Raw genomic sequence first — 53530 nt, forward strand, 5'->3', positions numbered from 1 at the left:
GGCTTCAAAATCACTGCAGATGGTGACTGCAGCTATGAAATTAAAAGATGCTTTTTTATCATTTTAATTTTTAATTTTTTAAACCTATTATATTTCCCCTACATTTATTCCTGTTTCCCTTTCCTACTGTTCTTTTCCCCTTGCAGTTAATCTTTAATGTATATAAATCCTCTTCATCTACCTCTATTTAACTTTCCATATCTATTCTTTCCTTTTTTCCTCTGAACATATTTGTTAGTTTTGTTTCCATTGTTTTATTCCCCCGTTGGCACCTTGCTTTAGTTTTGCTTTCCAGTTTGTGCTTTAGTTTTGTTCTTAACTGGTAGATATAATTTTTGATTTCTTTTGTTTTCCAGGTCAATCTACTGTACTTTATTTCTGTTGGACTGTTTTGACTTTGCTCATGGGTGTATATGTATATGCGTATATTCCTTTAATTATTATTTGCCTAATTTTGTAACTGTCATTTGTCTGGGGTTCACCTTTGGTTTCTCGTTTGGGGATATTTGTTTTAATCTCACTTAATGCCATAACAAACCACTTGTGGAATCTTCGTTCCTGACCAGGGATCAAGCTCTGAGCCTTTGGGGTGGGAGCACTGACTCCAAGACCCTAGACTACCAGAGAACTAACCCTAGAGGGTATCAAATAGTGAGAACTCACATAAAGGAAGCCACTTGAATACAAGACCCGGCATCACCCAACCACCAGTAGCACCCTATGCAGGATGCCTCATCTAAACAACAAACAAAAAAAATACAAACCCAATCATCAGCAGACAGGATCACCACCTCACTCACCCTTGCCCATCAGAGGAGAAACAAACTAACGAACAAACAAAAACTCAGCACAGATCTTACCCTATAAGAAGCTCACACAAACCACTGGACCAACCTTAGAGGGCAGAAACCAAAAGGAAGAAAAGAATTCAACCTTGAAGCCTGGGAAAAGGAGACCTCAAACACAGTAAGTTTAAAAAAAATAATGAAAAGGCAGAGAAACACTATAGAAATTAAGGAACAAACTAGAAACACAGAAGTTCAAAGAAATGAAGAGGAAATAGGCAAACTCGCTGAAAAAGAATTCACATAATGATGATAAAGATGATCAAAATCCTTGAGAACAAAGTGGAGAAAATGCAAGAATCAATTAACAAAGACATAGAAGAATTAAAGAATAAACATACAGAGACAAACAACACAATTACTGAAATTAAAAATACTCTAGAAGGAATCCATAGCAGAATATCTGAAGCAGAAGAAGGAATCAGTGAGCTGGAAGATGAAATGGTGGAAATAACTTCTGAAGAGTAGAATAAAGTAAAAAGAATGAAAAGAACTGAGGATAGTTCCAGAAGAAACATACTAGACACACACTAATCAAACTAACAAAGACTAATCACAAAGAAAGAATATTAAAAGCAGCAAGGGAGAAGCAACAAGTAAGATACAAGGGAAACCCCACACACTTAACAGCTGATCTTGCAGCAGAAACTCTCCAGGCCAGAAGGGAATGGCAGGATATATTTAAAGTACTGAAAAGGAAAAATCTACAACCAAGATTATTATACTCGGCAATGATCTCATTCAAAATTGATGGAGAAATAAAAAGCTTTTCAGAAAAGCAGAAGTTAGGAGAATTCAGTGCCACCAAAACAGCTTTACAACAAATGTTAGAGGGACTTATATAGTCAAGAAATACAACAGAAGAAAAAAGATCTACAAAATCAACCCTAAACAATTAAGAAAATGGCAACAGGAACATACATATCAATAAATACTTTAAATGTAAATGGATTAAATGCTCCAACCAAAAGACACAGACTGGCTGAATGGATACAAAAATAAGAGCCATATATATGCTGTCTACAGGAAACCCACTTCAGACCTTAAGACACATATAGACTGAAAGTAAGAGGATGGAAAAATATACTCCATGCAAATGGGAAGCAAAAGAAACCCGGAATAGCAATCCTCATATCAGACAAAATAGACCTTAAAATAAAGATTGCAAGAGTTAAGGAAGGACACTACATAATGATCAAGGGATCAAGCCAAGAAGAAGACGTAACAATTGTAAATATCTATGCACCCAACACAGGAGCACCTCAATACATAAGACAAACGCTAACAGACATAAAAGGAGAAACTGACAGTAACACAATAATAGTAGGAGACTTTAACACGCCTCTCACACCAATGGACAGATCATCAAAACAGAAAATTAGTAAGGAAACACAAGTCTTAAATGACATATTAGATGAGATGGATCTCATTGATATCTTCAGGACATTCCATCCAAATCCAAGAGAATACAACTTCTTCTCAAGTGCACATGGAACATTCTCCAGGGTAGACCACATCTTGGGTCACAAATCAAACCTCAGTAAATTGAAGAAAATTGAAACCATATCGAGCATCTTCTCCAACCACAAAGCTATGAGACTAGATATCAATTACAAGAAAAAAACTGTAAGAAACACAAACACATGGAGATAAAACAACACGTTTCTAAATAGCCAACAGGTTACTAAAGAAATCAAAAGGGAAATCAAAAAATGTCTAGAAACAAATGACAATGAAAACAGAACTCAAAACCTATGGGATGCAGTGAAAGCAGTTCTAAGAGGGAAGTTTACACAACACAATCCTGCCTCAAGAAACAAGAAAAACATCGAATAGACAACCTAACTTCACACCTAAAACAACTGGAAAATGGAGAACAACAACAAAAAAAAAAATTAGCAGAAGGAATGAAATCATAAAGATCCAAGCAGAAATAAATGAAAAATAATAGTAAAGATTAATAAAACTAAAAGCTAGTTCTTTCAGAAGATAAGCAAAATTGACAAACCTTTAGCCAGACTCCTCAAGAAAAAAAGAGAGAAGAATCAAATCAACAAAATTTGAAATGAAAAAGAGGTTACAAACAGACAATGCAGAAATATAAAGGATTATAAGTGACTATTATGAGCAACTATATGGCAATAAAATGGATAACCTGGAAGAAATGGAAACATTCTCCGAAAAGTTCAATCTTCCAAGACTGAACCAGGAAGAAACAGAAATTATGAACAACCCAATTACAAGCACTGAAATTGAAGCTGTGATCAAATATCTCCCAAAAAACAAAAGCCCAGGACCAGATGGCTTCACAAGAGAATTTTATCAAACATTTACAGAAGAGCTAATATCTATCCTTCTAAAACTCTTTCAAAAAAATTGCAAACGAAGGAACACTTCCAAACTCATTCTACGAGGCCACCATCACCCTGATACCAAAACCAGACAAAGATAACACAAAAAAAGAAAACTACAGGTTAATATCACTGATGAACATAGATGCAAAATTCCTCAACAAAATTTTAGCAAACAGAATTCAGCAACACTTCAAAAAGCTCATACACCATGATCAAGTTGGGTTTATTCCAGGAATGCAAGGATTCTTCAATATATGCAAATCAATCAATGTGATACACCATATTAACAAATTGAAAGATAAAAACCATATGATAGCTCTTTTTCTTGGCGCCTCGGAGGCTGTCGGCCACTTCAGAATGAAGCTGAACATCTCTTTCCCGGCCACTGGCTGCCAGAAGCTATTGAAGTGGACGATGAACGAAAACTTTGTACCTTCTACGAGAAGCGAATGGCCACAGAAGTTGCTGCTGACGCTCTGGGTGAAGAATGGAAGGGTTACGTGGTCTGAATCGATGGCGGGAACGATAAGCTGGGTTTCCCCATGAAGCAGGGTGTCTTGACCCATGGCCGAGTTTGCCTGCTACTGAGTAAGGGGCGTTCCTGTTAATGACCAAGGAGGACTGGAGAGAGAAAGCGCAAATCTGTACGGGGTTGCACTGCGGATGCCAATCTGAGTGTTCTCAATTTGGTCATCGTGAAAAAAGGGGAGAAGGATATTCCTGGACTCACCGATACTACAGTGCCTCGTCGCCTGGGTCCCAAAAGAGCTAGCAGAATCCGCAAACTTTTCAGTCTCTCTAAAGATGATGTCCGCCAATATGCTGTGCAAAAGCCCCTAAACAAAGACGGTAAGAAACCTAGGACTAAAGCACCCAAGATTCAGCATCTCGCGACTCCACAAGTTCTGCAACACAAACGCCGGCGTATTGCTCTGAAGAAACAGCGTACTAAGAAAAATAAAGAAGTCTGTTCTATACATCTGTGTCTCTTTTGCTGTCTCGCATACAGGGTTATCATTACCATCTTTCTAAATTCCATATATATGTGTTAGTATACTGTATTGGTGTTTTTCTTTCTGGCTTATTTCACTCTGTATAATCAGCTCCAGTTTCATCCACCTCATTAGAACTGATTCAAATGTATTCTTTTTTAATGGCTGAGTAATACTCCATTGTGTATGTGTACCACAGCTTTCTTATCCATTCATCTGCTGATGGACATCTAGGTTGCTTCCATGTCCTGGCTATTATAAACAGTGCTGCAATGAACATTGGCGTACACGTGTCTCTTTCAATTCTGGTTTCCTCGGTGTGTATACCTGTGGCGGATTCATGTTGATGTATGGCAAAACCAATACAATATTGTAAAGTAATTAACCTCCAATTAAAATAAATAAATTTATATTTTAAAAAAGTCTACAAACAGTAAATGCTGGAGAGGGTGTGGAGAAAAGGGAATGCTCTTGCAGTGTTGATGGGAATGTAAATTGATACAGCCACTATGAGGACGGTATGGAGATTCCTTAAAAAACTAGGAATAAAACCACCATATGACCCAGCAATCCCACTCCTAGGCGTATACCCTGAGGAAACCAAAATTTAAAAAGACACATGTATCCCATTGTTCATTGCAGCACTATTTACAATAGCTGGAACATGGAAGCAACCTAGATGTCCGACAGATGAATGGATAAAGAAGCTGTGGTGCATATACACAATGGAGTATTATTCAGCCATAAAAAGGAACACATTTGAGTCAGTTCTGAGGTGGATGAACCTAGAACTTATTATACAGAGTAAAGAGAAAGAGAAACATAAATATCGTATTGTAACACATATATACAGAATCTAGAAGAACGGTACCAAAGAACTTATTTACAGGGCGGCAATGGAGAAGCAAGCCATAGAGAATAGACTTACGGACATGGGGAGAGGGGAGGAGAGGGCGAGATGTATAGAAAGAGTAACATGGAAACTTACATTACCATATGTAAAATAGATAACCAACAGGAATTTGCTGTGTAGCTCAGGAAATTCAAACAGGGGCTCTGTATCAACCTAGAGGGGTGGGATGGGGCAGGAGATGGGAGGGAGGTTCAAAAGAGAGGGGATATATGTATACCTATGGCTGGTTCGTGTTGAAGTTTGACAGAAAACCACAAAATTCTGTAAAGCAATTATCCTTCAATTTAAAAAAAAATAGAAGAAAAGAAAAGAAAAAAAAAAAGACGCTTGCTTCTTGGAAGAAAAGCTATGACCAACCTAAACAGCATATTAAAAAGCAGAGACAGTAATTTGCCAACAAAGTCCATCTAGTCAAAGCTATGGTTTTTCCTGCGGTCATGTATGGATGTTAGAATTGGACTATGAAGAAAGCTGAGCACTGAAGAATTGATGCTTTTGAACTGTGGTGTTGGAGAAGACTCTTGAGAGTCCCTCGGACTGCAAGGAGATCCAACCAGTCCATCCTAAAGGAAATCAGTCCTGAATATTCATTGGAAGGACTGATGCTGAAGCTGAAACTCCCAATACTTTGGCCACTTGATGTGAAGAACTGACTTCTTGGAAAAGACCCTGATGCTGGGAAAGGGGGTTGAAGGCAGGAGAAGGGGACAACAGAGGATGAGATGGTTGGATGGCATCACCGATGGATGGAAACGAGTAAGCTCCAGGAGTTGGTGATGGACAGGGAAGCCTGGCGTACTGCAATCCATGGGGTTTGGAGACAAACCTCAGTCAGACACAACTGAGCAACTGAATTGAACTGCCTCCTTCAAAGCCTTTAAATAACTGACTCCTGAAAGCAAAAGCTAGAACATCATCTGGGTGATCCCCATGGGCATGTTACTCAGTGACAAATGGGGGGTCTTGAACGGCTATAGGATTCTGGGTGTCCCTAAATATTAACTTTTGTTGTTGCTGTCCAGTCACCAAGTCGAGTCCAACTCTTTGCGACCCCAAGGACTTTAGCATACCAGGCTCCCCTGTCGTTCACTATCTCCTGGAGCTTGCTTGAACTCATGTCCATTGAATCTGTGATGCCATCCAACTATCTCATCCTCTGTCATCCCCTTCTCCTCTTGTCCCCAATCTTTCCCAGCATCAGGGTCTTTTGCATCTGGTGACCAAAATATTGACACTTCAGCTTCAGCAACAGTCCTTCCAATGAAGATTCACAAAGTCAGGTATATCTATTATAATCCCTAGAGCAATCACTAAAAGATAACACAATAAATCTTTACACATATCACACAATACATATATTTCAAAAGCTAATAAACTAAATGGAATAGTGGAAAAAAGTTCAAATAACCCCAAACAAGGCGGGAAAACAGAAACAAATATCCCAGCCAGAGGAGCAGACAGAAAGCAGATAAAGCTGTAGACAGGTCCAAGCACCTCAATGATTGTATTAAATGGAAATATACTAATTATTAGAAGAGAGATAATTAGAAATAATAATTAGAAGAGAGACTGTCACACTGGATAAAAACAGTAAAACCATAAAAACAAGATCCCAGGATGTGCTTTCTATAAGAAATCCACTTTTCAAAAATCATTTTGCGTCAACTTTACTTTCATTTAAAAAAATTTGGTTGGGTGGGGTGCTGTGCTGGGCTTTTTGGCTGTGGCACTCAGGCTTCTCCAGTTGCCGCGCGCTGCTCCAGACTGTGTGGGCTCGGTAGTTGTAGTTGCTCTAAAGCATATGGGATCTTAGTTCCCTGACCAGGGATCAAACCTGCGTCCCCTGCACTGGAATGCAGATTCTTAACCACTGGACTGCCAGGGAAGTCCCAAGAAATCCGTTTTACATACAACACTATATATAGCTTACATGTTAAAAACAACAAAAAAAAATCCCCAAAGAAAACAGCAGGTCCAAGTAGTTTAACAGGTGAGTTCTAACCAACTTCCAAGAAACAGGTGATCCAGTAAGGAAACAGAGTGAAGATTCTTCAAACGATCCTTGAGGCCTTGACTCTGGTGCCAAAACCAAGACACTGGGAGAAGCCCGCTCCACAGCCTCATGAGCGCTGCCAGGCTGGCGGAGCAGATAATTTCAGGAGGAACTGCACCACAGGCTGACGGGATTACCCACAAACACCGGATGGTGTAATTACAGAAAATCCGGAAATGCAACTGCCTTGAGGGATTAACAGGGAAACGGCGCTCGTGGGTGCAGGCAGGTGGCAGGGCGGGGCAGGCATCCTCAGAGTGAGTGAAGTCTAAGCAGCGTCCTGAAGACGACCCAGAGTGGCGGGGGATGGGGGGGGGGGGGGGGAGGGGCGCAACTCAGCATGGGGTCGGGGGTGGTGGTGCCAGGCTCTCCCGAGATGGCCTGTCCTCCACTGACCAGAAGCCCTTGGGCTTCACAGCACAGGAGCAGCAGGCCTGTGCTTCAAAAGGCGAGGGATCTGGGGGCAATTATTATCTCCCGGCAATGACCGGCTGGCCCCCTTGTGTGTGTGTCCCCTCGGCCCTGGGCGGCAGTGAACACCCAGCCAGCACCTCACTTGGCTCACCCACACGGATTCCGCGTCCACAGCGGGCAGAGCTAATGTGATGGGGTGGCCTGGCTGAAGGCAGGAAGAGCAGACAGAGGTGAGGATGTGGGTGGGAAGGCAGGCCCTCTCCCAAGTGGTTCCAAAGACCCAGGGCCCTGGTTCGAGAACGTGTCCACTCTCTTGACCACCTGCAGGCCCCAGCGCAGAAGGCTGGCCCCGAGGGCTCCCTGCGGGCCCAGTGTTGAGGGTGCTCTAAGACTGAGGCCTGGTCCACCACCTCCTCCCTCCACTATCCTGGCTCAGGCCCTGCTTTCGGGGGCATCTGTGCTCTCCAGTTTGGGGCCTGGTTTGGCCGAGGGAAGACTCAGTGTTTCCCCACAGTCTAGGGAAGAGTGGACAGAAGGGGATTCACCCCACCCTCCCCTGAAGCGGGGCTCTGGTTGGCTGGGGCTGATCCGGGCTGGCAGCGATCACAACCCGGTGATCTCAGCTCCCTGCAGTAGGCCTGGGACTCCCTCCCTCCCTTGTCCCTGCAGCCCAGGCCCAATGGTCCTTGTCAGCCCTCTGGGCGCTGGGCAGTGCCCAGGGGGTGCAGGGGGTGGGGGACGTGAAGGCCGAGCTCCATGCCCACCATGTCCCACAGGGCAGGACCTCAGGTGGTCTCCTCCTCCCTGGATACTGGAGGGTCTGGTGGGTGGGGGCTGGCGCTCACCCTCCACCAGCCCTCAAGGCTTCTTGCCCCAAGGAGCCCATGTGTGCACATGTGTGTGTAGGGGGGCACCCGCCCTGAGCAGAAAGGGCTGGGCTGGGCGAGGTGGCGCCCGGGGTCTGCAGGTGGGACTCCCTCCCATGCCGGCACCCGCAAAGCTGCCCCAGGAGAACACCGCGAGAAGCCCCGAGACTGCTCTGCCCCGAAGCTCCAAGTGTTTCATGTGGTTCCAGCTCGTCGAGTACATCACCCAGCATTTCAAAGAGCCACCAGGAAGGCAGTTCTCCGTCTCTCCTCTCCCTCCAAGCTGGTTCCAATGTCAGGTCCTCTGCCAGGAGGGTAAGCCCACACCCGCACACACACGCTCACACCAACTTGAAAGGAATGTGTCACCACCGCTCCCTGGAGCCAGCCCAAGCCACAGGGTCGTCCAGTCGCTCACACACAGCTTGGCTGAGCCCCGTGGGGTGGGGACAGGCTGTGGGCACGCACCCCTGCAGCGTGTGGGGCTCACGATCTGGTCTGGCTGCCCCAGGGCACCCCTGCCTGGCAGCTCCCGGGCTGAGGTCCCCACTCCACAGGCCCGGGTGCCCCCACTGTGCTGCTGCCAGGGCCCCGCGGGAGCTGCTCCAATAGGGCCTTCCCCAGCCACAATGGCAGCAACCTGTGCAGAGGGACGGCGGTGGTCAGGTCTCACCCCTGACCTCTGCTCCCCTCCCCAAGCTGCGGCCCCCCATCCCCACCACCCCACCCACCCCGCTCCCTGCGCCCCTTGGAGGGCGGAGCTGAGCTGCCCTCATCTGGGATCCTGATCAGAGGTGCAAGTCTTGAGACCCCTGGGGACTCACGGGAGGAGAATGTTTAAGCAGGACCAACTGAAGCTGCTCAGTCACTTTCGAGCCCCTGCAAGATCCCCCCAGCATGGGATCCACCATGATGGATGGGTGCAGGGTGCCGGCCGGGGGGCTGCACCCCTGCCGCTCTGAGGGTCACTCAGCCTAGCGCCCCTCAGTGTCACACCAGACACTCCCGTCCGGGAACCTCCCGGCTCCTGTGTGTTTCACACGTTGTTCCTTCACCCGACAAGTCCATTCAACAAAGAGGTGAGGCTGAGGACACCGTGGTGTTTTGTCTAGAGGATGACTGCCCCAGAGGAGCTGTGTCTGTGGGCACAGGTGGAAGCTGCCTGGCTGCACCCACGGGGGCCACATCAGCCTAGCCAGCCCCTGTTCGGTTGAGGAACCCAGGGTGCCGGGGCCTGACCGGCTCGCCCAGATGCTGAGGGCTGCCTGCATGCAGCGGTGAGCCCCAGGGCCCCACCCCTGCCAGGAAGGAAGGGAGAAGCCAGAGGGGGACACGGCAGGGCTCCCCGAAGCAGGGGTGGAGCGGACCGCAGTGTGGAGTCGGTGCCCCAGGAGGGAAGGTGTTGGTGGAGAGGGAGCCTGGGGGTGACGGTGGGCCCAGGTAGATGGGCTTGACGGGACAAAGGCTGGAAGGGCTGCCTCGGAAGTTGGGCTTCACTCCAGGGGAGGGTGGGGGCCCCAAGGCAAGTCCACACCCAGGAACCCTGGCTCGTGGGTGGGGAAGGCAGACTGTCCTGTCCTCTACCGGGGCAGAACCAGGGGTCTGAGCCCCCCTCTACAAAAGCTGGCCCAGCGTCCTGCTGTGCTCTGAGGCGCTGGGAAGGCACCCAGGGCCCGGGCACAGCCTCCTGGCCACGTCACCTGCGGTCAGGCCTTGGGGTGGGGGGAGCAGTAGCAGGGGAGCCTGGGGTTACCAGGGTGGGTTCCGTCCTCCACCCAGGGCCCCTGACTGACACACACGAGGGGTGCAGACACCAGCACGACCTCAGAGCAACCTGACTATAAAACCAGACAGGAAGCAGCCATGGCCACATACGGGAGGGAGTGGGGAACGGACCCTGTGAGCTCTTTTATTCCAGTCACCCGGGCCAGAGCCCACAGAGACGCCCTTCCCAGGACACACCCAGGACAAGGCAGCGAGTAGGCTTCCACGCCCACAGCTCTGCTCACCATCCCTGGAACCAGGCAAATAGAAGAACGAGGGTGGGCACTCACCCCAAACATCCTAACACCTGTGGAAGCCCAGCGCCGCGGGAGAGGGGCACCAAACCAACAGAATCGTTCACAGAGCAACCAAACATCCTGAAACAACCTAACTAAAAGCCCCACCAGGAAAAGCCCAGAATATGTGCACAGCAGGCCCGGGATGCCATCCTCAGGCAGGAGGGAAAGTGTGGTGAGGCGTCTCACGTGGGGGCCTCAACCGTCTGCACAACCGTGAGATGTGCGCTGCACATCTGCTCTTGCTCGGCGACTGGGGCCTTGGCAGAGGGTGCCCACGTGAGCATCCCCTGATAAACTCCCTCAGCGCTTGTCTCCCAGGAAGCCTGTGTCTGGTACCCCCTTGACTTCTCCCCAGGCCATGTTTCTGGAAGTGCTGGAGCCCCTGGGCCTTTCGCTCTAAGAGCTGGCAGCTGTGAGGCCTCCTGAGCACCCCCTGAACCCAGGGTGGCATTAGGGACCCACCTCACTATCCTGCCAGAGATCAAAATAGTACAAAGTGGGACGGAAGCCCCTCAGCAAAGGGCAGAATGAGCGCTGCTGGGAGAGGGGCCGAGCCCCAACCGTACACACGTGGAGCCGGGGAGGAGGGGGCAGGACATCACGGGGCCACACGGGAACAGTATGGCGGGTCAGCAGCTGGCCTCTGCACCAACACAGCCCGAGACCAGACTCGTGTCAGCAGCCGTGCCGAGACCCGCAGCTGTGACGGGTGTGAGATTTGAGGGCAGAAGAGTAGCACCGTCTCAGCGCCTGCTGGTCTCCCCTTGCCCAATGAGGTTGGTGAAAACATCCACAGACCCTGACACGGACACTGGGAATCAGGGGAGACCAGAGGGCGGGAGGAACAGGAAGCCAGTGGAACTTGCCGAAGCTCCGGCGTCTTGGGGAGATGGGGCAGTGGGGTTCCCAGTGCCCGTGCTCCCCAGGGGGCCGCTCCGCTGTTCCCATACAATTACATTACACCACGACAAAGGAAAACACTGTTAGAATAGGGGGAAAATAGAACTTTATTTTTACCGTAGGAATTAGACTCTGTCACAGAATAAGGACACTACGGGACTCTCTCGTCTCATTTAATACAAATGAATAAAGACATTCTGCAGAGGGACCGCCTCTACGCCGTCTCTGGGCTCGCTGCCCTGTGGCCAGCGTGCCCCGCAGTGCCCGCCCCTCATACCCAGCCCACGGCCACTTTCTCCTCTCCACGAAGGCGCTGCAGCCCCACGCAGGCCTGTGAGCACCACCAGGTGCGACACCTCCATTCCCACCCCTTTCCCAGGACCAGTCCTCGGACTGAACTTCAACCTGTAAATGACCCCTTTCTGAGGAGGACGACTCGGGTTCCCAGAGAAGCCTCTTAGGCAGAACTACTGAACATCAAGCATCAGTGAGCTCGCAGGAAGCAGAGCCCTGCCCACAGCGTGCCGAGCAGCGCAAAGGACAGCACGACGTCGAGCGTCCTGTGCGTCTTGTAGACTGTCCATTATTTCAAAAATAAAGCTCCTATTTAAACTGAACCTGTTTGCAACAGGCCAGATGTGTGATTCTGCACGCAACAGATCTGTTATTGCTTGAAACGTAACCCCAGGGCTGAGCTGCCCATGCCGGGGCACGCAGACCATCTCGAAATCACGAACCACAGCTGAGCGCCCGCCCACAACAGGGATCCGGGACCCGCACCACGCTTCTCGAAGGCGCCAATCAGGTCCAGGTAAGGCACGCTCTGTGCTCTGCGCTGAGTGGAGCCCTTCCCTTCCTTCCCCTCCCAAGCTGCAAAGAATGGTTTTGTCCCAACAGTCATAGTTGCTGCCACAGCCACTGTGTACACACGCTCAGAACCTCCTGGCCTTCAGACTGGAAAAGAAAACCTCCTGCACACCCAAAAGGTGCCTAGACTACAGCCTTGGCTTCACATGCTCGCACTCCAGGAAACGTACTAGTACCCGAGACTCAAGGGTGAGCTGCAGTGAACAGCAGCAGGGAAGATGCTGGGCCTTACAGCCAGCACGGGACTTTTCCATGCACCCCCTTTCCATTAACCCACATTTTAAAAAACTATTTCTTTCCTGACAGTATTTCTAAATGTGACTATGTGTAACATACAACAAATGAAAAATATGACTAGACTGCAAGAAAAATAACCTGCTTGCGAAACAAGGTACTGAAACAAAGTCGTGTGCTCCTTGCTGGGGACAAGGGGACCAAGAGGGACCCCGGAGACATCTGGCTGTAGCCCTCCGCCTGGGCAAAAAGGCCCCAGATCCTCAGGGGGAGAGTCAGCGGCTCTAGGCACGGGGCTGGCATGCCCCCTCAGCGCTCCCACTCCAGGCAGTGTGGGGTGCACAGGTGTGCCAGCGGGAGAGGCAGTGGTGACGGCGCGCCCGGCCCCCGAGTCCCTCACAGGGAGCCCCAGCTGCGCCTGGCTGCCATCCTACGGAAGCCCACATTGCAGAGAGAAGCCTGCCTGGGGCGGAGAAGGTACAAAAAACACAGATACTGTGGTTCTGCAAGCTCGCCTTTTTTGGTACCAGCACAGAGTGTCCCTGTCACTGAGTGTCCCAGAGGAAACCCCGCGAACCGCCTGGCAGTGCGTCTGCATGCGGCTGTGCACGGGCACGGGAGGCTCAGAGCCCCAGCGACTTCTGCACAATCTGCTTGGCGACCTTGTAGAACTGCTCCCGGTCGTCCCGCCACATCTTGGAGGCATCTACGTTGGCACCGCTCTCATCGTTGGGCTCTGAAAGAGGGAGAATCTCCAGGTGAAAGGAGCTTGGCCAGGAAGGGCCTGGCACGACCCCCCATGTCCCGTAAGGGCATTGGGCATCTCCCCATGGAGGGAAGCAGGCAGACCAGAAACTGTGGGAGGCTATCAGTTCTCTGGGGGGAAGAGCCCCTCCTGAGGGGCCAGGCAGAAGAGTGGTGCAAGCCACCCCCGGGCTTATCCACCCAGAGCGACAGCTTCACTTTAACACCAGCTGGCAGGCCGAGCAGCCGAAGGGCCCAGCCTCTCCATTCCGTGGAGGCACTGCCCCCACGACCAGGGTTGCAGACCACTCCTCCCTTGGTTCCTCTGAGCCCCCTGTGTTCCGCCTACGGGAGTCCCTCCAAGCTGCGTCCCCTCCTGCCTCCTCCAGAGACAGCCCCGCACCTCACCTCCATGGCCAGGCCTTGGAGAGCCCCCGTCAAGGGTGGACACCCAAACTCTGCTCTTCCCAAAATCCTGCTCCCTCTCGACTCCCATCCCAAAGACAACGCCCCTCCACCCGCTGTCAGGAAAGGAGTAGGAGCCCCCTCACACCAGGCACTGAGCCTCCAGGGTCTTCCAGCCTTGCCCTCCTCTCGGCTGGGACCTTCCCCACCTGCTTCAAGCACTTGGGCTGCAAGGACGATTCTTCTTTGGCACTGCCGTATGGTCTAACAGCCCCATGAGTGTCAGGCTCTGGGAGAGCACTTGTCCACAGGGCAACCCCCCAAGCTGGGCTCCAGCCACACCCAGTCCTGGCAGGGCCACCATGAGGCTCAGCGCTCACCGCAAATGCCCCACCCCCCTCACCTTGTAACTCCTCTGTGTTCTAAGCTGACCTCAGGGAGTGGCCCAAGCGCCCCATGTCCTCACCTCAGATCGACCACTGTGCTGCACCACTGGTGGGTGTCAAAGTGCCCTAGATTGTGGGGCCTCAGGCCTGGGGTCAGTGTCGCCTGAGCTTTACACCCAGGACACGGTGTCTGTAATACAGCAGGACTCCCAGGTCAGGGCACAGCTAACCACGGCCAGTGGCATGGCAGACACACACAAGACCATCTCCACATCCCCAGTTATGAAAAGTGAGCTTACGCTTGGAGAAGAGCACGCGACTAACGCTAAATAACAAAGCAGAGAAGAATATACATCAACCATTCAGGGAGGAGGTTCATGACACTGTACAGGAAGCAGTGATCAAACCCACCCCCCAGAAGAAGAAAGGCAAAAAGGAGGCCTTACAAATAGCTGAGAAAAGAAGAGAAGTGAAAGGCAAAGGAGAAAAGGAAAGATATACCCATCTGAATGCAGAGTTTCAAAGAGTAACAAGGAGAGATAAGAAAGTCTTTCTAAGTGAATAATGCAAAGAAGTAGAGGAAAACAACAGAATGGGAAAGACTACAGATCTCTTCAAGAAAGTCAGATACCAAGGGAACATTTCATGCAAAGATGGGCTCGATAAAGGACAGAATGGTAGGGAAGCAGAAGATATTCAGAAGAGGTGGCAAGAACACACAAAAGAACTATACAAAAAATATCTTCATGACCCAGTTATCCACGATGGTGTGATCACTCACCTAGAGCCAGACATCTTGGCGTGCAAAGTCAAGTGGACCTTAGGATCACTATGAACAAAGCTAGTGGAGGTATTGGAACGTTGCCCTCAATATGCCTACAAATATGGAAAACTCAGCAGTAGCCACGGGATTGGAAAAGATCAGTTTTCATTCCAATCCCAAAGAAGGACAAAGCCAAAGAATGTTCAAACTACTGCACAACTGCACTCATTTCACACGCTAACAAAGTAATGCTCAAAATTCTCTAAGCCAGGCTTCAACAGTACATGAACCAAGAACTTCCAGATGTTTAAGCTGGATTTAGAAAGAGCAGAGGAATTGGAGATCAAATTGCCAATATCCACTGGATCATAGAAAAAGCAAGAGAATTCTAGAAAAACTTCACTGACTATGCTAAAGCCTTTGATTATATGGATTACAACAAAGTGGAAAATTCTGAAAGAGACAGGAATACCAAACCACCTTACTTGCCTCCTAAGAAACTTGTATGCAGGTCAAGAAGCAACAGTTAGGACCGGACATGAAACAATGGACTGGTTCCAAATTGGGAAAGGAGTACGTCAAGGCTATATATTGTCACCCTGCTTATTTAACTTACATGCAGAGTACATCATGCAAAATGCCAGGCTTGATGAAGCACAAGCTGGAATCAAGACTGCCAGGAGAGTATCAACAACCTCAGATATGCAGATGACACCACTCTTATGGCAGAAAGTGAAGAAAAACTAAAGAGCCTCTTGATGAAAGTGTAAGAGAATGAAAAAGCTAGCTTAAAACTCAACATTCAAAAAACTAAGATCATGGCATATGGTCCCATCACTTCATGGCAAATAGATGGGGAAAAATTGGAAACAGTGACAGACTTTATTTTCTTGGGCTCCAAAATCACTGCAGATGGTGACTGCATCCACGAAATTAAAAGACACTTGCTCCTTGGATGAAAAGCTATGACAAACCTAGACAGTGTATTAAAAAGTAGAGACATTACATTCCCAACAAAGGTCCGTAGAGTCAAAGCTATGGTTTTTCCAGTACTCATGAATGGATATGAGAGTTGGACCATAAAGAAGGCTGAATGCCGAAGAATTGATGCTTTTGAGCTGTGGTGTTGGAGAAGACTCTTGAGAGTCCCCTGGACCGCAAGGAGATGAAACCAGTCAATCCTAAAGGAAATCAATCCTGAATATTCATTAGAAGGATTAATGCTGAAGCTGAAGCCCTAATACTTTGGCTACCTGATGCGAAGAGTTGACACATTAGAAAAGACCCTGATGCTGGGAAAGTTTGAGGGCAGAAGAAGGGGACGACAGAGGATGAGATGGTGGGATGGCATCATAGACTCAATGGACATGAGTTTGAGCAAGCTCCGGGACCTGGTGATGGATACAGCAGCCTGGCGTGCTGCAGTCCATGGGGTCGGAAAGAGTTGGACACGACTGAGCGACTGAACACCACCACTCAGGAAGGACCAGCGAGCTGTAAGACAAGGGTTAGTGAAGAAAGAGAAGCAGGCCCCAGTGTCAAGTCTCTTCTCTGGACAGGAACTGCTACCGTCTTGGGGCGGCGGGGCGGCGTTACCTGCCAGCATGCTCACCACCGACAGGAGGATCTTCTCCACGCTCTGCACGGGGCTCCAGCGCTCGGCGCTGCTCTCGTAGCCCATGGGGTCGTCGCCAGGAGCGTGCAGGATGGAGATGCAGACTCTGCCATCTGGGTAGACTGCGGGGCAGGACATACACGGTTAGCCGAGGGAACGCTGGCGACAGGTCCGACAGGGACCGGTCGGACCATGGAGAAGAGGCACGAGCAGTGGCCACTGAGGGGAGCTGTCTGCACCATGACACAACCGTGGCCTGGGCGCCACACTAACATCCACACCCCGCCCACAGGCCCAGCGGGCTCCCAGGGCACTGCTCGATCACGAACATGGTGCTGGGCCGACCTGCCCAGCCCTAGTCCCCGTGGGGTGGCTGCATTTTCATATGGATTTTACAGGTATTACATCCAAGGGGATAAATGAAAGGCCATCTGGTCATCAGATATTCTACCCATGTGTCTCACGTAGTTAGGATCTTCACAACAGTCTCATTACGAGCTTCTCAGATACTCCTCATTCTGCCATTAAACCTCTGAACTGGACTGTGTAAAACACAGGTCCCCGTGACTAGGAAAAATGCTACAGGAATTACTTAACTGTCCAGAAAAACACAGGTACTGAGATTTCTCCTGGTAACTTATTCTAACAGAAAATGACTGCCTGAATTCTCTGGAAATCAGCTGTGCTTGAATTGAAATCCATCTTCCATCAACAGCACCACCAACTAGACCCTCGAGATGCACCTGCCATTTTCCCTTCATAGCTCTCAGATGGATCGGTACATGCTCAGATACCCAGGGATCAACTCGTCAACCTGTAAGGCTATTCAGTGGTACCAGTAACAGGCAGTTTTAAATAAACTGGCTGACTTCACCTCCACCATCTTGTGACCCTCTAGCAGAGGGAGCAGCTCTGAACAGCCTTTCCTCCACACCTCGCCCCTGGACCCCAACATCCAGCTCCAGCGGCTGCTGCACACCCACTGAAGGGTTAGAAGACCAAGTGCCATCTGTCCTGGACACTGGGATGTCTGTCTGAGGTCCACACGCACGGGACCCAGGCACCCAGGACACTTTGAACAGCTCTCCCTGCCACGGACAGAGAGGACACATCCAGTTTTCAACTCCAGCGTCACTTCCTCAGAGTGCGAGGACCATGCGATGGCACTGCTGCCCCAGAAACATCGGTAAGTAGCTGTGTCCCTGCCCCAGGCCCCTGCAGCCATTAGTGTGACCTCCTAAAGCCCACCCCCTCCCCACCCCGGGCCCACCCCCACCCCCACCCCCACCCACAGGGCTTCGTCCCCAGCACCCACCCCTGGTGCCAGGCTGGCAGTCACTCTCCTCCAGCCACAGCAGAGCCCCAGCCTGTGCACTCACTCTGCCCTCTGCACTGCACACCGTGGCCCTTCTGAGACCACATTGGTCATGCCAGCCTCTCCACCCCCTCACACCCTCTCCCAGCCCCCCAGTGGACCTCCATTGCATCAGAATCCTTAATGTTGACTAAGAGGCCCACCGCCTCTTAGTTGGAGGTTTGCCCCCACACCCCCAACACGGGGCCTCTGCACAGGCCAGATTCCCTCTGCCCCACACAGACCCTGGCCACCCTGCTGCTCCTCCCACGGGAGGGGGGCTCCACACCCACCTCGCAGGTGCCCTCCTGGCCCCCATGGGGCTTCTCATCTGTACAACCCCGTGATCAGCGCCCATCGCTGCCCTCAGATGGGAGCTCCTGCCCATCAAGCCCCCACCTCTGACTATCTGCTCACTGCGGCACCCCAGCGACCCATGGTGAATCTGCTGGCTTGCCCTCCATGTTTATGGACTGACCAACCTTCATGATATTGTCACACAGTTCTCTCAAAAACAACTAACAAAATAAAAGTGGCATGCATACTCACTGTAAGGCTAAGTTTTAAAACTGTACTGATTATCTGAACATCAAATATGTTATCAGACTATTAGCACCCCCATAACTCAGCAACTTATTAGCCACATCTGTCTTTAAACTACATCACAGGTGTCATTTTAAAGACTGTATTTATCTTCAATGTAATCTTATTTTTAATTACACACAATCGTCTTCACAGTTGCATTTTACTGTTAATCACCTTGAACTTGCTGACTTCTTCAGTTGCCTCTACCAACCACAGTGAATGTTTAAACGTTGTATTATGGGAAATTCCAAACACAGAGCAGAACCGCACCACGTGACGCACGCCCGCCTGTACGCACCTCCAGGCGTCCCTGGAGCCAGCACGCTACTTCAGAAGCACTTACTGTTGGGGTGAAACATCTCGCAGGTAAATCTCATCTTTGGGGGACTTAATGGGTAATCAAGTGGGAAACTCAGGATGGCAGGAAACACCCCAAACTCAAAACAGGTGTCTTCTGGGCCCCTGGAAGATACAGAAAGAGAAACAGAAACAGGTAGATTTTCTTCAAAGTCTATCACATTTTAGACATAAGTACAGGATACTTCTAGTGCTTTACAAATAAATGTAGGTGAAAAGATGATCTAAATAACACGATGAACTGGCTCTGGATGGGAAGCACTGTGTCGCTGTCCCCTTCCAATCTGGCTTAAACCATGAAGGGCGGGCCAGGCAGAGTCTCACATTAGCAAAGGTGAGAGGGAGGCCGCAGCACCTGCCAGAGGAGCGGGTCAGAGGAGAGAGCCGGAGCCGGCATGCAGGCGCGCAGGGTCCTGTCTGCCTGCGCAGTACAACTACACGCTACGATAAAGACACGCACCAAGGCACGTGTTAGAGCAGGCTCCACTGTGCTGAACGAACAAGCAGCCGCCAGATATTATCTCGAAGACTAGCTCTAGCTTTTGAAAGTGCCTGAGAAGTGACTGTAACCTCCAAGGGGCAGACCCAGAGCACACAGGGATGGCTGGCTGATGAGGCTCGAGCGCACGTGTGTGAGCCGCGAGCCCTGACCTGCAGGCCTGGGCTCGCACATCCTAGGCCGACAGTCACCCGGGTCCTCGCTGTCACCAGGCACGTGCCTGCCTGCCTGGGTTCACATCCTCCTCGTGCGGAAAATGGCAGAAACGGGCCAAACCACTTTCAAAGTCCTGTCAAATTTTAAAAACGCTATTCTGAACAACAGACAAGATGGAAGGCCAGCAGAGAGAGCGGTGAGCCACCCTGCTCACAGTGTGTCAGGGAGAAACCTTCTCCCCTCACAGATACAAACATCTCATAAAACAGGCCCGACACCTGGACCAGCTTTCCTAAGCAAACGTTTGTAAGGAGACAGAACTGACGAATAACAGCTACACACAGTGACACAGGGCAACACTGTGGGAAGAGCAGTGAGTCCAACAAGGAGGAGGGATCCTGCTCTCTTCACAGGAGCGGAGAGGGCCTGAGGCCAAGGGAACACGCGGGCCCCGGAGACGGCAGGGGACAGAGAGCCTGCGCTACAGCAGAGGCTCCCTGTGCAAAGACACTTGACTTCTCCTGGTGGAGGCGCCCAGCACACAGACCTGGCACCGCGCCACTGCTGGGGATGCAGGTGGAAATGGTCAAAACGAGATCAAGGCGACAAGGTTTGGTGGAGCCGTGTTTTCTCAACGGAAGACACACACGTGGATTCTGAAAGCTGTGTCCCTGCTACTCTGGGGGAGACCAGAGGGAAAAGCTGGTCAGTGTGGTGCCTGAGTGTCCAAGACAGCAGTATCAGAGTCTGGGACAGGACGGCCACACAGGGGGCAAGGGTGAGGGGCTCCCCGACAGCTGTCCCAAGCCTTCCCCTCTGAACGGGTCTGCACCCCACCCCCTTCTCCAGTTGAGAGCTCACAGCAGAGGATGAACACCACTGCGGGGCTCCCCATGCATCCTCCCAGGGGAGGTGCCAAGAAGGAGGGCTGGGGCCTCAGCTAGGGTCCCCCCACCTCGGGCCGGGTCCCAGATTGGGTGGCTGAGGGGGCACGGTGCAGAGCACAGCCCAGGCTGCTGACCCAGGAGCCAGCAGAGCAGGCCACGGGCATGCCAGGAAGGCTCGCAGCGCCTCACTGTCCCTGGCAGCTCCGAGCCAGAACAGAAAAGAACGTCTAGGTAGGTCGTGTTTTTGGACTGAGCCAACTAGTATTTGCTCAAGACTTTGATAACAGGTCTTTGTTTCTCATAACGGGGCTTTCTTTAAAATAAAACAAAACCCACTGTGTCGTCCACAGCTTCAGAAGCAAGATCAAACATTTCCTAAAGTGCTCCCACATCTGAAATATCAAAGCTACTTTCAAATGCTCTGGTTGGCTACTGGTTGAAATGGGGGCTTCCTCTCTTCCAGGACACCCGGCGCCTTGGCCCAGCACGCGGGTGTGCCCACATGCACGGAGGCACGCTGGCTGACTTCACGGAAAATGCTATCGAGTAAATTCCTGAGCTAAGATGGGAGACATAATTAGTGTTGTTTTTGGACAGCTTTCTTGCCACACTTTAGGACAGCTTCGCTCCTCCTCCACTAAAGAGGGCCTCACCTCAAAACCATATTTATCTGAGGCAAACACAAATTCTTCAAAGCCTACGAGTTGTTTTCTACTATAATTGATTAAAATGATGGCCTCAATTACTGCAGAGCTCTGAGAGATGTATTTCATTTCCTTTCTGAGACCAGCATTCAGAGCAGAGCAGAATGGCCTTGGTCTCCTCCGTAAAAGCAGCAGTCCACTCTGCTCTCCCGGCTACCAGGGAGCGAGAGGCTGGGGCCAGCACCGTGAGCGCAGCACCTACGTCCCTGCCTGACCAGGCCCAGCGAGGCTTGGTCCTCTTGTAGGACGGTGGTTGCGGTCACTTGTAGAGCCAGTAAACACTGGAGACACGCGGGGTTAATCTTCCAACATCACCCTCAAGGGAAGAACTGTGCTTTGCTTTTCATCTCTAAAACTGTAACATGAGATAACACAAGAAGCCCATGGCTGCATTCCGAAGGCGATGGGGAGGCCAGGGCACTCCACCGTGGAACCTGGGTGTGTCTGGGCTCGGTGAGCCATCTGCCCGCCAGGCATGTTCCAGGACCGCAGCCTGCCCGTCACTCCAGCTGCAACAGGTGTGGAAGAAGCTGTTTTTATGCTGTTCTCTTTTTCAAGTTTGTCACAGCACACAGACAAGATGTCTCAAATGTACATACAAGGCTTGAAGTAATGGAGAGACTGTAAACCCATTCACTAGCACGCCCTTGAACTGGATCACCTAGGGACAATTACTCTCCAAAGTCAGGACCATAAAAAGCATAAAAAAGCATATCAAAGCATAAAAAAGAAGGGTACATGGCTTCACTGACACTCTCAGTCAGGGGAGCACACCGCCCCTGCCCACACAAGAACCTCAGGGAGTACCCAGCTGGCGGGCGGGCAGGCAGCTCCAAGGGGTGCCAGAGCAGAGGCACCACCTCCTTCTAGTACCCTTGGCTCTGCTCTCAGTCAAAGCTTCAAGCCAAAGCCCCTGCCTCCCCTGCCCACATGGGCTGCATACACAGCCCCCAGGAGGCAGGACTCCAGCTCTGGGGTGCCCTGCTGTGCTTCAAGGGCCCCAAGTCACTGAAGGCATGCTTGCTGCATGCCAGCAACGGGGCTGCAGAAGCTGCCAGGAAGGTCCTGCTGACAGGACTTACATCTGTGGGACAGACAGGACAGGCCACAGGGAGCTGTCATCCCGGGGGCCAGTGGGAGCCTGGTGGTCTTGGCTGGACTGAGTGTCTACAAGCCCCTGGGACCAGCCCTCCTCAGCACTGTCTCTGGGATGGGCCCAGACAGCCGTGTGCCTCTGTTGTGTTCTCAGCACCCCAGGTCCTGACGTAGAGAACCAGTGCTGGTCACTCTGAGGAAGAAAAGCACCAGGCTTCCATTTCAGAAAACACAGCAGTAGCACATACAGCTCCCTTCCATATAATTATTTTCATGATTAAATCTCTCTAAAGGTAAGCATACACTTATCCCCTAACTTTTCCTGTAACAGAAATTTCTGAAAACTTTACATCAAATATATTTGAACTATAGTTAAAGCTCACAAAATAAGTCCATCAGTTACAAGAACGTCATAGCGAATGCTGACATGGACAATAGCATCAGCAACATAAACTCTGACTCTAGAGAAAACCGGCCTGTTAGAAAACACGTCAACACAGCAGTACATAGAATAAATGCAGGTGCTCCGCGTCCTGGCCCAGCTCTGAGGCAGCCACTGCGGAGTCCTTACCCTCCAGGATTCTCTCCACACGCGTCCACGCACACCTTCACCCACAAAGCAGGGTCACTTTTCGTTAACAAGTACCATGGCACCACTGAGAGGAGTTTTTAAGACCTGAATAAATGGAGAGACACTCCACGTGCATAGACTGGAGCACTCAAGATGGTTAAACAGTCAATATGCCTCCAACGGATCTAAAGACTGAGCACAATCCTGATCAAATCCCAACGGCTTCTTCACAGAAGCTGAAAAGCTGATCCCCAGATTCCAGTGGAAACACAAGGGGCCCAGAACAGGTAAAACATCTTGAAAAAGGAGAACAGAACACTCCCCAAAGTTCCAAACATACTATCAAACTGCAGTGACGGAGAACGTGTGGCACTCACGGAGGGTTAGACACAGGTCAAGGGGACAGAATTCAGAACCTTCGCACCAAGGATCAACTCATTCTGACAAAGGTCCAAAGTGATTCAATACAGGAAAGATTTTCTTTTCAATAAATGGTGCAAGACAAAGGGACAGCCACATGCAAAAGAATGAAGGTGCCCCTACCCAATGCTATACCCCCAAATTATCCAAAACAGGCCCCAAATCTAAATTTAATAACTTTAAATATAAAACTTCTAAAGGAAAACATAAGAGAAAATCTTTGTTACCTTGGATATATGACACCAAAAGCATAACCTGTACACGGAAAAACTGCTAAACTGCACTTTCAGTTCAGTTCAGTTGCTCAGTCGTGTGCGACCCCATGAAACTGCACTTTTTCAGGAATAAAAACCTTTGCGTTTCAAAAGACTCTCTTAAGAAACTGAAAAGAAGGGACTTCCCTGGTGGTCCAGTGGTTAAGACTCCCAATGCAGGGGGCACAGGTTTGACCCCTGGTTGGGGAACTAAGATCCCAAATCCCATATGCCACACAGCATGGCCTAAAAAATTAAAAAATGGAAAGAAAATATGCAGACTGGGAAAAAATACCTGAAAATTATACATCTGATAAAGGACTTGCATCCAATATATATAAAGAATTCTTAGGACTAAATGAAAGATAACCCAATTAAAACTGGGCAAAAGTTTCTAAGTTCACCAAGAAAGACATCTGAATGGCTCTTCAGTCCATGTAAAGATGCTCAACAGCCTCGGTCACCAGGGCAATGCAGACCAAACCCACACTGAGACCCACATCACACCCACCAGGACAGCTGGCATCAGACGACACGGAGAGGGTGAGGAAGTGAAGAAGCGCACACTCAGCACTCAGGTGGGAACGTGAAACGCTGGCTCTGCGAGTCTACTCCTAGGCAGTCAGCCCAGGGGACAGGACACCTGTCTGCACACTCAGACCCAAAGTTCACAGCTGCACCGTCACAAGAGCCCAAGAGGGGAGCAGCCAGACAGCTGCCAGCGGGTGAGCAGATCCCTGCACAGTGGGTAAAGCTCACAGGCCGGAGCCGCTGCCCCAGGCTGCACGGAGGAACCTCGAAGGCACCACGCCCAAAGAAGGAGCCAGAGGCCCTATCCTGTGACTCCACTTGTGGAAAAGGCCAGTCAACAATCAGAGAGCAGATCGATGGTGCCAGCAGCTGAGGGCGGGAATGAGGACTGTGTGCACACAAGCATGAGCACTTTTCTGGAAATGCTCTAAAAATGACTGCAAAACTCTCCTTATTTAATGTACTAAAAAATCACTGACTTGGCACACTCAATCCAGGTAAAACTCTGCGTGTAGATCCTTTCTCAATAAAGCTGCTCAATGTACTTGGCCACACCAGGGTCTCTCAACCTCAACACCACTGCCACCTCGGGCATCCGGGGCACTGTGGGGCACTCAGCACTCTCCCACCCAGGACAGGGCAAGAGCTTCCCCTGCCACCCGGGGGTGTCAGCCACGGTGTCTCCAGACATGGCCCAACATCCCACAGGAGAGGCCCTACTCAGGGACAACACTGGTCTAGACCTGCCTTCCAACATCTGCCCGATCCGGGGCCGTGCCGTCGGCATCCTGCTGACTGGACGTCCATAACTTGGGCTGGACAATGACATTTCCACTTTTTTTTTATGACTGCAGTGAATGTTGCAATGAATGTCCTCACACACAGGTCTTCATAACACCTTTTTTTTTTCAGGTTTTGTTTTCGGCTACGCTGGGTCTTCGACACTGTGTGGGCTTTCTCTAGCTGCAGAGAGGGGGGCTCCTCTCTCGATGCAGTGCACGAGCTTCTTATCGAGGAGCGTGGGTGCTAGGCCCGTGGGCTTCAGTAGTTGTGGCTTGAGGGCCCTACAGCACGCGGTCTCCGATGGGTGTGGTGCAAGGGCTTAGCTGTCCTGCAGCCTATGGGATCCTCTGGATCAGGGATGGAACCCATGCCCCCTGCACTGGCAGGCAGGTTCTCACCCACTGGGCCACCAGTAAGTCCTTTCTAACGCTTCTGATGAAGGACCCCAGGCAGCGAACTGCTGGGCCAGAGGACATGCAGTACAAGTCATTCCATGTGCTGTAACAGCTCAGGTCCATCTCAGCAGCCACAGCACTAACGGGAGCCAGCTTCCGGACTCGTCATGAAAGCCTGGTATAGAGGGCGGCACCATGCCAGTGGACTTGGCACTCAGCATGGGCCAAGCACAGCCTAGGAAGGGCCTCAGTCCAGGAAGCCTAGCCGCGGGCTAGGAGGGGCCTCGATCGGGGAAGCCCAGCCACAGCGGGTGTGAACCAGCTGGGACCCGAGTGTGCCGGCAGACACAGGGATGGAGTCAGCCAAGGGCCCAGCTATTCAGGAAGGGAGGTGGGCCTGCTCATTTCACCACAGCCTCAGGGCCCTGACCTGGAGATGGGACAGCAGCTGGATCGCAGCAGCTGCTTTTAGAAGCCTGAGATAGGACAGAAATCAGGCAGCGAGACACCAAGGACTCCACGTCTTGTCCTGACACGGAAGATAAACTCCCACCCTGCATGGCAGGGCTCCTCCTGTCCTGCAAAAGCACGTGTCCACTCCCCAACCACAGACACACGGTGGCCAAGGGCCACTGAGGTTGCACAGGCCAGAGACCCTGGAGCTGGACAAGGTGGACGTGAAGCCATTTGTCAACAAAGGTTTTGATCCAGAGAGGCGCAGAGCGACTGTTCAAGACAATGAAGCCACTTAGACACACACAGCCCAGGGACCCACAGGCCTCAGCAGGACTGACCAGAAGCCCCAGTCCTTTCCCCCTGGGCCACAGGCTCAAATTCTACCTTAAGCTGAGCCAAGAGTCACTGGAGTTCCTGTCTCCAGGCTGTGGCAACTTTATTACTGTTTCTTAATTTGCTGGATTTCCCATCCTAGGCCCTTAACCTTGTTTTTTCAGGGCAGAGCTGTGGGGTTACCCGGGACACGTCTGCATCCTCAGACGAGGCCCCCATATGACTGGCTCTCAGTATTTGCTGCTGGGACATCTGAACAGATGTTTTCCTCGCTGCACAGCTGAGGCCTTGTAGAGAAGCACTACAGCAAAGCCCAACAGTACCGGGCTCCCAGAAACAGGCATGGCGCTTTTTAGAAGCACAAGGGGATGAAGGGAACTCTGGAAACAATCAAAGAATAAAAAGAGGAAAGAGAAAACCTATCACACCAAGGAGCAAAACTCAGCCGTCTGCCAGAACAGCGGAGTGAGACAAATCAATGGGAGGACAGTTAATTCCTTAATAGATGTTTTCAGCACATTTGTAAACGGCCTCTTGTTTGTGGAAGGATCTGGAACGGGACCAAAACCCACAATCTCAGCAGATCCCCGGGCCGGGGAATTCCACACTAACGCAAAGGCCTATTCAAACACAAAAGTGCTCTACCTAAAAGTAGTTCTAATCACTTTTTAAGATAAGTTTTCAAAATATTGGTTTAATTTTACACTATTTACCTATAATTAGTAATATTTACTCTAACAGATTCATAACAGTAAATCCTTTAAAAAAATACACACACTGGAAGGCTCGAGTGTCCCAGAAGGGCTTCTTATGTCCTGTTAAGTGCGCCTCAGCCACAGCTTGGGAAGGCTGAAGGGCCATCAGGGGCTCGCTGACCCCTGTGCACCCACAGACAGGCTGCCCTGGGCAGGACAGAAAGAACGCACATGACCTGACAGATGGAAAGGACGTATTACAGACCAAGTTCACGGGATTCAATCTCCTGTTTCCCCAAAGATAAAAAGCTACCGCTGACCCGAGTGCCTCAAATGCAGACATGCTGACCAGGAGACGCACCCTGCAGTTTGGACCTGCTTTAGGGGGCGAAAGACAGTACCTGTTAGATACAAACACAGACGGTGAGGTCATCCTCCTGCCAAAAGCACTTCCCCACAGGAAAGAGATGGGCATCACAGGCCCAAGCCACTGGCTGTAACAAACGATGAGGCAATGCTAGCTGTGACTTATTTTCTTTGGATAGTGTTTATTGATGATTTTTAAAACAATTTGCTTATCAACAAACCTCACTTTCACACCAATTTTCATGTATTAATCTAAGCTCTACAGACAACACTCAGCAGCAGTTGGTCTCTCAGACTAAACCTGATACGAGCACTGAGCAAACGCAGAGCGTCTCCTGACCCTAAGTACACTGCAGACCCAGGCGCACACCTGCCCGGGCAAACCTCACACACCCCCCGGGCTGGCCCCGCCAGAGCGCGCCTCGACCCAGCAAACCCACCTGAAGAAGACCTGCTGGCTAACTGAAAGGTCTCATTTCACTAACAAGAACACCGAAACCGATTTTAATTTCAACTTCCTATATTCTGCCTACCCACATTTTGTTTAAAATACCACCTAAGAATGGTCAAGAACCACACACCTAAGGTCAATAGAAAACAAAGGCCTGGGTCACAGGCCAAAGAACACTCTGGAGTCAGAAGACCACTGCTCTTTCCAAGAAGCGACACTTAACAGTGACATATGACATCCAGGCAGGACCTTTCTAGAATGAAGTCAGGAACCACACTGCTCACCTTAGAACTAATCCATGTCTCTAAGTCAAAAACAAGGGAAGGCCAGACAAGGTACACAGCAAAGGAGCAGCAGCAGGGGACCGGAAGGACTGGGAAGGCAGGGAGAAGGGGACCAGGAGAAGGGGACAGGGAGAAGGGGAGAAGGGGACAGAGAGAAGGGGACCGGGAGAAGGGGAGGGGGAGATGAATCCAGGCTGCACCCACAGACCTGGAGCTGCGCCCGCACCCTGGGGAGCCCTCCCCACCGCCAGGGCCCCAGGCTCACAGGGACTCCTCAAAGCCTGAGCCCATTCTGTTTGAGGCTAACCCAGAGTCCAAACGTCATTATTCTGAAACTCTACAAATACAAATATTTAACTAAGCCTTTCCCTGGCTTTAAGAAAACACTCATTCCCTTTGGATGAATGTTCCTGCTGTTTGTGTTTTTTCTTTTCAAACTTTTTATTTTATATTTGGGTATAACTGATTAACAATATGACAGTTTCAAGTGGACAACAAGGGGACTCAGTCATACATATACATGCATCCTTGTCTCCCAAACTCCCGTCCCGTCCAGGTTGCCACATATCATTGAGCAGAGTTCCAGTGCTACAGAGCAGATCCCTGTTGGTTATCCATTTTAAATATAGCACTGTGTACACATCCATCCCAAACTCCCTAACTGTCCCTTCCCCCATCCATCCCCCCAGGCAATCATAAATTTATTCTCTGAGTCTGTGCAACAGTTTCTGTTCTGTAAATCAGTTCAAATGTTCATGCCATTTTCTGCTTTCAGATCAGCAGACAGAGAAAAACTCAACAAAAGCGGTGCACGTGGCCTTTCTCTCTCCACTGACACCTCCGAGCAGTCACACTGATGAACGTGATGCACAGTTCTAATTTCCAGTAAAGGCTTAAAACCAAACAACACATATGATGAACTCACATGATCAATGCCTCCCATTCAAAAAAATTCTCTTCATTCATGGGGCCTGCAGGGAAAGAAGAAATTCCAGAACTTTAATTTTGTAGGAAACTTTGGCAGTTAGGAGTAAATGATAAAGACTGAACTTCACAGAACCTTACCTGCTACAATTCCTTCTGGAGGATTCAGCGTTAATTCTGTAAGATAAAAGGTAAGGCCGTTATGAAAAAGAATGCATATTACCTTGCATTTTAACAAAAAACTGTAAAACATATGTAAAGCTATTCATACATGACATAGCATACATAGTAGCGAATGGAAATTTTGCTTGTCCCAAGTGAATGCCGGCTGCACTGACACTTCAGATCAAGACTGTGAGTAGTTCTTTCTGCCAGCAAAAAGGAAACTTTCAGAACCTCCAACACTTTCACTTTACAATGAAGAAACAAACAAACAAACAAACAAACTGGCTTAACTTTCCAAAATACTCCTGCTGGTTATTCTGACTTAAGCTCACAAATCAAACATGATATATTATATCCCAACTGAATGGGAATTCCTGTCATGTTAACAGTGGTCGTCAAAATGATAATGCTACACTACGGACCTGCAGTCTCCTGAGTCCTCTCTGGGAGAGGACCCCACAGGGCCCCACCACGTCCAGCACCTGCCGGTGTGGTGACCCAACCACTCTGCATGAAGCCCCAAGAAACCCTGGCACCTTGCTGAACTCTGTGGGCCACTGAAGCTGGGCAGAGTCAGGGGTGCAACTGCACGGCAGACTTGAACCACAGGGAGGAAGCGTGCTGCTGAGCTGGAAAATCCCGCCAGAGAAACAGGTTTCAGAAGGATGAAAATAGTCTAGTTCTGAAACATCAATTTAAAGATGCTTGCAAGTCATCCAAGTACAGACTGTCAAGGGGAAAACTGGGCCTGTGACTAGAGCCCTGAAGAGTAGTCCAGGCTGGACATGTAAATCAGGGGTCCTGAACACAGGATGGCGCCTAAAAACAGGAATGGAGTAAAATTAAAGAAAATGTAAAACGTATGTGCCCACAGACTCGTACGGAAATGTTCCTGGCATAGGAACATCATAACAGCCTCACGTAGGAAACAACCCAAATGTCTATCTATGGTAAATGAACAAGGTACGATCCATCTACACCAGGGACACTGCTCAGCCACAGACACGTATTCTTGCCTGGGAAATCCCATGGACAGAGGAGCCTGGTGGGCTACAGTCCATGGGGTTGCAAAAGAAGTTAGACACGACTTAGCAACTGAACAACAATAAACATGACCCAGAAAGTCATCTCCAGAGTGTAAATTCAGGTATGTGTGCACACGGGCACCAAGAGACACGCTGAAGAATTTTTTTTTTTTTAACTGTTGATGTCATGACTTCGAAGACTAGCATCAGAATCTAGGTAGCAACAAAGATGCTTCTGTGCAGAGCAACTTGTAACAAATTATAACAACCACCACTATGAATCCACTTCTAGAAAAATATGAGGAAGTAGCAGGTGAGAAGTCACTGGATGTGACTAAGCAGTTTTAGACAGTAACACACAGCATGCTCCCAAAAGGGACACAGAATGGACCCTGATCATGCACAGTAACTAGGAGTAAGGAGACTCTCTGGAATCATTCCTTCCAATGAATATCCAGGGTTGATTTCCTTTAGGATTGACTGGTTTGATCTCTGTGCTGTCCAAGGGACTCTCAAGAGTCTTCTCTAGCATGACAATTTGAAAGCATCAATTCTTGGGTGCTCAGCCTTCTTTATGGTCCAACTCTCACATTCGTATGTGACTACTGGGAAAACCATAGCTTTGACTAGATGGACCTTTGCCAGCAGAGTGATGTCTCTGCTTTTTAATATGCTAAGTTTCTCAAAGCTTTCCCTCCAAGGAGCAAGTGTCTTTGACTTTCATGGCTGCAGTCACTGTCCACAGTGATTTTGGAGCTCAAGAAAATAAAATCTGTCACTGCTTCAACTGATTAGGGTAGATGAACTACAAAGAGCTAAAGAGGGGTGGGGGATATACTGTCGGTAGGAAAGGGAGTGAGGTGCCTGAGCCTGGGGAGGAACTTGCACCCAAAAGAGCTGGCCTTTTTCCTCCTGCATGGAGTTCCCCTGGGAACTACCCCCCCAACCCCCTCAATGACACCCTCCCTTCAAGGAGGGGCAAGGTCTAAACTCTGCAGCTGGAGAACTGCTACCTCCAGCAGCCTGCCCACCCTCATCCTTGGTCAACAGCGGCATCTACTGGTCAGCAAAGAATTACAGCAACCCTAAGAACCCACCTGCCGATGCAGGAGATGCAGGTTCAATCCCTGGGTTGGGAGGATCCCCTGAGGAGGAAATGGCTACCCACTCCAGTATTCTCTTGCCTGGGAAATCCCATGGACAGAGGAGCCCGGCAGGCTACAGGCCGCGGGACTGCAAAGAGTTGGACACGACTGGGCGACTAAACAACAAACAACGCTCTGTTTACTTGTTCTGTTGTTTTGTTTTTAAAACACACACACACAACCATATTGTTTCATGTTTAATGATAAAAACAACTTCAAAAAGAGAAACAAAACCTTAATATCAGAGAAATTTACAATGCCCATTCTTTCCCACTGATTCCTTGAGAATGATAACTGGTTAATAAAATCATTTTAAGTAGTGACTTAAGAAATAGATACTGCACAAAATAAAATATAAACTTTGACCAGCAGTTCTACTTCTTGGAATTTATCCCCTGGACACAAGGGTAAAAATAAGAAAAGACATGTGGGTAAAGTTAGTTATTTCAAGGCTTTTTGTAATAGCAAACAAACAAACAAAAAAGTTGGCAACAACCCAAATGTCTATCAACAGGGGACCAGTCATATTATGACACCCCTACTGATGGGACACCTCTGTGTCCTCATACAGGATGAGCAGTAAGTGGCACAAAATGGAGAAAAGTGCATAACTGGGATCTTTAAAAAAGAATTAAAATTAAATGAGGTCATGGGGTTGGGCCCTAATCCAATCTAACAGGTGTCCTTTTAAGGAGATTAGGGCACAGGCATGCAGAGGGATGGACACGTGAGGACAAGGGAGGAGACGGCTGTTTCCATGCCCAGGAGACAGGCTTCAGGGACCAGTGCTGCCGCAACTGGATGTCTGATGTAAGGAAGCGGTTTCCGTGGCTTAAGCACCTCATCCTGCGGCACTTTGTTACAGAGGCCCAGGCAAACTAATGCAGCACTCAAAAACTCAGAGAGCCATTTGGAAATCATCTGCAAATAAACCTTGATCTTTATCCCATACCACACACAAAACCTTGACATGAATCACAGATTGAAATGTAAGAAGTAACAGTATAAAGAAATCACAGGAGAAACCCTTAGTGAGCTTATGTTAGGCAATGATTTTTTAAACATAATACAGGAAGCAAAAAATGGTTTTAAAGTCAATTAACTGGATGTCACTGAAAATTTTAAAACCTTTGCTCTTTTAAAGGCACTGTTATGGAAATTACAAGGCAAGCCGCAGGCGCCGTCATTCAAGGGACAGAGGGAAGCCAAGGGAAGGAGCTAGAGTCCTGCCAAACAGCCAGTGCGCACAGCTCACACCGCACGGTGCGCTCCAGATACCAGCCGGGCAGCAGCACCCGCTTCACCGCAGGCTTAAAGAGGCAAGCCAGTCCAAGCGAAAACACTTTCAAAATGTCCAACAAAAGACCTGCACCAGCATCATACAAAGAACTTTTAGGGTGTAATAAGGAAACAATAAACTCAATTAAAACCTGAGCAAAAGACTCAGGACATATTATCAATAAAGATACAGGGATGGTGTATAAAAACAGGGACTAAAACCAGAACGAGACACCACTACACGCCCAGCAGAATGACTAACGCTTAAACCTCCTCACACCAAGGGCCAGCACGCCGGCGGGCCTCCCGACACCCTGCTGGTGGGGAGGAAATGGTACTGCTTGGGAAAACAGTTTGGCTATTTCTTTAAAAATCAAACACACATCTCACATGTGACCCAGGAATTTACTCAAAAGAAACGAAAGCGTATGTCCACAGAAAGACAGGGAGCCAAAATGTTCACAGCAGGTTTACCCGTAACAGCCAAGAAAACTAGACACAACCCAAAGGTCCGCTGACAGGTGAATGCAGTGACAAGCCGTGGCGGGTCTGCCCACACAGAGGAACGTCCCTCTGCAAGGACAGGGAGCGACAACTGGCCAAAGCACCAACCTTGAGGAATTGCAACATGACTGCACAGTGAAAGACCTCTCACAAAGAAAGTATAAACAACTAGGAGAGTGATCGACGTGGACCAAAGGTGGATTAGTCATTGCCTGGGTGCTGGAGGTGCAGGAAAGATAGGGCCCAGAGGATTACAAAGAGGCAGCAGGAGGCTGGGGAGGTGGGACGGCTGCACATACACCAAAGTCATCAATGAACCCTTTATACACCAACTTACTGCAGGTCAAAAAAAAAAAAAAACTTACTGCAGGTCAATTATACCTCAATAAAACTGTTTACAAAAGGGTGGCTAGGAAAATAGACACCACAAAGGTTGAAAGACAAAGCACAAACAGGGATAAAACTCTTGTAACACATAACCACTACTCAGCAGTGAAAATGGACACAGCTCTAATAAATGAATCTCAGAAACAGTGCTGAGCAAAAACTCAAATTTGCAGAATACATACTGTGCAATCCCATCTCCACTAAGTATAAAACCAGGCAAAAGTCAGTAAAACGTGTAGGAGGATATTACAGGCTTCCCGGGTAGCACTAGTGTAAAGAGCCCGCCTGCCAAAGCAGAAGACAGAAGAGGCACGGGTTCAGTCCCTGGGAGGGGAAGAGCCCCTGGAGGAGGAAATGGCAGCCCACTCCAGTACTCTTGCCTGGAGAATCCCATGGACAGAGGAGCCTGGTGGGCTACTCTCCACTGGGTCAGGAAGAGTCAGACACGCCTGAAGCGACTGGGCATGCATGCACACAGGAGGATATTAAGCGACAGAACTACAAAGAAAAGAACAAGTCACACAGAATTCGGTGGTCGTCACTCCTGGTGGGGGTGGGAAGGAACACACACCAGACTGCTCGGTTCCTGCTAACGTTCTCCTTCTTAAGCTGGTGTCATTTTACTATATCATCTGAATGTACACCTCCTATATTGTTTAAAATATAACACCTTTCACAATAAAAGCTTTAAAAAGCTAAGAAGAGTTAAAGACAAGAAAGGACGACAGTAACGGGAAGGCCAGGTGTCTGCTGTGTTCAGAGACGGCATTTCCAGGGAAGCGGGGCAGGGAAGGGCTGCCCATGGGGCTGAAGAGTCATACTGGGCAGACGGGTTGATGAGATCAGAGGCGGAAGAGCTAGGGCATGCAGAGGCTAAGAGGTCAGAGGCTAAGAGGGCTTCTGGGCAGAGTGACCCAATCTGACTTTCTCCTGTGCTGGGAACAGAGCCTGGGCCAGCGTGGAACCCCAGATAGAGGTGAAAGACTGAAAGTGGGTCAACAGACTATACATGGATACAGAATAACGAATCAGCAAAGACGATCGAAGGCTTGCAGCCCAAACAACTGGAAGAACAAGGCCGAAGGGTACCATAGACGGACTTAGGGCTGCTGTAGCAATGCATCACAGTCGAGTGGGCTTAACACAAAAGAAATTTATTATGTCTCAGTCTGGAGGCTAGAAATCCCAGCAAAGTGTTGGTGGGCCTCGTCCTCTGAAGGCTCTAGGAAGGATCCTTCCTTGCCTCTCCCAGCTTCTACGGATTGCTTCCAGCTGAGGCAGGGAAGGCTGTGGGCAACAGATGCAGGAGGACAGGGGCTCGGCTCTACACACCTAAGTTTGGGGTTCCTACTATACCTAACTGGCTTTAACAGTGCCCCCAAGAGTCTGAACGTAACCTTATTTGGAAACGGGAGCTGTGCAGATGTAATCGAGTTAAAACAAGGATATGCCGGATTAGGATGGGTCCTAACCAATGACTGGCATCTTTATTAGAGGGAAGCCGGCCGTGGGAAGCAATCCATAGAAGCTGGGAGAGGCAAGGAAGGATCCTTCCTAGAGCCTTCAGAGGAACGAGGCCCGCCAACACTCTGCTGGGATTTCTAGCCTCCAGACTGAGACATAATAAATTTCTTTTGTGTTAAGCCCACTCGATTGTGAAGAGTTGCTCTGGGAGCTCTAAGTCCATCTATGATACCCCCAGAAAATCCCAAATGCATAAAGATAAAACATCAAGAAAAGAGGTCAGTTTAAGACACTTTGGTTCTTTCCCTGCCTCTCCTTTTTTCTGGCTGTAAGAACCTGGGCAAATCATTTTGTCTGTTACTCAATTCCCTACATAATCTGTAAAATCAGGAGCCTGAACAGACTCACACCCAAGATCCTACCACCTCAGAGTTTCTGCAGTTCTATGACTATTCAAGTACGAGACAGTGGGCCCACTGCTGCTGCTAAGTCGCTTCAGTCGTGTCCGACTCTGTGCGACCCCATAGACAGCAGCCCATCAGGCTCCCCCGTCCCAGAGATTCTCCAGGCAAGAATACTGGAGTGGGTTGCCATTTTCTTCTCCAATGCATGCAAGTGAAAAGTGCCGGGAGCCAGCACAAGGAAAGGGGTCCGACAGAAAAGTAAAAGTGAAGTCGCTCAGTCGAGTCCAACTCTTCGCAACTCCATGGACTGCAGCCTTCCAGACTCCTCCATCCATGGGATTTTCCAGGCAAGAGTACTGGAGTGGGTTGCCACTGCCTTCTCTGAGTGGGCCTAAACCCAATCCAAATCTGTCTAATCCCTCGCGCACAGAAGCTGCTTCTGGGGGATACTTTCCCAAAGAATACACCACCCTAAAATGCGGGAGGACAGCAAGCCGGGATGCTAAGGCACAAAAGACAAGAATCACTAAGTGGAATTTTGTCATGTTCCTGAGATACAGCATCAACAAGTAAGTAAGTGAAGCCGCTCAGTCGTGTCCAACTCTTTGCAACCCCGTGGACTGTAGCCTACCAGGCTTCTCCGTCCATGGGATTCTCCAGGCAAGAATACTAGAGCGGGTTACCATTTCCTTCTCCAGGGGATCTTCCCGACCCAGGGATCGAACCCGGGTCTCCCACATTGGAGGCAGACACTTTAACCTCTGAGCCACCAGGATCAACAACACCCCCCCCCCCCCCATAATACACTGTAGTCACTTTTTACAGCTGATGTGACAATGACCACAAACTCAGTGTCTGAAAACAACACCCACCGATGACCTCACAATTTTTGTGTTAAAGGCTGGGCACGCACAGGCCAGTTGGTTCTCTGATACTCTCACAAGGTTGCCACCCAAGTTCACTAAGGGGCCTGGCAGGATCCCACTCCCGGCGGCTGCAGGACCGAAGCTCCAGGTCCTCACCGCTGCCAGCCAGGGGTTGTCCTCAGGTTCCAGAGACCACTGTGTTCCTCTGGTCCTGGCCCAGCCCTGTCAGGGGGGTCCTTTTCCTGGGTCCCCGACCTCCCCTCCTGCCTCCTCATCTGTTTGGGGGCTTCGTGTGACGACTGGGTTCCACCCTAATAACCCAGGACACACTCCCCACCTGAACGTCAGCTCCTTAGTTACCAACATCTCCAAAGTCCCTCACAGCGGTGCCCAGGTCAGTGTCTGATGGGTAACCAGGGACTGGAGTCTTTGGGAGACACCTGTAGAGCTCTGTGCTACACACACTCCAAAATGTTGTGCATTTACACATTAAAACACACAAGATACATTTCTGTGATACAGCTTTGAAAATCAACTGCTATTTACATTTTATTACTACAAACTGACAATGTGGTTGAAACAGTTAATGAGACTTTTGTAAGTATGGTAAAGGGACAACATGAGAAAATAAAAGCTCAATGATGCAAAGACTAGACTGAAGCAGCCACCCAAATTCCCTGTGCACGGGTTTTACAGTGTCTTCTACAAAAATAACACCTGCTAGCAGTCTACAAACAGGGTCAAACACACAAACAGACACAGCAACACACACTAGGATGGCAGGAGACGGCATGTGTCCCCAGACACCTGACTCCAGCCAGGTGTCCCATGAGGAGACAGAGGCAATGGCCCCCCACCCCCAATCTGTTCAGGGGGAACCGTATCTCCCCACTCTGCCCCCAAAAGTCTTTCCTAAATATACATTCTTACCTTAGAGAACACTGGATGGTGCACTGTTTAAACATTTAATAAGCCTCCACTTGCAACACTGGTTCCCTCCAGCCAAACACCAATACTCTCTGTGCAGGGCCACCAAGACGGTTTAGGGTGCGCGCAGGTTTACCAGTTCGCTTTATGACATTCATTACTATAGTTTATCTTTCAAGTTTCTTCTGAAAGTGTCCCCAGTATAACGACAACTGTCACAGCGCAAGCTCTAGACAGCCAGCTGTCAGGCACCTGCCTAGGCCCCATCCTCACAGATGGGGATGGGGGAAGGTGCAGGGCGAGGGCCAGGCCAAGGTCGGACTGCTGACCGGCAGGTCTGAACGGCAACGCAGGCTGCCACTGTGTCCCAGCAAACACAAGAGCATTCGTCTCCCACTTATCACCGAGACTCCAAGGGTGCCTCCGCGGTAGAAGGCAGAAGACGGTTCTCGTTTTCCCCTTTGCCTTCAGCAAACATCAGAAAATCCTGCGGACACTAAGCACTAAGGACGCTGTGTCAACACCACCCAGAAGAAAGGTAGGTGGCACCGCTCAAAAGCCCTTCGTTAAAGCGGAGCCCCGGGTCTGACCTTTCACCTCCAGCCCATCACAATGCGCTCCCCACTACCCCCAGGACGCTTCCTGGACTTCCCAGGAGGCCGGCGAGGCGCCCCTCTCCGACCCGCGGGCGTCCGCGAGGCTGGGGCAGCGGGCCCTCCGTTACCGCAGGGCCGGCGTCTCCAGACCAGCGCCACGCCGGCCTCTCCCAGCCGGACGTCGCGGGCGGCCCCGGGCGGTCGCACGAACCCGTCCCGACGGCGCACCGACGGAGTCCACGCCCCGCACCGGACGGCAGGCAAGGTGCAGTCTCGAACTCACGTTTGTACTCGGCCATCAGCCTCTTGAGCGCCGTCCCCGCCATCGTCCAGGCAACAGCTGCGCCGTCAGTCTCGCCTCAGCTCTCTACCCCGCCGCCCGAGGCCGGGGCCACTTCCGGGTCGCCGTGAGGGCGCAGGAGCGCTTCCGGGGCGCGGGGCGCATGCGCGGTGTCCGGGCCCAGAGCCACTTTGTGCGGTCAGCTCCGCCTCTGCGGATCCAGGTTCCAATAGGAAAGTTAGCAGAAGATTTCGGAGCCCCGGGCTCCAGCAGAATGTGGGTGAACCGCCTGTTCCGTCCTCGAGGCCTCCGGGGTTTCGGCGGCGGGGACGCGGACGGAGGGTGGAGACGCCGAGGAGGGCGGATGGAAGGGCGGGTGGAAGGGCGGGTGGGCAGGGAGGGCGGGTGGAAGGGCGGGTGGGCAGGGAGGGCGGGTGGAAGGGCGGGTGGGCAGGGAGGGCGGATGGAAGGGCGGGTGGGTAGGGCGGCCTCTCGCGGGCCGTGTGAGCGGGTGTCGTTCAGATTGTTTATGGGGTGCACCTGGGACCGTGTTGGGGCTCCTGCGACGTCACCCGCGCAGTTCAGAGGCGGTGACTTTCAGGTGCAACTGCAATTAAGGCGAGAACATCCACGCGGAGAGCGGTTGGTGCTCGATGACGACTCTCACACGGTTTTAGGTTTGAAAAAGTTGGATTGGCGATTGTGGCCGTTTTATGCTCTGTCAGTCTGGGTTCAGCTTGGCCTGGAGAGGAGCTTTGGAGACCGAGGAGGGAGCAGAGCAGCAGCCAGACACCCCCCCACCCCACGGTGGACGGGCTTCCCGCACAACCGCAGCCCACCGCCCCACGCCCCGCACGCCCCAGGCAGCGGCCCCCTCGGTCTTCCCCTAGTCCTCTGCCTCAAGAAGCCAGCATCCACTCCCGCTGCTCTGACTTCTCCACTGACTAGTGTGTATCAGGTCACTAGGATGAGTCCTTTTTTCATTATTATTCATGGTGGTTCTACAGCTGATTGGCCCATTGATCTATCTATTCCTCTACTGTACTTCTTAGAACCCCATTCCTAAAAGTTTTTATCTTCACAACACTTATTCCAACATACTGTTGTGTAGAATTTTCTACATTATGCCCTGTGGAGTTTTCTAGTATAATATATATACGACTTATTATTTGTCTTCTTTACCCAGAAACATGTCCCATGAGGGCAGGGAGTTTTTGTCTCCTGTGTTCCTGGATGTGGTAAGCATCTATTGAGTTGAATAAAACCGTGCAAATAAACCTCACAATAATGCATGTATGGCAGTAGAGGCATCAACAAAAATTCAGCCTGACACTGTCTTCTCAAATGACCATTGTGATTTATATGAAAACACTACTTTTAAACAGTTCCAAAAAGTAATGGGTTTGCAAATACTCCTGAGGTTTCCATCTCGCATTCAAGTAGTTTCCTTCTCTGTGATCCAGCTTACACCCCATCCCCCCACGCAGGTCAGGGATCAGAGGGCAACTAAACAATTCTTGAAACGGCGCAGAAGTGCAGGTGATGAAAAGTACTATCATCAACATGTGGCTCAGACAACAGCACCCATTAGATGCTGGGTGTTTTCTGAACTGCACCCACGTCTGTCACTTGCTGTCTTTGAGGTCATTCTGTTGTAGCAGTGTGTGTTCAGTTTGTTCAGCAGTGTGTACCAGGATTAGTATCAAGTGACAAAAACCCAAAATATGAGGTGCTTCCATCTAGTCAAGGCTGTGGTTTTTCCTATGGTCACGTATGGATGTGAGACTTGGACTGTGAAGAAGGCTGAGCGCCAAAGAATTGATGCGTTTGAACTGTGGTGCTGGAGAAGACTCTGCAGAGTCCCTTGGACTGCAAGGAGATCCAACCAGTCCATTCTGAAGCAGATCAGCCCTGGGTGTTCTTTGGAAGGAATGATGCTAAAGCTGAAACTCCAGTACTTTGGCCACCTCATGCAAAGAGGTGACTCATTGGAAAAGACTGATGCTGGGAGGGATTGGGGGCAGGAGGAGAAAAGGACGACAGAGGATGAGATGGCTGGATGGCATCACTGACTCAATGGACGGGAGTCTGAGTGAACTCCAGGAGTTGGTGATGGACAGGGAGGCCTGGCATGCTGCGATTCATGGGGTCGCAAAGAGTCGGACACAACTGAGCGACTGAACTGAACTGAACTGAACATAATGGAAGTCTCACCTTTCTGTGGCTGGTGGGTCAGGCTCACTTCAAGGATACTTACACTCCCCTCCGTGCATCCTTGCTGAGATTCAAGTTGAGACTAGGCATCCTGTGTTTTATTCGCTATATCTGGCAATGCTCAGCTCAGGTCAGCTGGTCCTGGTGTCCGAAGGGTTCTGAGCACCCGGTATGTGATACTTACAGGCTTTCACCCACTGGACAGACCAGCAAGTTCAGAATGAACTAGTTTCTTTGGGAATTGAAGTTCTGAGGTATAAAAAGGGTCTGCTTTTTGCAGATTCTTTCCATAAAAGCTGTGTCATGGAGCAGCTGAGATTAATGGGTGCACTCCCACCTGTGCACCCCAGCCAAGCCGGCACCACCCATGTGCCTGGGGCCAAGGGGTCCTGGGGTGTGGGGTTTTGGTACTGAAACTGGGAAAGTGCCAGCTGGGACCCAGGGCACCCATAATAGAATCAGTAAAGAGGAGCCTGTCTCCTACTGAAGCATCAGTTTAACCCAGTGATTCTAGGAGCTGATTTAATGTAACAATATTTTAATATATCAGCAGGTCTGTTATTCTAAATACACCATCTGCACACATTTCTAAGATAAAAAGACAAACTCCAGGACACTGCCTGCTTGTCACGCAGATGCTGGGGGTAGGACTCAGGCAGCACTGCACTAGGGCTCCCCAGAAACCGACATGTGACCCTCCCCACGAGCACAGGGCCTGCTTTCCTGGGCTCCACAACCCCCCCCACACACACACCTTCTCTGGGCCATGCTCTGCCTGCTGCTGCCATAAACAAGTCACGTGCTCGCTGCCCCTGAGCTTTCAGCCTGTGCTCACCTCCCCAACCACCCTGATACAGTATCACAGTGCAACACAGACGTTTCCAAAACAGTGTCAACTCACTTCCATTTCAAAACAGATGAGGGAGCAAGTTGTCAGCTGCACTGCACAAAGGAAGACAGTCTCACATTCAAACACGAAAAATATCAAGAAGCCCAGAGTCATGGTAACCCCTCCAGGAGCCCGAGAGGGAGGAGGGCTCTGCAGGGGAGGGGGCGGCCTCGGCAGGGATGTCACAGCCTGCAGGAGTACGGGAGGTGAGCCAGCCTTCAGATGGAAGTCAGAGTGGTCTTGCTGAAGAGTCACTGCAAATACTGAACGTGACAGGATGTCCAATCTCCAAATGCAGTATAGAATAGGAGCCGAGAGACAGAATACCAAACTATATTTACTGTTGACAGTAGTAAAGGACAACAAATAATGTACAAATTGGGGAATAAACACAACAGAGCCGCAGACACCCTGCCTGTGCCCAAACAGCAAGGTACAAAGGAAGTGCAGACTTCTCCAGCAAGGTCTCAGGCGAGCAGGAGATGATGGTGGTTGTCCTGCCCAGGTGACCAAAACAGGCAGCCAGGGGCCATCAGACAGGAGTGAGTCCACACGGAAGGGCAACAGGACAATCATTAGAGGTTAACCAAAACAGACCCCAAAATGCACAGAACTGAAATCACACGTAACGTAAGCTCCATACCAACTTGGGGAGCAGAGCACGGTCCTTGGGGAGAACCTGGGGGCATCTCTCACTTGTAGCCACACTCCGAAGCAGCTCTTTTACACAAAAACATACCAGCAAAATCAGCAATATTCTATCTTCCTTGTTTACATACAGACCACTGTTACTCATCAGAAGCAAATACTGGAGGAAATCTGAGGCCCTGGCACTGTGACCACAGCACACGTGTGGGACTTACTTTCTTCTCTGTTAAGAAATGGGGAAAAGCCCATTTTTGTTGTGTCCAAGCAGCGTCACTGGCAGTTGGTGGCAATGGGTCCCAGGGCCCCAGACCCCGCCAGGGGCTGTGTTACTGACAAACTTCTTACCTTATAAGAAACATTCCAGTATTTTCCCTTCAACTTTACTATGCTCTGGCAAAGCTTACGTTTTTAATATTTAGCATTAAAAAAACCTGTGCCCGCAAGAAATAGTAAGTGAAAGTGTATCTCCCATACCAACCATGACCCCAAAACTCGCCCCACAGAAGCACTCCCAGAGTAGTGACGTTCTCTCCATGACTGGAATGAGGAGGGTCAACACCTGGAGTGAGATCCCCATCTAGACAGAAGCAGGCATTCAGGCCACAGGCTTGGAGAAAATGTCATAGGAGGGAGAAAAAACAAAAAAGTAAAAACAAAGCCCAAGTCCCTCACCACACATTTTACCCAAACACAGGTACCAGGTGATGGGCCTAGGGAGGCTGGGGACCATCACCACGGCGGCACTCAAGTGCATCAGAGCAAAGTCCTTCTGGGGAATGTCCTCGGTGTCCGAGCCTCCCTGCTGATGGGCTTGGCCACACGTCCACTGTTCAATAGCAAACACAGCACAGTGCCACGAGGGGATGGGGGCTCTAGAGGCCGCTCCCCGAGAGGCAGCTGGCCACCCTGGAGCCCCCCGTCTGCTGCTGGAACACGTCGATGGTGTCCTCGTCTTCCATCTCCAGCTGCAGGCACAGAAGGTGTGTCAGTGTTTTCTCATGCTGGGGGGAGGGACCCGCCCCCACGCACCTGAGCCCACCCTCAAGTCGGCACATGAGGACAGAGACTCAGCTATGGCTTTCCAGTTAGCCCGCTTCTTCCCCAAGTTCTTCTAACAGAATCCACAACACTAGGGCCTTGACTGACAAAGAAACTAAGTCCCATTAAAAGCAAAGTGTCTCAAGTTTTACTGAGAAGTATACAAAATCAGATTTCAGCTAGGAGTGACCAGAAGCGCTGAATCCTGGGGACCTCAGAGGTGAGGGGTGGAGTCCACACGGGTGCTGCCAAAGCCAACTCCGTCCCAAAGAAAGGGGTCCCTGCTGGCCTCCCCATCCCACAGAGTAGCATCCTGCTCAGAAATCAAGAGCAGTACCCCTGAGTGGGGTGGGAGGGCAGGGGGAGGACTCCTGTTGCAGACATGACCCAGCACGCACATCAGTGCAGAGGCTGGGGGAGCCCACGGCTGCCCTCTCCCTCCATGTAAGGGGCATGCAGCTCCCCACAGGAGCAGAGATGAAACCTCTACAGAGCAGCCCTTTCACACTGAAGCCTGGCTGATTCTCCCCACGCTCAACCCCACAGTCGTCTGGCCGACAAGTGACAGGGGTGCAGCCTGGACCCCAGGCTCTCCCTCCACGAGGAGAGACGCGCGGACCTGACAGAGCTGCACGTGGTGGCTGATGCTGGAGGAAACGGAGCACACTGCACCCCTCTCCACTCATGCCCCTTGGCGTCAGTGCTCAGAGGGCAGGAGATAGAGGCGGGAATGTAGCTGCAGACTAACGCTGCAGGGCCAGTGTCCCGACAACACGCGGTGGTGATCATATCTGCCCAGCTCACCTGGAGTAGGGGTGGGGGTGGGGTCGGGGGTGAGGACGCTGGGCCTCGGCTGTGACCCTGGACCACCTCAGCTAGAACCCAGCCCCCCTGCTCCTTCTCCCAACAGATGAGGCTGACAAAGTACATTTTTCTCATTTGAAAACTAAACCTCAAAATTACAAAATCTAATAATCTAAGCCGTTAAGAAAAGGTAAGGGGAATTCACTGGCCATCCAGTGGTTAGGATTCTGCGCTTCCACTGCAGGGGCGTTAGTTCAATCCCTAGTCAGGAACTATAAGCCATGCAGCAGGCTACAAAAAAAAAAAAAGGAAAGAAAATGTACAGTGTTCCATATGAACAGCGATCAGTAACTCTCAAACGTGAGCGTTCCTGCTGGCAGCTACCACACAGAGGTCGGAGTAGCCCTTGAGTGCCGACCTGCTGGGTTCCTACCTGTGCTGGGGTGTCTGTTTCATTAATTGGTTGTCCATCAAACCTGAATCGAATCTGTCTCATTGACAAGCCCTGAAAAGAAAAGCAGTTATCACTGTGTAAGTATTTCCTGCTAACACATTAGTTCAAAAAGAATCACACATTCATCAAAACACCAGACTTGTGAATACACGGGTTTATGACCCAGTTGACTACAAAGTCTCACCAGTGGGCCTGAAGCTCTGAAGCAGCTAGAAAACAACAGAGAGTCCCCCCCGGAAAAGGGAGCCACAGAAAACAGTAAGAACAAGGACTTTTGAAAATCTGAAATTATGACAGACACAAGACCACCCATAAAAAGTGGGAACACGAAGTCGAGAAAACCCAGAAAGGAGACCAACAGCGACAAACCCCATGCACAGCTGGAGGAAATGACCCAGATGCACACGCCTGGCACAGGTGACTAAATCGGATGGAATCCCACTGGAGAGGGACACAAACTGTCTCTGACTGACAGAAGGTCCAGTTCCTGAACTGAACTGAGCTTCTAGACCAAAAGGCCGAGAACATGCCCGGAAGAGTCTAAGACAAAACTGCCTACCTAAAAGCCCAAGAATAAAGTCCTGAAAGCTAGCAGAGATAAACCACATTACAACAAAGGACCGAGAATCAGAGCGTCACTGAACTTTTCACACAAATGGGGGAAACTAGAAGAATATGATGCAGGAACTCCAAAAGAGGAAAATGAATTTCAACTTAGAAATTTACGTGCAGTCAAATTACTCAAGTGTGAAGGTTTATAAAGCAAATCACGTTCAGAGAAGCAGTATTCTTCATATGCTTTCTGAGCAAGATACTGGAAGATATGCTTTATCAAGACGGGAAGAAGATTAGTCCAGAAAGATTAGTCCAGGACGGGGGGCCGAGGATGTGGGCAGGATTCCCGGGAGGCTCTGGGAGGACCGCAGAGAAGCAGCCCAGGAGGAGCAGGAGGGAGGGGCCCGGGTGGGAGACAGTACAGCACGGCAGGAAATGCAGGGCATAAAGTCACGACGGGACACCCTGAAATCGACACACACAGCCACCATGAGACCAAGAACAACAGGACTCAGACGAGAGCCAGCAATAAGCACAGCCTGCTACGTGGCTGGGGTGGCTGCCTGGTCACAAAAGCAGATTCCAGAGCAGGCTGGGTGCATGGAGGGGGCTGGGTGCGGGGGCAGAGGCTGGCTGTGTGGACCATGGGTCAGGGCAGAAGTCCCACCTTTCACAGGTAAAAATAGTCTCCAAAATCCAAAATTTACGAAACAGAAGCACAAGTATATTTACCAAGAAAAAGTGGAAAAAAAAAAAAAGCTGGAATTGACAGTGACCTCCTCTGAAGAGCAAAGCCTGAAAAGAGGGGAGAAAAAGAGGAAGGCATGGAGCTTTTTTAGATGTTTTTAATAGTAACAACAGGCCAAGGCAAGGGTTATCAAAGCTAAGGGTGGAAACTAAGGTCAAGGATTTCCGAATCCCCCTCAGAGGACTGGCTCCTGTGGAGAGCACCAGGGGCCCCAGGGCACAGTCTGACACACACACTCACACTCACACACACACACACACACCCCCACCCCCCCCACACACACACACACTCACGAGAGCGCGCTGGGCGTCACTGTCTCTGATCACCATGGGAGGGCGCCAGTGAGGCGGCTTTGTCTTGTAAAGCAGTAAATAAAGGGAAGTGATGGATGTGAGAATTGGACAATAAAGAAAGCTAAGCACCGAAGAACGATGCTTTTGAAGTGTGGTGTTGGAGAAGACTCTTGAGAATCCCTTGGACTGCAAGGAGATCCAACCAGTCCATCCTAAAGGAAATCAGTCCTGGGTGTTCACTGGAAGGACTGACGTTGAATCTGAAGCTCCAGTATTTTGGCCACCTGATACAAAGAGCTGACTCATTTGAAAAGATCCTGATGCTGGAAAAGATTGAAGGTAGGAGGAGAAGGGGACAGAGGATGAGATGGTTGGATGGTATCACCGACTCAATGGACATGGGTTTGGGTGGACTCCGGGAATTAGTGATGGACAGGGAGGCCTGGCGTGCTGCGGTTCATGGGGTCACAAAGAGTCAGACACGACTGAGCGACTGAACTGAACTGAACTGATTAAGTGTGTCTGGAGCAAACTGCCAGGGCAGTGTCTCCACAGACACGGAGGAGGAGGGATGGAATCCGTGAGAACCCACTGCTCAGATTCCAACAGCACCAGACAGCTGCCCCGCCCGGGGAAGCCCGGCCAGCCTGGCCAGCACATGAGCACACACACAGGCCCCTGCAGGCACATTCCACCACCCCTCCCCACACCTGGCGCTCGCAGTAGGCCTTCATCAGCTTGCTGAGCGGTGTGTGTCTCTTGATCTTGAACTGGACCACGGAGCCGTCCTGCCCGGCCACCTTCAGGTTGATGTGGTCGTTCTCCGTCTTCACTCCCTCCTGCAAAGAGACACGCATCTGGGCCTCCACCTGTCGCCCCGCAACCTCCACTGCTTCCTAAACGACCCCAGCAATTCAGTCACTGGTGTGTCTGTCGTATTCCTATACCAAACTGACGTGTAACTTCTATTTGCTGAGTCAGGCAAATGCCCTGCCAACCTCGCGTTTGTCACAAACGTCGGCTTAAGGGGAAAAAAGTCTGCCTAACACCAGAAAACAAGAGAGAGAAGACCCGGCTTTGTTTTAAGGTTGCTCTTAGAGTGGAGCACAAGTGACTTATACTCAAGTGTGAGGGTGAGTCAGACACCAGAGACGTTTCTGGCCAGAACAGCAGGCTGCGCAGTGGCTCAGGGTCCAGACTGCCCGCGGCTTCCCCGCTTGCCTCCCAGGGAGGGCCACCTTCAAGTGTGTCCCGGGTCGCCAGTCCCACCTGAATGGGGTCACCGCCCTATCCCATCCTGACATGACCCATGGGACGCTCCAAGCTGCTGAGCAATCAACAAGGTCTCTGGTCCTTGGAAACTACTGGAAGTTGATGCAAGAAGCTGGTGTTCTGAGAGCACACTGCTGGGGAAAAGAGGAGTCTGCTTTTTCACAAAATGATGAAGCTGACCTAAGTCAATCTGCATAGTCTGGATGGAGCCCAAAGTGGGTTTGTGTGCTGTCCCAGCCAAGTTCTCCTCTTCCTGGCGCTCTCCTTCCCCACTGCTCCCCCGCCCAAGCCCTGGGACCTGCTCCCCGCCACATGGAGGGGAAAGGAAAGGAGGCCCCTGGAGCCAGAGTAGGGGAGCTCAGACTGGCTCTGAGAAGTGGTCCCAGTAGGCGAGACTCTAGCAACGAGCCCCCATCTGATGAAGCTGGGGGTCCCACAATCAGCACCTCACCACTCCCCAGAAACCAAGGATGCTTTTGCTTTTTCATCTTTTCAAATAAAGGTTTTATTTTTTAAAAATCCCACATTTCCAAAAAAGTTGCCATGCAGAGGCAGAGCGCTCCTACACGCCCCACTGGGTCTCCTTGGTGTTAGCATCTCACGCGCTGCAGTGTGCCTCCTGCCCAAGAACGCAATGCTAGCACACCGCTAGCGACAGAACTGCAAGCTTTTTCGTATTTCACCAGTTTTTCCACTAATACTCTTTCTCTGTTTTGTATTTCACAATTTTTCTCCACTAATACCATTTTTCTGTTCCAGAATCCAATCCAGGGTACCTCCTTGCATTCACAGATATGATTTCCTATCCATTTATTCTTTTATTTCTTTGCTGCTTATTCACTGTGTTAAAATACACATAAAATTCACCACCTCAGCCATTTTTAAGTGTACAGTTTGTAGTATAAAATACAACCATTGCCACCATCCATCTCTACAACTCTTTTCATCTTATAAAACTGAAACTCTGTCCCCATGAAACCCTCACTCGTCCTCCCCCAGCCACTGGCAACCACCATTCTTCCGCTTCCATGAATCTGACTCTTCTAGGGACCTCCTCTAAGTGGAATTACGGTATATGTTCTCTTGTGACTGCCTTACATCCATCAGCATAATAATGTCTTCCAGGTTCATCCCTGATGTAGCAAGGGTCGAGATTTCCTTCCTTTTTAAGCCTGAATAGACCAGGCCTGCCTGGTGGCTCAGGTGGTAAAGAATCTGCCTGCAATACACGGAGACCTGGGTTTGATTCCTGGGTTGGGAAGATCCCCTGGAAATGGAAATGGCTCCCACTCCAGTTATTCTTGCCTGGAGAATTCCATGGACGAGGAGCCTGGCGGGCTATAGTCTGTGGGTCCACAGAGCTGGACATCACTGAGCCAGTAACACTTTCACCCAGCAGTAGAGCTGCTGGATCATATGGAAATTCTGCTTTTAATTCTTTGAGGAACTTCCATTCTCTCTTCCATGGCAGCTGCATCATTTGACATTCCCACCAACAATTCCAACTTCTCCGCACCCTCTCCAGCACTTGCTGCTCTCTGCTTTGATTTTTAAAGGCGCCATCCTAATGGGCGTCAGGCAGCATCTCGCCGTAGTTGTTTGCATTCCCCTGATGATCAGTGATGTCAAGCATCATTCCATGAGCTTCTTGGCTATTCGTATGTCTTCTCTGGAGAAATGTCTATTCAGGTTTTTTTGATCATTATTTTAATGAGGTCAGTTATTTTCTTGTTGAGTTTTAGGAGTTCTCTATATAGTCTAAATATTGATCCTTTATGAGATATGCCATGTAGAAGGAAAATCAAAAGGGAGTCGGTGTTGCTCAGAGAGCCCCTCAGACAGAACCCAGAGACCACTGAGGACGGGACTCACGCTCATCTCAACCAGGATGGAGTTTGACCTGTGACCACATCCTATCCTGACGAAGCATCCAGGATACCTGCCCAAAACTTGAGACGCCTGTGGGACCCTGACTCTGAAACAACACGTGACAGCCACCCCTTCGGGACACACATTTCTTTTATGTCAGAGTTCAACCTTGTGGCTCTTGCCTTTGTAAGCCCCTGATTCTTTCTCTTACCCAGAAAGCTCTTTGGTTTACCCAAATCTGTGTCTCCCAAATCACAATTCCTAACACCCCAAATTACTTTCTTATTGGCAGTCTTCTGTGGGTTTCCTTGGGTTGATAGTGGTTTGAAGATATCATCTCCCTTTTCTGTGGTTGCATTTTTACCCTGTTCTTTTATCAGTGTCTTTTGATGTATAAAATTTTTAAATTTTCATAAGTCATTTTTTTTTTCATGACACCTGTGTCTTTGGTGTCATAATCAAGAAATCACCACCAAGTCCAATGTCGTGGAGTTTTTGTCCTATGCTTTCACCTAAAAGTTATATTGTCTTAATTCTTACATTTAGGTCTTTGATCCATCTTGACTTAATTTTCGCATTTAGTGTTGAGAAGGGTCCAACTTCATTCTTTTGCACATAGACAGATGATGCATTTACTTTAACGAAAAAATATGGGTGTGTTTAAAACAGAGAGATGCAGGGACCAGAACACAAACAGAAAGAGGGCGGTGGCTACAAACCAGGCAGAGGAAGGCCAGACCCGGGGTGAGTCCCTAATCATCAAAACTTGGGAAAAAGGAAAGGGAAGGAAGAAACCCTGAAAACCAGAGCAGGGTTCACCCGGTCAGTCCCCTACCTGGACTCTCCAGGGGAGGCAAACTGTCTTCCCAACTGGTCCACAAGGTTTTCTTTGCACCAAGATGGCCTGGGGTGTGCCTCCTACCCCTCCCCTCCAGGCCCGAAGGAGAGAGCATATCTGAGCCAGAGCAGCCCGGCAGGAACAGAGGCCACCGAAGACAAGGGTGGGGCGTGAGGCACAACCAGCTTGCTATCTTGGAAGCAGTTAAAACAAGTTAATTCTACTGAACTAGGCCTTGGACATTGAACACGTGGGAGTGTTACACCCAAAGGATCAGTATTGGGCGTATTTCACTATCTCACTGCATTTAAACTCAGGAAGAGGAGACCACCTAGAGGGCATAAGGAAAGGCAGTTACATCTGCTCCCACCCCCACCGGAAAAGCAAAGGCAGCTCCGAGGAAGCTCCAGGGCGGAAAGGGCAGCGTCCACCGGGGCCCCACCGTGGGATCCCGTCCAGGGGCTCCGTGCAGGCGCAACCAGCCCGGCTCTGCCTCCCGTACGCACTAGGGTGCGATCTCCAAGCAACAGCAGCGGGGTAAGAGAGAGGCTGCGCGTAGAGCAAGAGTGCAGACGAAAAGCTCCAGAAACCCATTTCCAAGACTAATGTTCACGACCGCGGACCTTCGCGAGTACTGCCGGCCAGGGCACCAGACTGCAGAGCGCACACCCGGCAGCGGCGACGCGGGATGGGCGCACACCCAAGGGGCCGCAGTGGATCCAGACAAGTCAGGCCTCTCGGAGCCCCTGCCCAGCCTGCGCCCTCTCGGCGCTCCGCAGCGAGGACTGAGGAGGGGACCACGCGCACGCGGGGCAGTAGAGCCCAGGCTGGCCGGTCCCCGTGAGGGGCATAGTTAGGGAGGGTCCTGGCGAACGAAGAGGTCCTGGGGAGGGACGGCCCCAGACAGGGTTTGGGGACGCGGGCGATGTCGGCGGATGGAAAGGCTCCAGACTAGAAGCTCCGGCTCTCCCAGACTCGGGCCAACGGGGCGGGGCTCCCCGCACGGCGGGCCGGGTTGGAGCCGAGGGGTGGAGTTCGAACAGTGGACGCAGGAGCCGGGCGGAGTCGGAAAGCGAAGGCGGAGTCTGGGTAGGGGCGGTGCCTGGAAGGGGCGGTGCCTGGAAGGAGGGCGGGGCGCGAGACCGGGCGGGGGGAGGGGAACCGAGCGGGGCACGGCGGCGTGGGGGAGGGGTGAAGGGAGAAGGGGGGAGGGGAGGCCCAGCGGCGCGGCTCGGCATGGGTCCCAGCGGCCGGCGGCGGAGGGCGGCGGGGCCCGGAGCGCGGGCGCGGGGGCGGCGCGGGCGTGGGGGCTGAGTCCGGCCCGACCCCCACCCGCCGGCCCTTACCTTGGGCTTCTCCTCGGACATGGCTGCGCTCGGAGGGCAGCGGGACGGCAGGCAGCCCCAGGCGAGCGACTCACGGTCTCGGCCCGCCGCTCTCCCGCCGCAACTGCTCGCGGGGCCGCGCTTTGCCCCCAAATCCCTGCGCGCAGGTTGGCCGGCGAGGGTCACGTGGCAGTCGCGCGTGCACGAGGCGCGCTCCCGGACGTCGGGCGCGTGCCCGGTCGGCCAGGGTTCCTGGCTGTTGGAAATGCGTCACCGGGCGGGTCCTGCGCGGTCAGGCGTCTGGCCTTCGGGGGTGCTCCGGGCAGCGAGGCCTGGGGCCGCTGGAGGAGTAGGGGCGCGCTGCGACTCGGGGAGCGCACAGAGCAGCTAGGGTCGAGGTCAGGGGCGGTGCATAGGGCAGCTGGGGTGGCGAGGGGTAAGCTGTGGGGCAGGGGGCGCTGGGACTCAGAGGTGCCCGGGGCCGCGAGGGTCCGGGGAGCCGCTGGAAGGCGCGCGGGGACCCCCGAGGGGGCGCACTGGGACCCCCAAGGGTGCACAGAGATCCAAGCCATGAGGCCTGACACCCGATCTTGTAGCCCGAGAATGGCCGGTTCACCTCTTCAGTCCCCGTCTCCCAAACTGGCCACTCACCTACCGCAGCTCCACCAGCCAAACCCCAATGCACTCACTGACTCCCGTATAGTGCGTATAGTGCGTGCCTTTCTCAGAAGGAAACAAAGAAAATAAAGCCAGCCAGAAGAATCACCTCCACAGTGGCCCCAGGAGACCTGAGTGAAAGAGCTGCTCTGGAGGGGACCCAACGCTACTAGGAAAAGCCAGCTAACCTCCACTGAGGAGCCGAAGGTCAGGTCATGAGGAAGTGGGAGTGAGGAAGAATGCCTACCAGGCCGACCCACCTGGCAGCTCCGTCCACAAAGGACATATGGTGTGTTCATTCAGCAAGGCCACGCAGGCTCCAAAGTCCGCTGCCTCCACCCTGAGCTTCGGGTGAACAGAGGCATCAAGAGGCCTTTCTAAGAGGGCCTCGGGGTGGTGGAAAGTCTCTAGTTCCATCCACTTTGCGATCTGTGCTCCCTGAATGTGTGTGGCTCCTTCCTCTCCCCTTGTCCAGCCCCCTGCAGGGTCCTTCTGAGCCTGGCCAGTGGAAGCTGAGCACCTGGGGAGACAGTGATCTAGCCCATTGGGTTTAGCGCATTTCCTGTCAATATCGAAAGGCCATAAAGCCAAGTTTTCATGGACCTTAATCTAACCGTTTTTGACTCTTAAAAATTCACTTCTTGGGACTTCCCTGGTGGTCCAGTGGTTAAGAATCTGCCTTGCAGTGCAGGCAATGCTGATTGCTGGGTTGGGGAAACTTAAGATCCTATTGGATGTGAGCCTGCATGAGGTGCTAGGAAAGCTCCCGAGTGATGCAAAGAAGATGCGCCACAACTAAGACCTGAAGCAGCCGAAATAATATTTTTTAATTATTTGAGAAAAGAGAACACTGACAAAACACTGTCAAAATCAATGGGAGAGGGAGAAAGAGCGCCCCAGAATGGAGCTGCCACATCACAGACTAAGTCTCTCAGTTGACAGGTGTGGTCAGACCTGAGCTCCCATCTCAGCCAGGTCCTAAAGTTTGGCCCCTGTCATTCTGGAATGTAACCAGCGGTGTTCCAGAGGATCTTGGCACAGTGGCCAGCTCAAGGGGTGCTTCCTGGAGAAGGGAGTCTCTCGATCCTGCCCCTTCCAGGACAGAGGTGGACATCTGGGACCAGAATCACCCACTGCCCCCAGACGACTGGCTGTGGTGTAGTTTCAGATAGGCAGTGTTCGGACCCATCAGTGACTCTTAAGACACCAGCAGCTATAAAATATGACATTGTTTCCTTTAACACAGACACATTAAACTATGCAGGTTACAGGTTAGAATTGATGAAATACAGTATCTAAATGTGTTGCAAAAGGAATTAAACTACAGTTCATTCATATAATGAACAGCTATGCCACTATTAAATGTGTAAAAAAAAAGGTTGATAACAGGAAAAATATGTTCATATGTTGAGTTTTTTATGAAGCAAATTATAAAACCATTATGGTTTTGAACAACCAGAAAATGTGTATAAAAATATTTTAAAAATCTGAAGACACCAGATAGCTGCCAAAACAGAAAAGACTTTTTCTGAGGGGTGAAGATCCCCGAAAGACAGGAAGTGGTTTTCCTTTTCAGGTATTTGATGATTGGTATGATGGGGTTGCAAACAGACACGACTGAAGCAACTTAATTCGCATGCACACACAATGTATCAGCTTCCCAGGTGACGCCAGTGGTAAAGAAACACCCTGCCCATGCAGGAAACAAGCGATGGGTTGGGAAAGATGCCCTGGATTAGGAAATGGCAACCCACTCCAGTACTCTTACCTGAAAAATTCTGTGGACAGAGGAGCCCGATGGGCTCAAGTCCATGAAGCTGCAAAGGGTCAGACATGACTGAGTGACTGAGCACCATTTATATATTCTTACTATATTACATATTCTATTCTAGTTTCTCATTTTAGAGCTAGTATAATTTCCTTTGCTTTCATCCTTGCTCTGCTGCTTTTACTAACCAGGTAACCTTGGATGCAAAACTTGTGCCTCAACTTCCCTGTGAAATGGCTCAATAATGGTACCCAACCCCCTCCAGTATCCTTGCCTAGAAAATCTCATGGACAGAGGAATCTGGTGGGCTGTAATCCATGGGGTCGCAGAGAGTCAGACACGACTGAGCGGCTAACACTTACTCACCTCATTCCATTAATCTGTATGAAGGTAGGAGAGTGCAAGTCATGTAAGTGCTACGTAAATATCGTCCGTTATTTTCTACTGTTTCCTTTTACCTGTTTTTATGACTATGTTAATTGGTTCCATTTTGTTGATGTGTTGTTCTTGCAGTGGTTTGAAAGTTATTTCTCATTTTCTTGGGAAAATCCAGTCCCTCTGCTTCTATTTTCTTCTAACCTAACTTCCAGTTCAGAATCATCT

General features: G+C 50.6%; 2 protein-coding genes and 1 pseudogene across 5 annotated transcripts; 1 reads left to right on the plus strand and 2 right to left on the minus strand.

The window, feature by feature from the left end:
- The first annotated feature begins 3556 nt into the window (after positions 1-3556).
- LOC138077146 (small ribosomal subunit protein eS6 pseudogene) lies at positions 3557-7949 on the plus strand (annotated as a pseudogene).
- A 3609-nt stretch (positions 7950-11558) lies between these two features.
- Positions 11559-37661, minus strand: UBE2G2 (ubiquitin conjugating enzyme E2 G2). 2 transcript variants are annotated; one of them, XM_068972034.1, is made up of 6 exons: positions 37559-37661; positions 28656-28691; positions 28516-28561; positions 18697-18815; positions 16412-16536; positions 11559-13237 (listed from the first exon to the last, which is right to left on the minus strand). In XM_068972034.1, exons 1-6 carry the CDS (start codon positions 37599-37601, stop codon positions 13208-13210), a joined length of 399 nt encoding a protein of 132 aa, XP_068828135.1. In that variant the 5' UTR covers positions 37602-37661; the 3' UTR covers positions 11559-13207. The 2 variants fall into 2 exon arrangements, with proteins under 2 accessions (XP_068828135.1, XP_068828127.1); XM_068972026.1 differs by having other exon boundaries at positions 16396-16536.
- A 2875-nt stretch (positions 37662-40536) lies between these two features.
- On the minus strand, positions 40537-50635 carry SUMO3 (small ubiquitin like modifier 3). 3 transcript variants are annotated; one of them, XM_068973006.1, is made up of 6 exons: positions 49801-50137; positions 49175-49508; positions 48880-48974; positions 45909-46037; positions 43582-43653; positions 40537-42271 (listed from the first exon to the last, which is right to left on the minus strand). In XM_068973006.1, the coding sequence occupies exons 2-6, from the start codon at positions 49290-49292 to the stop codon at positions 42179-42181; spliced, it is 507 nt and encodes a 168-aa protein (XP_068829107.1). In that variant the 5' UTR covers positions 49293-49508; positions 49801-50137; the 3' UTR covers positions 40537-42178. The 3 variants fall into 3 exon arrangements, with proteins under 3 accessions (XP_068829107.1, XP_068829126.1, XP_068829117.1); XM_068973016.1 differs by lacking the exons at positions 48880-48974; positions 49175-49508; positions 49801-50137 and adding an exon at positions 50524-50635 and having other exon boundaries at positions 40539-42271; XM_068973025.1 differs by lacking the exons at positions 43582-43653; positions 48880-48974; positions 49175-49508; positions 49801-50137 and adding an exon at positions 50524-50635.
- Positions 50636-53530: the final 2895 nt, after the last annotated feature.

The sequence above is a fragment of the Capricornis sumatraensis genome, chromosome 1 (genome assembly GCF_032405125.1).
Source record: "Capricornis sumatraensis isolate serow.1 chromosome 1, serow.2, whole genome shotgun sequence".
Taxonomy (NCBI): Eukaryota; Metazoa; Chordata; class Mammalia; order Artiodactyla; family Bovidae; genus Capricornis; species Capricornis sumatraensis.

Excerpts from the sequence above, each read along its gene's own strand:
- SUMO3 (XM_068973006.1), bottom strand. The coding sequence starts at position 49,292 with ATGCTCTCTCCTTCGGGCCTGGAGGGGAGGGGTAGGAGGCACACCCCA. Across the intron at positions 43,654-45,908 it reads AGGCCTACTGCGAGCGCCAG|GGCTTGTCAATGAGACAGAT; the intron begins GTGTGGGGAGGG and ends TTTTCTTTTCAG. Across the intron at positions 42,272-43,581 it reads AAACAGACACCCCAGCACAG|CTGGAGATGGAAGACGAGGA; the intron begins GTAGGAACCCAG and ends CTGTGCCTGCAG.
- UBE2G2 (XM_068972026.1), bottom strand. The coding sequence starts at position 37,601 with ATGGCGGGGACGGCGCTCAAGAGGCTGATGGCCGAGTACAAAC. Across the intron at positions 18,816-28,515 it reads GAATGGGAGGCATTGATCAT|GGGCCCAGAAGACACCTGTT; the intron begins GTGAGTTCATCA and ends TGTATCTTCCAG. Across the intron at positions 16,537-18,696 it reads CGAGATGTTTCACCCCAACA|TCTACCCAGATGGCAGAGTC; the intron begins GTAAGTGCTTCT and ends CCTGCCCCGCAG.